This window comes from Teleopsis dalmanni, chromosome X, assembly GCF_002237135.1.
Source record: "Teleopsis dalmanni isolate 2A chromosome X, ASM223713v2, whole genome shotgun sequence".
Lineage (NCBI taxonomy): Eukaryota > Metazoa > Arthropoda > Insecta > Diptera > Diopsidae > Teleopsis > Teleopsis dalmanni.
The window spans coordinates 73,943,931-74,016,019 of NC_051848.1; the positions used below are offsets into that span (position 1 = coordinate 73,943,931).

The 72,089-nt window shown below is 29.6% G+C and overlaps 4 protein-coding genes across 4 annotated transcripts; 3 read left to right on the forward strand and 1 right to left on the reverse strand.

The window, feature by feature from the left end:
• The first annotated feature begins 13,311 nt into the window (after positions 1-13,311).
• LOC119662111 lies at positions 13,312-14,032 on the forward strand. The gene is made up of 2 exons (XM_038071665.1): positions 13,312-13,592; positions 13,656-14,032. Exons 1-2 carry the CDS (start codon positions 13,386-13,388, stop codon positions 14,019-14,021), a joined length of 573 nt encoding a protein of 190 aa, XP_037927593.1. The 5' UTR covers positions 13,312-13,385; the 3' UTR covers positions 14,022-14,032.
• A 7,888-nt stretch (positions 14,033-21,920) lies between these two features.
• LOC119688553 lies at positions 21,921-27,999 on the forward strand. The gene is made up of 4 exons (XM_038103226.1): positions 21,921-22,575; positions 25,020-25,122; positions 26,936-27,021; positions 27,128-27,999. The coding sequence occupies exons 1-4, from the start codon at positions 22,502-22,504 to the stop codon at positions 27,759-27,761; spliced, it is 897 nt and encodes a 298-aa protein (XP_037959154.1). The 5' UTR covers positions 21,921-22,501; the 3' UTR covers positions 27,762-27,999.
• A 5,938-nt stretch (positions 28,000-33,937) lies between these two features.
• LOC119689750 (tiggrin) lies at positions 33,938-47,958 on the reverse strand. Its single transcript, XM_038104647.1, has 4 exons — positions 47,924-47,958; positions 41,268-41,579; positions 34,230-41,203; positions 33,938-34,146 (listed from the first exon to the last, which is right to left on the reverse strand). Exons 2-4 carry the CDS (start codon positions 41,533-41,535, stop codon positions 34,066-34,068), a joined length of 7,323 nt encoding a protein of 2,440 aa, XP_037960575.1. The 5' UTR covers positions 41,536-41,579; positions 47,924-47,958; the 3' UTR covers positions 33,938-34,065.
• Positions 45,651-46,301, forward strand: LOC119688554. Its single transcript, XM_038103227.1, has 2 exons — positions 45,651-46,000; positions 46,090-46,301. Exons 1-2 carry the CDS (start codon positions 45,751-45,753, stop codon positions 46,299-46,301), a joined length of 462 nt encoding a protein of 153 aa, XP_037959155.1. The 5' UTR covers positions 45,651-45,750.
• Positions 47,959-72,089: the final 24,131 nt, after the last annotated feature.

The window sequence follows — 72,089 nt, forward strand, 5'->3', positions numbered from 1 at the left end:
CAATGAAGTCTTATTATCTCTTCTGTGATTTGCGGTCTGCTCAAATTTGCAACCTTTTATTCTTTTTCGTTTGGGTCCTTGCCATTTATGGGTTGAAATTTCGAAATTAAGATATTAAAGCGTTAATAGAAAATTATCAATTTGAGAAATACGAATTCTGTGTTTTCAGTAAACTTGTTACGAATGAATAGATAAACATTTGTGTCTCAAACGTCCTTTCCCAAATTCAACACTATTCCTTATCAGTGGGATCCAGACTTTTCAATATAACATTTGCTCCTTCTACAAAATATTACCATACAAATTTTCTTAGCTCAGTAAAAATATAAATTTTATTTTTATGATTAAGTAAGAAAAATAGTTTAAAAATTGTGTGTTTCTATTGCATGTTTGAATCTTTCTATTTATAAAGATCTATATAGGGTGTTTGAATAAGTACAAGTATATATTAAAGTATTCAATTTCAAATAAATTGTTTCTTTATTATATATAGATTTTTGATATAATAAACTTGATTGAAAGCAGTATTCTTAGATTTAATACTGATTCGATTTAGAAAATGCATACCAGAATCGTTTTCTGATGATTGGAAAAATGTTCCGGTAAGGCGAACTAGCCTTCTATAAAGAACAGTCAATTTCTTCCAAATACAGGTAAACAAAACAGGCAGATCGCTAAAACAAACAGATTCATGAGTCTGATTTCTGTTGAAAGGTCCAAAAAAGCTATTAATAGATGGTAATGGTAATGCTTTATATGTAGGTCAGGCTACGGCCTTTATGCACTGCGGCGAGCTTGGACTAGTGCATCACAATTGGTGATCAGATGTTCCATAGACTTTTCTTCATCATAGCAGAATCTACAAATATTTGTCTCGGATATACCTACTTTGTATAAGTGATTACTACAGGCCTGTTAGTTCATCAGAGAGTGACTTTAGGCTCTACTTGTTTGGGTTAAGATGTTTGTTCTGTTGGCGTCAAAATTCAAAAATTTTTTCAAGTGATTTAGGCTGTGCCATTTTAATATTCAATAAATTTTTGTTAGATCCATTTATTGGTCTCCACCAGTTTTATATTCTTTTTATTGAAGCCAAAGAAGAGGGTTGGGTCAATGAATGGCTCTTCAGACCCTTTTTTGAAATAAAGGTTAGCCTTTTCGTTGCCTTGGTGTCGTTCATTTCCGGGTACCCAAATCAGAGGGATCTGGTAGTAAATGGATACTTAGGAGAAGAAATCTTAGTCAGAACACCTAGTAATACCAATCAAAATACGTATCAAAGAGGTGGATCTACTAAAATAGTAATAATACTAATATATATAGTAATATAGTTAGGTTAAATCAAGATACACTAGAAGACAAAAAACATTTCTAGTAACTTTTTAAGACATTTTTGAAGAAATCGATTTCTTGTATTGTTTTTCAGTTTTGATATTGTAGAACAATGTTGCAGAAAAAGGCGGAATATTTAAATTAGATGGATTGCAGTTAAATGTACTTTGTCTTAATATTCTATTATTCAATTTTAACCGGAAGATTCAAAGCTGCATTTGGCAATCTAACATTAATTGGTTATCCCACAGTAAATAACAATCCAACTTTAATTTGCGATCCAACATTAATTAACAATCCAACTTTAATTAGCAATCCAACTTGTCGGAACCAGACACCGAACCTAAGAATTATTATTGGATAGTTTACAATTCTGTTAGCATTTATAAATCCGTCAATGCATTCGTTCTTGAATTGCAAAGTTGATCGCTTTGACATGGGTATGGCATGCTAAAATGGCACAATCATTGGTGACTTGGTGACTTTTGTAATTGGTGATATATACATGTATTATAGTTTTGAATATCAATTTTAGCAGATTTTTCCAAAAATGTGATGCTTTGAATCGAGAATTTAGTCCATCACCTGGCAGTAATTTAGGTATTACTGGTAGAGTCTAATAAAAGCCTCTTCAATAGTTTAGATTAGAATAGAGTGGTGACCTTGTACCCAAGTCTCTACCATGTTTGCACAACAACATACCAGTGTATTTAGAAATGTTACATATTAGAGTTTAGGTGATATATATATCCAATTGCAATTTTAGGGCAGAATGTGCTGTTAATCCGCCATCCTAATATGTGGTTTCGCGATCAAAATGTGTCGCGATTTCTACTAACGCAAGAGCTATATCTATTTATATTGTAAATAAATATAATCCTCTTCTAATTATTATTGCACCTTTCATTGAATTATAAGAAAATTCTTATGATATAAATAAATTCAAAAAAGCATTTGAAAATTACCCTAAATATTTATGGTAATTGAGAATGTGATACCCTCGAGCTAGGCCATCTTACTAAGCTGGCTGACCTTACTAATTACTGGACATGGCAGCTTCAAGTATCATCTCAAAAAGATAACTCTTGCTGAGGAAGACACTTGCAGACTATGTCTAGAAGAAAAGGAGACAGCGGTGCATATATTGTGCCAATGTCCAGCACTGGCAAGTAGGAAGAAGACTGTCTTGGGACACTATTGGGTTGGTGATGACTTGGTAGGAAACCTCAAGCTGAATGAGCTGCTTGCATTAACAAAAGATGTAGTTATGCGAACGGAAGCCACTCCAGCTTTAACTCAATAACAACATCCGAGAATCGAAAGACGAAAAAGGACCCAAGTAGTTTCGTGGTCTACTTCGACTAATCCTTCAAATCAGTGGGGCCAGTTGTTGGACAGTGCGCTGTCCCAACGTCCCACCATATATAGGCCCTCTTATATGTATAGAGACAATGTACTATTTATATCATGCAGATGTATTTAGCGGTAAGTAGTCCAATTTGAATAAACTTAAAACAACTAAATTTATATATACACAAATATATATATTAGGGTGGACCTTCGTTAAATAAGGAAAATAATATTTTCTGATTAGATTAATTATATTTTTTTTTGAACCTTAGTGGAGAAGAAAAAGATATGAAAAAAATCTTAAATAGAAATTGATTTTATGGCTTGCCTCAAATACACAAAACTTATCAGATATAGATTTCGCTTAATATATATAAAATAATAATTCTATCTATTAAGATTGCAGAGATATAGGCTATTTAAACTGACCACTAATTGCTTCACTTATTATACGTCCTAACTTTCTGGCCGGCACCGGCAATTCGAATTATCAAGTTTCGAGTATTCGAATTTTATTTTCGAAATTCGTTTAACATGTTATAAAATTGTTTTAATTCTTGTCCAAATTATTTTTTTTTACAATTTGGAGTATTTTAAGGTAAGACATTTGGCTTCGGTATCTCTACAGATTTCTATGTTGTTAATTTTTAATCTTAAATCTTTTCTATACTTATTGTCATACTCCTTCAGTAGATTACTTCATTTTCTATTATTAATACTATGACATCTGTAAATCTTACTACCATTTCCTGAAACAGACCTAGACATACAATTAAAGTGTACTATAAAGCAAGTGTGTGATTTTCTGCTTCAAATATTGTTGAATAATCTTTACGATACCCGAATAGATGAGCATAAAATAAATGATTTTGTAGGAGTATTGGTTCCAGTCTTATAAACAATATTGTTTTAAATAGTTTGAATGATCTCAATAAAAAGCTTATTGACTTATATGAAGTAGAAAGCTTGACAACTTCATATGGTCAGCTTCAGTTATTGCTATGACTTCACCTACATTCCATACTAATCTGAAATACATAGTCAAAATATTGAACTATATTGGGATGTATCGTTTATACGGATATTCTAACACTTTGTGTGGTAGTTCAAATTAAATATTCCGTTTGACGATTTATAATAATTTTCTTTTTGATTGTGTCCCTGATCTCGTGATGGTTTTTGAATTGGTAAATGTATTTTTGAAATATCTGGCAAGTGATTGTGCTTTTCCAATTAGGATTTCAGATAATATATTATTTGGGTTCGTTAATGGTGGTTGATGTAAGATATTCTCGTTAATAGAATATGTTGTCTTTTATAAGGAATAGTTCGTGACTTTCGGTTTCAGTAGAATTGTAAAGTATTTTTCAGTTTCATCAGTTTTTCCTTATTAACCAATAGGTCTAAATAGTTGCAAAAGGTTGGTATTCATGGGAGAGAGCTATGGCCCTTTGTGATTCTATTAAAGTTGCCGGGAGAGGAAAAGCTTTACTAACCACTGGCCCAACGCGTTATCCTTTTTAAATTATTTGAATTTCCACATAAAATTAAATCTATTTTCAGTTGCCTACCAGATCAGCAAAGAAACGTTCTTCTTGACATTGGAACCGATTTATATAGAAAATGATGGGTTCCACCTTTATTCTTCACAAACCACTTGTTGAAAGAAACATAATTTAAAGAATTGCTGTATAGCGCAGTCTCCTGTTGGTACTTAACTAAGCACAAAAACAGGTTTATTAGAAAACATCTTTCGTAGTCCTCTTATCTAATTGTGGGCATATGGTAAGTACTTTACAGTATTTCGATTAGTCCCTGAACTATTTGTAATCGTAATAGTGAGTCCATCTAGATATCTACTCAATACACTTATCTTTATTTGTATTAAATTGTCGGTCTGGTTTATATGCATTTCAGAACCGTTTCTCTTTTCAATTTTTAGAATTGAAATCGTTGGCTACAATGTAGTCCGATTACTGACAGACTTAAGAAGATATAGATTCTCATTTTTGGAGTTATTGTGTTTTGGAGGATAATGATATATGACAAGTAATATATCGATACCATTCTCGTCTAGATAGGTTTTTAGCTCAAGCATATGATGGAGGACATCATTTGCATTGCAGATCACAATTATCTATTCTTTTAGTTCACTTTTTTCGGAGTAGTTACATTGGGTTTAGGGTGTAGTTTGAAATGCTACAGATGTGAATGCTTGTAAGTATGTTTTAAGTAACATATTTTGGATTTTTTGAGAAACTGTTAAGATTTTTTTAATTTATTTCCCATGATATATGCCAAGCAAAAACTTATTTTTTTTTATAACAAGTTGAGATAACCAATTTTATTTTTTTTTGAAACCAAACCTAGTTCATCTTTTTTAAGTGTGATAACAGATAATGTTTACTAGAAATTTAATCTAGATAAAACAACAAAAAAAAAGTGATTCAAATTTCAAGAATATCCAACCTCAAAATATTCGATAACCAATCACCGGATAATATTTAGTATTCTGTTTGTCCACTTAGAGTTGCTTTTGTTTGACTCTGTCAGTTAAGTTTGGAGCCTGATCTAGTAGTCAATGGTAAATACACATAAAAAAAATATTAAATTAATAAAATTGTCTTTATTAGTTAATTTTTTAATATATCGATGTGCAGCAAATTTGACTTCAATAAATCAGCAGAACATGTCATACAGAGTCTGACAAATTTAAATAATGTGAAGTAGGGTAAGGTACACGTAGGACCGCATCTTGTAAAAAAGATTAGCTCACCTGAACCCTATGCTAAATCAAAAAATCCCTACTTTGACTTAATGTTTATACAAGTGATATCCGACAGATATTCCAGAAAAAAGAAACCGTAAATTGGATGTGAGTGTCTGGCAAATGTCGGTCAGTGACAGAATAGATAAGTAGCACTTTCTATTTTTTCCTCTGATCAGAAACTGCGGCAGTAGTCATTAGGAGGAGTTCCTAATCAGTCAGCGTATACAATGTATAAATTGCAGAAGATACAAGAACTCAGAATTTTAAGTAATTGTTATGTTAATTAGCATCTCCAATTATGTCATCTTAACTCCAGGAATTATACTACCATTACTTAAATTCTTGACTCCTTAGTGAAGCATGGAGAAAATTTAGGAATTATATTTTATTGGAAATAGAAAATAATTTCTGTGTCTGTTTATTAGTCATTTATTTTCACTTATCGAACCTACTAAAATAAACCAAAGACATTGGTTCACTTCCATTTTAATATTTGCAAAGTTATTGCCAATACATGATTTTTGTTTGAAAATTGGACATCAAGGTTACATTTCGTTTAAGACATCATATCAGCAGTGCCATTTTTAGACATTGATAGCATACAATTGTCTTGCCAATAAAGCCACTGTCAGGGACATCATCAAAATTTAATGCGGTTTGTTCGGCCGTAGCTTTGAAATAAAGACCTACTATATATCAAATGTAAGCGAATGCAACGTTTTGGACGCAGGTCTTATAAAAGTCTAAGTACTAAGCACTTGAAAAAAAAATTATGATGTTATCTATTTTTTAAAGTATGTACCTAATGCCATGCTAGGATGTTATTATCCCTAAACTAAAATGAAAATATTTGTATAAAATCACAATAGAATATGTTTGAATATATCCAGTAATTATTATTATTATTATTAATAAGTTGTGCAAGGACTGAAAACTGAAAAAATATAAATAAGAAATCTCCTATCATCGTTTGTCATACCGTTAACACTTTTAGTGGATAAGTTGGCTCTACAGTTTCTTCTTAATTCCATTACCTCATCGTGAACTTTGGCCCTTAAGAACTTCTTTTAGTCGTATGTCAATGGAAGATATGTATGAATAATGTTGTGCAATAGTCGTTTAATTTCTTATATGCCTTTTTTTTGTTAAATTAACCATTAGTAGCTGCTTTTTTATCTAAAATCAAATTCATATTATTTATGTGTTGTTCAATTTCAAAACAATAATTTTCTTTTCATTTCTAATTGGATCGAATACCTTTGTAATTCAAAAAATATATAGACACTTCTCTTAATATTAAAATCAAACCAAATAATTACTCACAAAACCTAAAACACTTCTTAAGATCTAGAATAACTCAGTGTCAGATAATTTGATTTGATGTTTAATCATTTATTTTTATTGTATTTTTCCGTATTTGCCTAAAGAACTTATGAAATCCTTTTTTAGATATCCTTAGATGCCACATATAACTGCTGCCATTTCCGTTAAAGCAAACAAAGCAAGATACAGATGATTGTTGACTACGACGAACGAATAGAACTCGGTGTCGGCTGCTGAACTCAAGGAGAAAAACTCTTTTCCATCACAATAGCAAGAGCACCTGTTTCAGCAACTTAGGTAATTTTATTTATATATTATCTAATTTTATTACAAAAAAAATACATATTTGAAAAACAGTTTAAAAATAAATCACTTATAATATCATCATAACAATAATATACACATAGAATATACTTTAAATTAAGAGTCCTTGCAGCATCGACCACCTCCTTAACCATCCAAACACTAACTGAAAGCTTCCACACATATACCGTCTGTTTATATTCGAAAATATAACAGAATCCATTCTCTCTGTTAAGCAGCTTTTTGTCACTGAAACTAAATTCAGATTTCAAATTATTTTTGGCAGACAAATTGATGAGAAAGTAGTATTAATATTATTTTCAAGCCCTTCCAAGAGTAATAGATACGGAATGCTTTCTAACTAAATAACTTACTTAAATATAGGAGATAGTTCTTTGGTAATAGTAAAGACGGAATGCTTTTTCCATCATAAACTCTTGGAAAAAAATCTCTCTACAACTTAGGATAGGATCTCTGGCTTAACCCAATTGGTAGGCAAAGCAAATTTCATGTTGTATCCAAAAAATTCATAACAATGGTTTTGGATGAAGCGCATCACACTTCAATTTCTTAACCAATCACATTAATTCTTTTCATTCTTTTATTAGTTTAATTAATTTTTTCCACTTTTCATCATTAATGGACCCATTAGGATACCCAGACGGTGCTTTATATCTTCTTCTTATATCTTCAGACGGTCTACTTAAATATCTTCTCGAGTTTTTCAAAAATATTTGATATATCTTTGAAATTTTTTTTAATTCTCTATTACTCCACTTAATTTTTTCCGGGTTTTCATCATTGTTAGATATATTAAACCTCTCCCAAACCTCTCCCAAACCTCTCCCCTATTTAAATGACTTCTCGATCTTCCTGAAAACATTTGTGTCCCGCATAAACTTGTAGTTATAGCACACATTCAGCAACATAATAAAAGAAATTATTTAACATTTAATATACTTTGCTGCATTTAAAACCATTTTAGAACAAAATTCTTACAACCTCTTCAAATCAAAAATTTTTCCATTTTGTCGCATATAAACTTAGCATCGCAATTATCTGATATTTCTTTAATCATTTATTAGCAGTGCAACCAATACACAAAAAATGATCTCAAACGATTAACAAAATTTAGTGGATGCAAAATCATAGTTCTCATTACTTTTTGATTACACTTCATATATAGGGTTTTTTTGAACAAAGTAGCACGTAGGTTTAAGAAAGAAATAGTACATCATTGATCACATTTTTAATTTTCATCAAAATACGGAGTAATAAAAAAAGGCTACCCCAGAAAAGTTCTCTGATTTAGAAATCCGTAGTAGCTCAAAACTAGATAAATACAAATTTTCTTTAGTTTAAAAACACCTTTTGAGAACAAGAACATCACAACTTCCAAAACCATTTAAGTAAATTTTAAAAAAATGGGGATATGCCCAAAAAAATGGTCGAAAATCTTATGAAAAGAAAATCAGTTTTAAACTTAATGATTTGCGAATCCACTTAAATTTAAAAAAAAGATATGGAAGTTGTTCGAAAAATAATCGAAAATTTTTCGATAAGAATTTATTTTAATAATTTTGAACCACCAGAGATGCGGTACCCATTAAAATACGAGAATGTTTTAGATATCAAATTAAAGAATGTTTTATAACCACTTGATTGAAGTGGTTATAATAATTTGAGAGTTTGACTATCAAAGACTTTTTTATACACTTGAATCTCGGTAAATATTCAAAATAAACTCTCCTGCCCTCAATCTATTCTAACTATTTTTTTTGTTTCTTGGGCCATATATTGTTTGTTTTGTGTTTTTAAACAAAGAATCACCTTTGCCTCTCACTAAATATTATTTTTTTTCTTGAATTAAGTAATCCACTTATGAACTATTTTTTTTTTTTTTGGATCAAGTAATCACTTTTGGATTTATGGTACTTTATTAGAAAGCAGCATGGTGTGGTTTGACTACGCCACTATACACCTTTTTAATATATGATCTTGCTAACAAGACAATGGCAACCATTCTTTATTCACATTTTATTGACACAGACATTTTGAGTGTATTCACTTTTTTTACCAGCAAACGGATAATACTGTTAAATTTTCAAAAAATATATATCGAAACCTCTTTAAAAAATATATTTTAAAAAATATGCCCCCGAATTCTTCTGTTCCTGTTTTGGTTCTTTCATACTTTCGGGTATTGTTCTGTTAAGTTTTTTTCAGTCATGTTAGCTGACATACCTAGATACATTCTCACTTTCGAACTAAAATAAAAAACCATTATTTTTGGGTAATTTTCATATTCCCCTCAACAAAAAGCTCTGATTCGGTTCTCTCAAAACGCTCAGCCTTCATTTGAAATAAACACTAGCAAAAACGTTACAGTAATTTACGAACATTGACTCAACCATTAAAGCTAAGGGAATTGGCTTGCTAACCTATATACGGGTATTTCTTCACACTCGCACACACATTTACATATATAAATATTAGTTTATGGTTTTGGTTTTTTATTTTCCATAGAGGAAATTTGCAATTAAAAAGCTTTCGGAAGGACTACGAGAAAAATGAACCTATCACAACCGCCGCAGAGTCAACCGCACGCACTGCCGAAATAACAAATTAGGTAGGTACTCCGTACGCCTATGAATTGGACTTTGTGTACGGAATTTATGCATGGAATTGTAGGTTATTTTATCTGTTTAAATTCCTGGAATATTTTTGTTTATGTTTGTTTGTGAAAAATTTTGTTTTTATTATTAAAAGAGTTCAGCCGATAGGCGGTCCCAAAATTAGCGAGAGCTTTGTAGGGAGTTGTCGGTAGGGCGCATGTGGTGTTAGTAACCCCGGAACATCTTTATTAAAACACCGCACGTACATTTGTAACTTTTATTAACGTTTATTTTTATATACGAGTGTGTCTCTGTGTGCCAACCTAATAATCTGATATAAATTTTATTTCATTTTATTTTTCGAATCAATTCTTATCTGACGAAGTTTTTTCTATGCCAGACAATGTAGTCGGTACTTGTAAAAGTTATTTCTTAAATTTTTTTAAAGATTAAAGATATTCAGATATGTTATTGTACCTTTATTCCATACAAAGCGGTTTTAACTTCGCTTGAAATAAACAGAAATAATTTTTTAACGAAAAAAGTAATAAAATAATATTATTAATAATAAAAGATTCTTTTTCAAAAATAAATCAATTATTATAATTAATATAAGATTATTTTTTAAAAAATAATTATTTAAAAAAAATAAAAATCGAAATGTAAATACAGTTTTCGCTTGAAAACTTGAGCTCTAAAACGAGAATAAAATTCTTAAAACGTTAATAAAATCAAAAATTTTGGACTTTGTTTTGGACTCTGTTTCGGACATGAAGTACTTTTTTAGGACACCATCTATTCTGTAAAAGATCTAGAAGAGCAATAGTAAGTCCGGAATAGTCAGAATACCCACATTTTTCTATTGATGCTAAGACGAATGTATCCATACATTATTGTTTTGTTTCAATGATAAGACTCTATATTTACAACTAAATAAATTAAAATATAAATCGAAATAATAATATAAAAACCATTTTATTTGTTGTGCGAATATATGATTTTGCTGCGCCACAGAACTTACAATTGTATCAACTTTAAGTAGCTCTTTAAAATGTTAAGCAAAAACCACCAACCTTCCATATCCACGGCTGATTGCATGGCGCAAGCCAAGAGGAAACAAAGTAGGCTCCACGAGTACCAAGTGCTCCAATTAAAAAGGCGTGGCTTCTGAAACCCATAAATTGTGACTTCTTCAATTTCCTTTAATAGCGTGAGTAAGAAGAGTTTGCAGTGCATTCAGTAACCTTTAAATATTGCAAAACTTTAATATTTTTAATAGCAAAAAAAAAACAAAAAAAACCAGACACAAAAATCCCAATATTTTAAGGATGGTAAAAATTTTAGTTGGTAACCACGCTTTCCATAAAAATTATCTGTACGCACATGCGATACACAAACCAGTTAGACCTTTTACAAAAGCTTTTACGAAAGCTTACAGCTTTAAATATAAAAGCGTAAATACATCACTTCGTCCCAAACTAAGTAAGCGATTACTTGTCCGTTGTTTATCAGTAAGTTTTAGAAATTGACTAGTTTTACAACACTAGGAAAATAATCTGCACCTTCACACATATCTAAGCCTGTAACTTAATATCGATATATTCGATGTACTTTTTTAATTTTAATCCTGTTACATCTAGACTGGTATTATCCATGCAGTCGTAATCTTTTAATATCAGCTGATTATCTTTTACGCATTTCTACTGATATATCCAAAATTGAAAACGGTTCGGGTATGACATATTTTCCAAGATTTTAAACATTAAATACTGTAATAATACTTGCAATCTTAAAAGTAAGGAACTAAGAAATATCATTGCAGACCAAAGCGACTGCTAAGTTCTATAAATGTAAAAATATTTCAAATTGTGTCGTCACTCTCAACAACTAGACTCTACAATGAATTTCTGTTCATTCTAATGTATCAGGAATCGATATAACAGATGAAGTATCAAAAATCGGTTCTAATGCGATAACTTGTAGACCATAATCATTTTTCAACTTTGTATAAATCTGCTATGAAACTAACTGTATTCAATTGGATAGAGGATTCAGATGGGGCTATAGTGAACGCACTCACAAGGATCGCTTTAGCTAAATCTACTATAAGTCTAGTTTGATACGGTTGGATCGAGTACTGTATACATATTCAGAGGAGACTACAGTACACAAACTCCCAAGAGCATATTCGTACACCGTAATTATTTCTCGACTTTACTTACTTTTATTGTCAGACTAGATATAGAATATTGGTCTCAGTGACTTATCCATATACATGGGGAAGATAAGGGGATAATAGCTTAATCGATTCCTTTTAACAATATAATATACAGATAATACACTACAAAAACAAAACCAAACAAATATATTTTTTAGTTTGCCACCCACTTCCTCCTACCTTTTGACACAATTCTACTTGAAGCACTGGTAGGATTTAATCTGCATAAAATTATAAATGGCAAAAGCACGATGACTGCATACATACCAAATTGGTCTCACCTGAAATCAATACAGAGGCTATGAGTATTCTTCTGACTCAGTGTCGCAAGAACTGTAGACGATTAATTAATACTAATCAACAATAACTGGCAACACCACATACGTTGAGCACCTTCTTTGTCTTAACCACACTGACAACAGTTTATGATTACGTTGTTTGGAGAGTGGCAACACAATTAAACAATTTCTTTGCTTTTGTTCTTTGCACTCTCTCAATACTCAGACTTCAACTTCTCGATTCTGATATTGTGAGCAATTTGAATATCACTTTCTTGCCTCTTTCAAATGTTCTCCACTTCCTTGAAAGGAGTCCAAACTTTATGTAAGATTATAGATATAACATTCACAGTGCAATGTATTTTCGAGGTCTGATTCCTGTGATTATTTCTACATATCATTTTCAAGAGATGGTTTTCTTCTTACTCATTTTGAGTCAGCTTCTACGATATCGATTTCTATGAAATTAAGAACAGAATGCAACTTAATGTCATCAAATCTTGATTGGATCTGTAACGCTGCTGCTTTTTGTAAGATTTTCGAGATTAAACCTTATAAAGAAATTTTTTTGATAAATCATGTAGCAATCAAATCATGTAGCAGTTTGGCTCATGATTCAACTTTGTCAGTTGAAAGTAATAGGATGATTGATATTGACTTTGATGAAGTAATTGACAGGTTCGTATCTCTAAGGAACAGAAATAAATATTTTGAAGAATGTAGAAATATATATAATTATATTAAAATAATCATTCCAAACTGGTATGGCACTGGTGCCATGGACTGTACAAATCAAGTTCAATGGACTTTAAATATAAATTAAACCTTTCATAGGAAAATTCCGACTGTAAAGTCCATTACCCGTAGTATATAACAGTGCCCTGTTTATCACTTCATATAGAATCCTTCAGGAATGTCTGTTGCTGAGCATTAATAAAAATATAAAGAAAGTTAATTTTTCTGTACGATTTTTAAACGAAATAGGACTAGTTTTTGCTTGAAACAAAAAGAGATAACACGATATTCACACTATAAAATATTTATGAATCAAAACAGCAAGCTTTGTAAATGTCATAAATAAATATATAATTTGATTTCAAATAAAACAATGAATTCTGAATTTGTTATTAGCTTTAACTCACCTAATAACAGAGAAAGTTCTTCTAAATTTGTTGGTAAAAACAAAGGATTTTAAAATGGCTAATAAGAAAAATGGACAAGTGGATGTTAGCAGTAGTGCTCAAAATGACTCCAATTTGAATGTTTACTTAAACTCCCTTAAAATCTTGCATGATGAGTTTCATGAGAGGATCGCATTCGCTAATGATAAACTGGAGGGAGGGGGACAGGGGAGAGAAGAAATTTATGAATCCGATATACAAGCGGCACAAGATGACTATACAGTGAAATCTTTACTTTAATTGTTGTTTTCAAATTAAAATTGAATTACTTAAATTTCTTTTTAGAGGAGGAGAAAGAATCTATACAATTGCATTTATTGTAAGATAACTGAAACTAATCCAGAATTAAACGTAAAGTACAAAAATGTCGTTAAGAAGACAGAGGCAGATCTAACTCAAAACAATTCTAGATTAAACGTTGAGTATGAAGTGGTCGTTAAGAAGACAGAGGCAGATCTAACTGAAAACAATTCTGGATTGAACGTTGAGTACGAAGTGATCGTTAAGAAAACAGAGGCAGACCTAACTGAAAACAATTCTGGATTAAACGTTGAGTACGAAGTGGTCGCCATGGAGACAGAAACAGATTTATCTGAAAACAATCTTTTTTTGAACATAGCATGTAAAGAGTTCAAAAAGGAGACAAAGTGATAGACAGTATACAGAAAATTGATGTATTTTTACATTAAAAAAATTGAAATAAATAATTAATTAAGATTAAAATTTGGGAACATAGTTTTGTTTTGTTTTTTTAGAATAAGACAGCTAGAATTGCTCACTTAGATGATATTTACAGATGTGTGCAGTGTCTTACCATATGTAGTATCTTTCGCCAATCAGCACAATCGGCATCCTGCCACCACTTCCTACTAGAAACAGCTTATTAATCATTAGATCTATTCAGCGAGGAAATACTGCTTTTTCCACCACCATACACTTAATCAAACGTCTTGACTTAACCAGCGAACCCGCTGAGTTAAAATACGTTTATTCATGTCAACGTTGCAGTATACCTAATATAGATAACCATGTCATCTAGTTTAGTACCCGTTACTAACTCATGCGGGACTATAGATTGTTAACGAAGCTTCTGGATCTTAAACCAACATTGTATAAGTCATTCACAAAAAGCAATTAGTTTCCAGGAACTAATTTTTAAAAAGGCTTCTCAACATTATATTATAAATATTTTAATTACTAATACCATATATTGGTTTACTTAACATTGTAAACTAGAGATGTAACATATTGTGATTTATAATTTCACAGTACCTCTATAAGTCCGATTTTCTCGATATATTATAGTATTGAACGAGTGTATGAGTATATAAGGTATTTTTTTTGTTTAGTAAGTGACAGATTCTCAACACATGATTTGAGGTTTGATCTTTTTTCTTATAAAATTTACAAGTTGTACTAAAGTATGATATCACTTTTGTTAGCTGTTGATTATTCTTCACGCTCCTGTTAGTACTATTCTAATGTTTCTTGCATTGTTGTTAATTGGTGATGCAAAAAGTATTGATTAGTTTTTGGTAGATTTTTGAATAAGAATTTTCTTTACTGAAAAATAATTTTAATCAAATATATATTTAATAACAATTATTATTCATAACTTTTCGCCAATTTTCAGATAGCTCCATAATTCTGAAGGTGTTAAACATTTATGGTTCCACAGTCAAAAACTTAGTGATATTCAGTGACACTTCAATCAACCAATTTTTTATAATAAAAGATTTTTGCAGAAACTAAAACAAACGGCATTCAGACGATGCAAGATCCAAGCTATTGTTTGGCCTGGCGTTGAAACACAAGTTCTTTTCTGTGGCAGCTTCTGGTTTCTTTTCTTTGATTTTTTTGTTCAAGTGATTGAGTTATTTGCGGTAGAGAACCGAATTAACTATTGTACCAGGATAGGTCAGCTCGTCGTAGACAATTCTATTCTAATCCAACCAAACATTTTACATAACGCTGTTTGATGTTGAAGTTAGAGTTCACTCACAGCATCCTCACCGTAAGCCATCTTTTTGGCAAGAACCCATGGATAGTTTTCGTATTACACGATATGAAACTATATATAAAACTGCTAGTATATAATAAAACTATAATTATCAATTTAATTTAAAGCTAATATGGCTTTATGGTCCACATATGTTGGACTGTGCTTTCTAATGCAATATCAACATAATTCATTGGCTTCAAGATAAAGTTTTCCGAAATATTGGTAACGCCGCATGGTACGTTCACAATGTGGATATTTATCGAAACCTTAACATCTTAATAATTGCTGCAAAAATTGAAGAACTAGCGTAAGTTAATTCTAATTGGCTCTAGAGGCATATAAACGAAGACCCTAGTCCGTTTCTCAATACCATAAGCCTACTTCGACTTCGATTTCACTAAAAGAATTCACATGAATTCTATAAAATCTGTAAATAACTTATAAGTAATATGACTGTTCGAAGTTTGAATTTTATATGTTAACCGGTTACGATCTTAAACACGACTGACCTTTCTAAGAAACTGCAATTCGCATCAAGAGAGCGATGCTCTACGTTCTCTGTTAATTACAAAGTCTATATTAAAGGACACAACAAACAAGAAAAAAACCCACAAATTTTCTAATCCACAAATTATTAACCTGATATGAAAGTAGTAAAACTAGGAATGAAAGTAGTAATACTTAGCCCAGCAGCGCTTGGGTTGACCACATTTGGAAAATACTCCATGAAAAAATGTAGGTCTTTTGGCGTTAGATAAAAAATGCATTCTTTTAAACATTTCTAAGACTTTAATGCAACATTTTAAACAAAACAACATGGATTTTTAGCGTGGATTCGCATATCCGGGGGTCAAAACAGAATCAAATCTGAAGGCTAAAATGCAAGATATCTCCGAAGAAAAGAAAAAATTCTCTGTCAATGAGATTACATGGACGATCACTACTAGCCTCTACTACCTCTTAACTACCTCAATATTTTAAATACTTGTTATATACTTGTTATACAGTGCAAGCTTTAGTTCTTTATATTTATTGGTATTTTATTTATTGTTCAAGTTGATTAAAATTTTTTTCAAAAAAAATGCCAAAATTCTAAAATAAAACGTTAACAAATGTCCTAACCATTTTACAAAAGTCCATTAGATTGTAGAGGTGCAGTTTGGTTGTTGGAAATCAATAAAATCCAACATGTCATTGACTATAGAGATTTCTTTAATCTTAAAAGTATCAGCAAACAGTTTATGGCACTAAAATCATCACTCAAGTGCAGTGACGACTGCTCTAAGGTGCGGAGGTGTGCGGTGAACACCCTAACATAATTTGCAAAATGTCAAATAACATAGGTATAGGAATTTATTAAGTATCTTCACATCAAGAATTATTATTATTTATTACATTTCCATATATACACATTTTTAAAGTTTTAGCAAAAACAATTAAATATAATTGTCTATGAAAACTCAATCAATTTGCTTCTGTTACCTGCTATACTTGTTAGTTGTGCTCATATATTTGCAGCTCAATTCACAGAACATTTCTATTTTATTTCGTCTCTCCCCTTTGTGTTCAAAGAAGGTGGTCGCACATTTATACGTTGCATATGAACAAAATAATGTGCGTGTTCTCCCGTTCGTAATATCAGAAATAGAGATTTATATGTGGGAATTGTATGAGAGTAATTTTCTGTTCTATTCGAATATCAACTGCATGCATACGAATCCAACATGATGATTTGCCAAAGTGGTTGCATGAGCGGTTGAAGTTTGCAGCTCATCTCAGCATACATTTCTATCACATTTCGTCTCTCCCCTTTTAACAGCAGCACCCACGAATTTCTGTTCTTATTGTGCGGGGTACTTGTGCGCACATTTATACGTTGCAAGTGGTTTCGATTTTGTTTGATCACTGCACAAACATGTATGTTTCTAAGTACAAACTCTTTTGTTTGAAAAAATTTGGTTTGATGTTACGAGAATTATGTGAAAAGTTTTGTTTCTTCCATATTGATATAATATTAAACTTATATATATATAAATTATTAATTTAATTTGTTTAATATATTATTTTGTTAATAAATTGTTAGTATAATATTGCGAATATATTGTTGCCTTATACAATATAGTTATTATTAATAAAAGATCTCATATATTTTAATATAAGTGGTACATGTAAAAACAACATTATAGAAGGGCCGCACACCCTTCCAGATAGGGCACGCGTCGTCACTGCTCAAGTGCCATCCGACTATTCCCCAGTTGCATTTGTACATGAATCATCATAAAAAAAACATGGAAGGCAATTAATTTTAGGCTCACACCTTGCTGGAATGCATTTCGCTCAATGAGAATTTATTTGTGTCTGCTGTATCGAAGATATTATCTCACAAATAAAGTAATACCTTAAATTCTAATCATTTAAATTACATTAAGTAGAAAATCACCTTAGTTGAAAACTCAACAGAGCAAACGCACAAAGGAGTTCAGAGTGTTTGACGAGAAGAAGGACTGAATTGGTTATAAATGAGACCAAAACAGCAATACAAATACCAACGAATGCACTTAGTAGATATCTATTCACTATTTTGATTATAAATAATTCATTGACTAATCGGGAGACTGTTAAATTCTAACCAACTGTATGCCCACAATTAAATACGAGAACTACGGACGATTTTTTGGATTTCTAAAAACAGCTTTTGTGCTTACTGAAGTACCAACGAGGTTCTGTCCTATTGCAGCAATTCTTTAACGTTATGTCGTTCAAGCAAGTGAATTGTGCAGAAATTGGATCGATAAAGATGGAATGGAACCCATAATTTCTAGATAAATCGATTCCAATGTCAAGAAGACTGTTTCTTTGCTGACCTGGTAGAGTAAATGAAAATAGATTTAGCGAATGTTTTTAATTTCATGTGAAAATCCAAAGAATTTAAAAAAGACGACACGTAGGCCCAATAGTTAGTAAAGTTTTTCTCCTCCTGGCAACTTTAACAGAATCACAAAGGGCCATAGTTGTTTCCCATGCACATCAACCTTTTGCAACTATTTTGACCTATTGGTTAATAAGGAAAAACTTATGAAACTGGAAAATAATTTACAATCTTTCGAAACTGAAAGCTCCAAACTATTCTTTATAAAAGACCACAAAACATATTACCGACAGTATCTTACATAAACCTCCATTAACGAATCCAAATAATACATTATCCGAAATAATAATTAAACAAGTTCAATCAATTGCCAGAGATATTTAAAAAAACATTTTCCAATCCAAAAACTTTACGAGATCGGAGATACAATCAAAAATAAAATTAATACGAGTATAAGGCCATAAAATGGAACATTTAAATTAAATTGACCCCCAATATTTTATTTTATTATATATCTTAATTGTTATTCATTAATTGTTTTTTTTTTCTTTCTCTTCTGTTTGATATCTTTTTGTGTTTGCAAAATTCTTTTTTATAATTTAATTTTTTAATTTATAATTTTTTTGCTTTATTATTTAATCATTTGTAAATTGTTTATATATTATTTATCTCCTTTTTGTTAGTTTTTAAGTTAGTTCTAAGACGATACAAAAAAAAATAAACAAATAAATAAAATATATAAATGAAAAAATAATTGTAAATAAAAAAAATTATAAAAAAATAATTTTTAATAAATTAATATTGTGAACTGAAAATGGTCTAGAAAGTAGAATGAAATCTCTGCAACAAAAATAATTTTTTATAAAAATTAAAATACAATTAAAGATTTAAGACAAATTTATATATATAATTTTTATTTAAAAAAACATTTTTAATTTTTATGTGTTAAATTAACGATCTATTCCCAGTAATAATTAAAAAAATATAAAAAAATAATTAAAAATAAGAAAATGAATAAAAATGGACAATTTAATAAAAAACAACTGAATGAATATATTTATATAAAAGAAAATAAATAAATTGATAAATAAATCAACAAAAATAAATTAATTAATATATACATATATAAGTTTATAAAAATACATAAAAATAAATAAAATTAAATAATTACATAAAAATAAATAAATATATAAAAAGAAATAAATAAATAAAGCAATTAAAATATTTAAGTAAAATAATTAAAAAAATATACAGAAATAAATAAATTAAAACAAATAAATAAAAATAAATGAAAATAAATTAATAAATAAATAAAAGTAAATAAATAAATAAAAATAAATAAATAAAGATAAAATACATGTGTTATATATATGTAGATAAAGTAGTTTAATAGGGTAGAGATAAAAAGAGAGGAAAAAGCTAAGCTAAGAGTTTTTTTTTGCGGGAAGACAATAAAAAAACAAAATCGAACAATAGATAATTAAGTAAATTTATATATAATAGAAATTTTTATAAAACAAAGCTTTAATAAGTCAAAAGTTGAATATAAATTTAAATAAAACAAAACATAAAAGCGCGGTTCAGACTATCATTTTTGAGTGTCATTTAAAAGAGAAAATCCATGAATGACATTCAAAAATGATAGTCTGCACTTTTGAATGACATCCAACCATGTTGGCAAAATTTTGGTGACCACATCATTCAGCTTCTCGCCAACATGTTATGAATGATAGTCTATTACCCAAAAACTTGCATTCGTCATTCAAAAACAATACTTGCATGGTTGCACTAACACACTTACAGCGTGCGAAACACACTTACAGCGTGCGTAAACACTCTTATTCTTCAAGAATTTTTCTTGAATATGAGCATGTTCAAGTTCGGTCTCTAGAATAAATTTGAGCAAGAGTGAGCGCAACTTGAATGATATTCCAAAATGATAGTGGGCACCACACTCATAAAATATTGCGTACTTTTTTGAATTAACCACGTACATTTGGGTGATTGTTTTAAAAACCGGACAGATTTTGGCAAAAAATGACCTCATGACCTCCGATTTGGCTGAAATGAGCTCCTTTTATAAAATAAGAAGACCTGTATCTCGGATAAAAATTTTGTGATTTTTTTCCAAGGAGATATGGACCCAAAGGGATTTGAGAATTGGCATTGTAGGCACATTTTCAAATGGGTATATATCAAGTTCTATAAAATATAGAAACTATACCATTTCTAATGTGTGATTATGTGCTGCAGTTATCTAGATAGTTCGGCTAGTAAGAAACTAATTAACTTTTTAATTCATCTATATACGAAAAAAGTTTATAAAACGGTTTAATTGTGTTAAAATTAATAATTTAAAAACAGAAATGATGCGGAACTAATTTAACATTTAACTGCTTAAATATAAACAATTTTAATTGTTTCAACAATTTCATAAATGATCAATCGATTATCTTTAAAACGCAGTAAATTTCAAGTTCCTACCTTTTGTAGGACTTGAGCTATAACCATATCCATATCTCCTAGGAAAAAAATTACAAAATTTTTTCCCGAGATACGGGTCTTCTTATTTTAGGAGCAAATAAAAATTTTCAGACAAATCCGAGATCATGAGGTCAAAAAGGTGTCCGAGTTGTAAAAGAATGACCCATATACAATATACAGATACATATATTATTTATTTCTTTCGTGTTCGTTTTTAAGTTAATTCTAAGATAATACAACAAAAGGGGTTTCCCTTAACGCATTTTTAAAATAAAAACATAATAAATAAATAAATAAAAATAGTGTTTATAAGGCAGAGAGAAATGTCCCAAACAGTATATACCGCTAATATGCATCGAATTGACAGACTGTAGAGTACACACTCTGTACTTTAGCGCGAGCTTTCGACTTTGAAGTAAACAAAGTTGTAAAAAAGCTTTCATTTGGTCAAAACAATGGCAGAGCGCATGTTTGAAACCAACACCAGCAACAACACATCACCGACAATAATTGAAGTATGGCAAAGTCAAACTTTTAACAGCAACAACAATAATAATAACAACAACAACAACTCGCCACTAACAGCTGTTTCGATTGTCAGACGAAGTTCAACATTAACTATGGCGGGCAGAGACTACGAGCTGCAGTTAGTAAACCTCGGCGCTCGTGAAACCAACGAGGCTTTCGTGCTTTTCATGCAACTGTTACGCTGCGTTTATGGTTCCTTCAGTTTTTCGCCTTCCAAGGCCGTGCGTCACTTCGTCTTGTAACGCAAACCTAAACAGACGGCAGAAAATATTAATAAAAGCGAATGAAGAAAATAAATCGAGCCAAATACGTCCAAAAGCATTTCGAAGTAAATCAATGAAAATGCCCGACAACTAAGCAACCAAGCCAAGAAAAATGAAAATAAAAATGTTAATGTGAATGTGAATGTGAATGTGAATGTGAATGTGAATGTGGTTCTGGTAATTTCATTTAGTGAGTGAAAAAAATTTCTTGATCTAAGAAAATTAATTAAAGTGCATTGCACAAAAATGTCGAGAAAAAGCTTTGCCAAAAAATATGAATTGATTTTGAGAACAACAACAACAACAACAACAGCAACAACAAAACAACTCAACCCTCAAAAACCACAAAACAACATAAATTTGATGGAATCCTTGACCTAAACTCAAAAAAAAAAAACAAAAAAAAAAAAAAACACCAACAATGCTTACCCCAAGACGTACGAGTTTCAGTTTAATCATTAAATATTAAATGAAAATATATGTGAACATTAATATTAGAAATTAATATCAAAAACTTCAATTTTGAGAAATTTAACCCGAAGATAGTATCAAAAAGCAATCCTTCCAAGTGTCAGGATCAAACAAACCATGCACCCTGGCATCGTGCATCCAAGGAAACAACAAAAATCGCCATAAATGTTAAAAGTGATACCATAAAAGCATAGCAGGCATCAGGCATCTTAAATGGAACGATTAAAATTAAATTGTTTAAAAAATAATTTGTTGTTATTTAACTATTCCGCATGCATTAAGAATAATAGTTGTCAAGTTGCAACAACAACGGCGAAGGAAATAAATTTCTTATTGTACGAAATCTCGCTGAAGCACATCTTCAACGTTGAGTCGTTCGTGCTGTGTGTGTGCGTGTGCGTATGCATTTGCCTGCTCTTGATGCATGTCTGTGTGTACATGTGTGTGTGTGCCCATCTTCATTTTCTTTTTCTACTGCAACAACAACGACTCTGGTACATATCCTTGCTGACAAATGGGCTCATGTTTTGGGCGCTGCGTTTCAAAGGAGCCGCACTCTATTACAGCAACCACATCTTCCTGTTTGTGGTAAGTAACATTCCATCCCTATACAACTCACCCCATCCTTCCCATCCCATCGAGACTCAGCCCATTCCAGTCCATACCACCCATACAGCCCAATCATTTTCTCGTAACTGCCACTTAATTAAATTTTAATTTGTGCTCCAAAAAACACTTAATTTGTATATATATTTGTTTTGTGCTGAAATTTTATTATCTTATCTTTAACGTCACTTAAGCTATTATTAAATCATATTAATCTTCTTCTTACGCCTGCAAAGAAAATATAAAGCACATCTACTTATTTACTTTCTTAGTTGGCCTTCATAGGCGTGAGTCATACGTCGCAGCTTCCTCCACCTGCCAGCCCAAGATAACGTAAAGTACATTTACTTATTAACTTATTTAGTCAGGCTTTACAGATGTGAGTCAAAAAATGAGCCAGCAGCGTCCACCAATCCTTCCAAGTTGCGGCTTGCTATCACCAGTCGGTAGTATCAAGTGCCCCTAAATTGTTGGTCAAAGATGAGGACATACTCTTCTGCGTTTCCCACGGAAACGGGTAGCGAATCAAACACCTTTCTAGTCGGAGTACTTCTTCCATTCACACAACGTAACCAAGTCAGCGAAGTCACTGAATTTATATGCTCTAAGCTATATCAATATCTCTTTATTACTCGTACAGCTCTTCATTTCATCGTATTCTAAACTTGTCTCCAATGCGTAAGGGATGATATATGTTGCGATGTTTTTTTTTTCATTTTACTCCTACTAATTTAGTTATTCCTATGTAAAGAGCGTTTCTGTGATGAATAAAATGCTTTGAAATGTATTTCAAAAAATACCTACTAACTTTAATCTTTAGAACAAGTGCTTGTAGCAGTAAGAAAAACCAATCCATGTCATTTGTAAATGTAAGGAAATAATAACCTTAAGATGGCAAGTTATCTTAGAAGTTTTTTACTGGACTTTACCATTAGTTGTAAAATAATATCATTTAGAACTTTCTGTAAAAAATAAGAACATTACTTGTTTATAAATTTTTAACGATATTTTATTGTTTTTATTGTATTCTGTCTACATCTATATAAATTAGAAGAGTAGCTAATGATTTAACTGTAAATATAAATCTATCTCATAGTTTCTTAAACACCCCATAGCATGTGTAACATTTTTGGTTATTTAATTATAATACCTTATAAAGCTAATCAGCTGATCTTGATTCCGCTCTTTTTAGGCGGGAAGTAGTGAATAGAAATGCGAGATTCCTTGCTATGGAGTTAACTTTTTCTGTAGATCTCTGAGAATTTGTAAATTTCATTGGATATTTTGATTTCTGATATAACATGGGGCACCAGTGATTGTTCGCTGTATTTTTGACTGATCTGTTTGGATAATTTCAATATTTGAAACACTAGTATTACCAAATAGCTTAATACCTTAAGTCCATATTGGTTTTATGATACTTTTATACAAGAGTACTTTATACTCTAGAAACAGGGAGTATCTTTTATTAATGAGCCAGTGCAACTTAGAGACATGGAGCTTCATTTGTATTTTTTTGGCTTCGATATGCTTGCGCCAAGTTAGTCGTCTGTCTAGGTGAAGACTTAAGTACAATCAGCCTATTTGCCAGATTTATCTTTATCTTTATCTTTACCAGCTCTTCTCACACCTCAAAAAAAATTCGTCATGAAAAATTTCATCTAAGAAAGAGGTAGTTGATGCAGGGTCAGAATCTTTTGCAGACTACAGAGATGGGATTCATATATTAATGAAAATGTTGGATAAAGTTTAATGAATCACTATGAGTTTATATAAATAAATTAACTCAATTTTTTAATTATAGAAGTAGTTTTCGCTATTCGTGAAGTCATTAAACAATCTAGTACATATTATCTTAAGACCTTACATGTAGCCACTTAAAATTATATAAATTTATTGAGAGTCAGTAGCTAAGGATATAAATTAATTATCGACACATATGCAAATAAATTCTAATGAGAAGTATGAGAAGTTTTCAAAGCTCTCGCATTTCACAAGTGTGCTTGAGTAAATTGCATTGCACGTTCTTGAACTGCAATGTACTTCAGCGACATAAGTATACGACAAAGGTTCATTGCCCTGAAACTATGCTACAAAATTTTAAATAACTAGAAAAAATCTATAGGAAAATGTATTAAAAAATACTGAAATGTTGAGAGCATTTATTTGTTTTTTATGCTTATATACTCATACCTGAATGGATGGACTGTGAAAAGTTCGTGCAACAAGCGATTTATTTTTTATTGTCCACCTTCTTTTACTTCTATAATTGTTTTCTTTTTGCCTTTATTTTGGTTTAGTTTAGATTGTTTACACACTTCTACACACTTAGATTCCCAATATGACCTCTTTGATTTTTATTTGAATATTTATAATTCAATTCGATGTAATATATGGTTACAAATATGTCTTTTCTTTCCTTTTAGGCGTTCAGCAACAGATGAACAAGAAGCAGAACTCATTTCCAATGCCACCGATTGTTACAAGAATGAAAATTTTATAATTCGTAGTATTAAACTAAAGAAAAAGGTAATCAAACCTTGAGACTTTATCATTTTTCTATTATAGTTCTTTTTCACCTTTTGCAAATTCATAATATCAGTGTTTATATCAAATATCTAAATCACTCCCCGGTAAAATCAAAAGATATAAGTCTCCTCTTAGCACCGAATATCATAAATTTTAATATACTTTTCAAAAAAAAAGGTTATCGCATTATTAAAATAAAAAGGATATACTCCTCACGATATCTGCATTTATTGGAGAAAAATGTTTAATCATAATATCTTCTCTATTACTAATACTAAATAATTAATTTATTCATACACTCTAATCAGTAGCCACACGAACTGTGCGCAAGGAATATTGGAAGATTTTGACAGAGAAAACGAAACCAAGAAAGGTACGAGTGAGGTGTGGTATTAGGAATGATACTACGAATATCAATCTCCCCCGTGGAAGTATAAACCCCAGTCAGAAATGATGGTGTTGAAATTACACCACCAAACAGATCTCTGGATCCTATTCCCATAAATCACACCTAAATGTGAACTATGTGACTTAAGACTTTAAGCTTAGTTTATTAATCTCCTAAGACGAACATGATAATCTTGTTTTAAATCTTGTTTAGTTGTACCGAAAAAATAAATGAAAAATGTTCAAAATTACTCTCTAACGATGATAACATCAATTTTTCCTTTAGGATAATGAAATCATTATCCCCTAATATATAAAACCTAGTACTTTCCACCTAATATGTAACAACAGTAACGACACCAAATTGTTTTTATTAAAACTTTATCTGCTCAACAAAAGATATGGCTGAGACGTTTGGACTATAGTAAGCCTAGTTTCCGAAACTTTTACAGAAAACCACTGTTAGCAAAGCAATAAATACAATCTATTGAATAGTGTTTACTTACGAAACAACACAAATAAACAAAAATATATTAAAGGCATTATTTAACACAAACGAGGCAAAAAAGTATTTATCATCCAGAAATCTGTAGGATATATCAAACGTGAAGCAATAAATACTATCTCAACAGAAATATATTAAAGACCTTATTAAGCAAAAACGAGGGAAAAAGTATTTATTACCCCAGAATCTATTGGTTATATCAAACGTCATCAAAACCAACTAAACGCTGAGAATGAAGAATTTAAAATCAAGGTTTATCATGGAAAGGACTATCATCACAAATCCTTATTCAAGATAACAACAACAGAGCAAAAACGCTAAAGTAGAGTGCTACCTGAGGACACAATCTAGCAACAAGTAAATATTTCAATCGGGGCGCCAAAATTGAGATTGATACGCCAACAACAGTGGATGAAAAATGGATCCACATCAAAATTCAAGCGGTAGTAGAAATTGATTCATCTAGATGTATAAACATCCCAAAGTAAATCTTAGTAGGTCGGTCGTCATGATATTAATGATGGTCTTCTCGAAACACAAGCAGCGTTATTCATATCGCTTGTCTTTAGGAAAGAAGAAGAAAAAGCAATTCGGTTTTTGAGGTGTTTAATAAATTTTATTCTTTGAAATGAACCAAAAAATTTAAAAAATCGTTATTGAATTGTGTTTAGTCATTCCTGGCTATGATTCCTAATAAAATACCTATAGAATCTATAGATAAATATATAAAATAATAAATAAAACTTGATTTAAGACGTTCAGATTGATATGCCTCACATCAAAATTAATAATGAAGTAGAAATTAGTATAGCATCAAAATCCATGAAGTGTTTTTTTTATCGAAAACTCTATTAAAAGACTTACTGATGCAATTCTCATTTTAGTTAATAATGTTTCTAATATTTCTTTTTTATTTTTTAGCAAAATTTACCAGAATTCATTGAAAAACTTTGGAAGAAACAAGATATAAACTATGATAAGTTGATTAACAAAAATGGCAATGATAGGTAAATATTTACAAGCCATAATTTATGGGAATATAATATAAATCTTTTATATAAATAAATAAAATTCATTGAAAAAAAATTTTTTTCTCTTTGTTCTGATTTTAAGCCTAACAGATATACATTTGCAAAATCTCAACGTTAACAATTTATTGACATCGGCCGTATTTACCAAAGAATCAACAATGAATTATACACCCAGTAACAATACAGCTGCAGCTAGCTCTCGTGCTAGTTCACTTGATCTGGAATGGGAGCATGAATATACTAACATACATAACATGACAATGAGACATTATACACAATCAAGCTACACAATTATACAGGCAACACCAACATCAACATCGACTTCAACACCACCACTCCCTATCATATTGCCACCAACAACACCATTACCACCGAAACAAAATAGTAAATATGGTAACACTGGTCGTAATAACTCTTTCACGCGTACATCATCGCATAATTCATGGTCACATATATCAACACCCGAATCAATGGAATGGGATATCGATGAGGAGCAGCAACGTCAATTGCATGTAGAAGATGATAGACTAGACCATGAAACGCTACAACTTCTACATCAAATCGAACAACTGAAGAATCAAGTGCTTAATGAAACCGGAGACGGTTTATATGAACTTCAAAATAGTTGCAACACTTATGGTTCAGATTACGAAGAGACGAGAAATGGTTCAGTTTACAGAGACAATAGCAATAACGTAAGCACTACTATAATTTAGTTTAAGAGGGACATATATTCATATATGATAAAAATAATATGATAAGGAGATTGATAAGATACGGAGATTATAGAGTGAATGTCAATATATCTATTCACCCATGTACGAGAATTCAACTGTAAAAGAAATATTTGAAAGGCATAAAGAATGAAGAATTTGGAAGAAGGATAGATTTCTAGTATTAACTGCTCAAATAGCATCCTCAAAAATTTCACACTAAAAAAAAAGAAATATATTAAGTTAACTATTTAAAACTTAAAAAATTAGGAGTATGAAAAAATAAGAGTGAAAAAAAATATAATTGAATATTATTGATAGATGCAGGTTTCAAGATTTTTAAACTCATTGAAAAGTAAAAGATAGCCATTCAGTATTCCAGTACTTTCACCACATTTTGTTTTAATTACATAAAGTGTTATTTTTTATTGTATATTTCAAACTAATTTATATTTAAATATACATCTGAAACTCCGTTTATTAATCCAAAAATGTAAAGAATAACCTACATCTAATAGTAAAATAGTCATGACCAATTTAAAACCATTTAAAAGCAATCCATTTCATTCCCACTTAAGGTTACTACATTTCCTTTCTGCCATAAATGGTTAAAATTTTTAGAATTACTATTACTCTTACTCATACAATATTAATTTCATTATTTTATTAGACCATTATTTTGACCGTTTTGCTGATGCCAGGGCTCAAAATTGTTAGCCCAGTTTTTCGATGATAACATCTTTCATGATGAGTTTGAGAACGTGAAAATTTGATGTATTAAGAATAGGAAGAAGAAAATCAAACTAAAACATTTGAATTCCTGGAAACATCATTTTTCTATATAAATAAACTATATTAAAATGATTTTAAATGTTCGTTACCACAAATTCTAAATCAAAACTATAGTTTTTAATACCGTGGTTTTTTATCGAACAGTAGTAAGTCACAACAACAAAATTTTAAATTAATTGATTTTTTGGCTGACCATATAACTGTTTCGAATATTGCCAAATACCCATCATCAGTGGTCTTAAAAATAATTCTGTATTTAATTATTCGTAAATAATTTTTTGAGACTGTTAGTACCAAAAGTTAAACGCGTACACTGCCATACTTAAATCTCAGAGTCAGTGTTTATTAGCCAATTGATCCAAAGCCGTACTTGACTTGTATGTCCCAACTTGGAGTTTTGTTAATCTATCAAAAAGCTCAACTCTACTTTATTAAAGGAATGCACTTCTTTGTAGTTAAAAGAATAAACTACATTTTTAACCTAACTATAACTTAGAAAATCACCCTAGTAGTAACTTTTTTCTTCTTTTATTCAATCGTCAATATATTTCAAAAATGCCTATGAATACATTCTTAAATGTTCATTCTGAAAATGTTCATTACCCTAATTTTCTTGTCCTCCTGGTTTTAATATTCAATATTTTAAAGATTTTGGAGTAAAGCTTATATTATATATAACTATTGTATTATTATTATTAAATAATAGGCTATAAATGCACCTTGACCTAAAATATCTATTGTGTGTCTAAAAACCCAATTAAAACAATTCTAGACTATTTAAAAATCTCGTAATCGTTGTGGGCTTAATTTTACCTATTTGATTTTGGACTAAGATCCTGCATCCAAGTCAGTCAAGTTCTGATGTTTCCATCTCCTCATGATAGAGTCGACAGGAATCACTATCTACCACAACTATATTCTTTATGTGATAATTAAGTCTACATTGTCCTGTAAGAAATTCAGTGTAGAGTTCAATGTAGTTTCTGCTAAAACTAAGAATAGCGTCAACTTTGATGTATCCAGAATCAATTATTCTTCTTGACTGCCGTATGCCAGTTTGAGCTCTCCAGTGTTCAAGTAGATTTCGTTTGTCCCGTTAACATAACTACTGTATAAACATTAACTTACCATTTCCAATTAATTCTATGTACTCTATTAATTCTTTCTGTTTTTATTTACCGATTGATAGAGGTGCACAGCTCATGTATACTTATTTTGGCGTCATTATTAAGTAGCTCTATTTACTTATTTCCTTTTTAAATTATAGTTCTGAAGAGAAATTCATGCAAATTCCCTTTTGTGATATAAGATTTTATTTTTAACCCTCAATCCGGATGATGGCCGCAATAAATACACATCTCTCCATTTTTTCATATCCAAATTTAAGTAATCTTGTACATATTCTCTGCGGTTTAGAGTTTTTATATATTAAGAGTATTAGAAGTGAACCCATTATTCATTTGAAATTTTTTCATTTTTGGACTAAGTAAAGATTTCCTGAATTTATTATACTTTAAAAATAATAACAAACTCTTTAAGTATTAATAGCATTATTTGATTTTAATTATCTCATTGACTCTCTATTTATGTACAATATATCCTTCTTTCACAATGATACAATATTCCATGTGTCAAAGCTTCCTCTCTATGTCTCTATCAAGTGTTTTACCTTCATAATTTAGAAGGTACATTTTCTTTAAGTTACTTTCAACTACATCTAATTAGTGATTTTAGGTCGAACCCTTGCTTAAAATCCGTACTGCACGCTATCATCACTCGTGTACCTGTCATGTCCAATTCAACTCAACATGCTTTTCAAGAGTTGTTTCGTCTGTTCTATACCACTTTGTCTAGGACTAGATCACTTATTTTTCTTTAAATTTTCTTTCACACATTTTCTAAACGTTTGAAATCAGCTATATGTAGAATCGAATCCACGCAATTATAGGTTCGCATAGATCGCATAGCTGTTTTGTACATATACAGATTTAGGCTTCTAGATATCAGCTTGAATTGAATATTTGCTACCTTATTTCGATATTTAATTGCATATATAGAATAGAGTCTCCAGTATTTGAAAACAACCCTCCTAAGTATTTAAAGCTTTTAATAGACTTTATAAAAAAAGAAAAGTTCTGAGATTAAAAGTTTTGACTCGGTCTTTATATACACAACTTTATAGCCATGCATTGAATGTATAGCATATATATTTTGTCACATATATTATATATACTAAATAAAAGTTATTGTACTGAACTATATTCGTATATCGACAAAAAAAATGTTATGAACCATAAATCTACTTGAGGGACTCGAGGGTTTACAAAAGTGAATTAATTTGTAAAGTGCTGTTGAATAAAAATTTTTTATTTAAATTTAGAAATGTGTTTAAGAAAAAAATTTTAGTTTTATATTTTAAATTATAAAAATTTGAAATAAAAAATATAAAACAAAATAATAAATTAAATAAAAAAAATTAAAAATTATTTAAGAAGTAAAATAAAGGTGTAATACAAAGAGAAATAAAAAGTGATTTATTAAGAAAAATATAAAATATAGAAATTAATGTAATATTTTTAGGTCGAAGGGAAAAATAAAAAACAAATTATTAGTATATAAAAAATAATATATTTAATAAAGAACCGAAAAATTATATAAGAAGTATGTTATAAGTATGGTACGAAGAGGAATTAAAACTGATTTATTAAAAAAAATAAATTAATATAATATTTTTTATTCGAAGGAGGAAATAAGAGAGATGGTTTTTATTTCAAGAGATTAGCAATAAAAAAAAAACTAATTATAAACTAACAGAGTATTTAAATAAATTTTAGCGGAAATCAAAAAAACAATGAATTCTAGTCACATAAATTATTTACCAAAATTGTTAAAAATATTTTTAATATACCTATATAATATATATAGCAAATACTCTATTTATACACAAAGCAGATCGAATCATTTTTACGAAAACCACAATGACAGACATACACACACACGTTTAATACTAGTATATGTTAGTAGATATATATGTATCATATACTATATCATTAGATATAGTATCTAAATGAATAAAATTTCCTACAAATAATCAAGTGCCTAGAATAAAAATTACTTAACTTATATCAATAAATAGAAAAAAAGCAAATAAATAAATAAATAAAAATAATGAAAGTCAAGGATTGTGGAAAAAATTGTTATTTAAAAATATTATAAGAAACGAATTGGAAGTAATTTTTAACCAAAGAATATTTTTTGACTATAAATAGGATAAGTAAAAGGTAAAAAAAGAAAAGAGAAAGAAACAAAATAAAAGAGATGGAAACAAAAAAGTAAATATTGTTAAGATAATGTCTGTGTGCATTATATTTTTTTGCATTGTAAAATATATACATTAAGTACGCTATTGTAAATAAAATATTAATTAATAAAATAATGTATTTATAAATATATATTAACTATTAAAAAAATTAGTAGAAATATTACGATCTTTTACTGCGAGTCTTGAGATTTTTTATGTCCCTTAAAACCACACGGACCAGCGCAATATTTTATATTATATAGAAATCTATGTTAAGATTTTATTACTTAGAGTGAAAACTCAACATTATCATCAATTATTATAAACCTGTAATCTTTCAATAACAACTTCGAGAAGTTAGCCTGGCTGGTCTGTGTATATTAAATGCATAGTTTTAGCGGGTTCACTTTATAAATGCTGAACATAATATAAATGTCTCATCCTCATGTAATAATTTTCTTATGATTGCTCAGAAATAGTTCCATAACATTTCTGCTAAATGTTTGAATATATAATTTTATCGAAACATCTTTTAACAACAAAATTATATCTGCATTATGCAAATTCTGCATCACTAAAACCAAAATTGACATTATCTACTGATGCTTCTATTATTTTTTGGCCCAAATATGAACACAAGTTGTTTGTAAAATTTCTTAGTGCTTGTCGATAAGCAACGTGTGACCTAATAATTATTTTTTATATGCATACTCATACCAATGTCTCAGAAAGGGGAAGTGGTATAGCAGACGGCATTAGATGAAATAATATATATAATATACGCAAGAATTGTTATGCACAACGGCTCGCTGTTTTGGGTCGTTTTGTGTTGTTATTATTGTTGTTGTTGGCTTACTTTATTTGCGATTTTCAAATAGATCGAATAACGAACTGAGTGAAGTAAAGCCGCATAAGCAACTGCGTGTCCATTCTTAGTCTATAAATTTATTTTTACTTCTTTTTTCGTGTCCATTAATAGGAATATTTTATTAAATTTGACATTATAAAAAATTCTTTATATAAAATCCTTTATATAAAATCCTTTATATGAAATTCCTTATATAAAATCCATTATAAAAAATCTCTTATATAAAATCAATCGAGCTTAAGGAATGGCGCTTTAAATTGAACGCACCTTATTTAATTTAATCCTTTCTTAATTCCTTTCTGGTCATGGATGTGTTGAATAATACCTTTTCCGCATTGTCAAAGCAAATAATCCGAAATGCATATACGAAGATGCAAACAAAGACTGTGCTGAGTACACCATCTTCAAGTGCAACAAATGGAACATCGCAAGAAAATCACTTGAAACAATAGTCGGTGAAGTATCAATAGTCGAAAAAATCACAACGAAAATGATACTATCTGCAGAAAACTAGACCGCCATAGACCGATTTGTTATGTTCGTACTCAAACAGAAAAAATATGGTCTAGAAAGTGACCAATTTTAAAAAAGAGAAAAACAAATAAACCTAAATGAGGTCTGGACGGAGGCTAATGAAAAAAAACAAAATTTTTAATGGAAAACCAACATGGAGACCCTATCTTGCAGTGTTCCCGATAACGTTCCAGGATATAAACGGTCTAGTACATGAGGGGGATTGTTTTTAGTCCGTGCAAACCGGGCATACCATTATTGTGACGACATAGTGATGATGTGTTAGGCAGTTTTAAACCTCCTCATCGCAAAAACCAAAAAAAAAAAACCAAAAAAAAAATTCTCAAATAAAATTTCTGTTTTCTATAGAAAATAACTCCTATAACAGAAGACTAAATTCAAGTGTCCCCATATTTACATAAAATGAATTACTTAAAAGACATTCTGTAAGCCAAGCTACAAATTTATATTACAAAAATTATAAATAATTATTAAATTTTAAAAAAGTATTTGTTTAAAATCTTTTTAATATTTAAATACAGTAATTAGTTGATTCCTATAACTAACCAAAAAAAAAAGTTGAATAAAGCAACTAATATCTAATTTCTAATATATTTATTAAATTATATATTTCGTACAAATTAAACTAATATAATTATAAAATAATTTTTAGAAATAAATTTCAAACAAAAAGTTTCATAAGAGTATTCGTTATTAAAAGTAAAAAAAAAAAATTGTTATAATCTATTAAATAGGTAACCGCAACTAGAAATATAATATGGCGAGCATTTAAGTCTTTTGATGTACTCGTTATTAACGAAGGATAACAAATATTAACCGAAAATGTCCGTAGTCTTCTGCTTAAGTTTACCCCAGAAACCGGAAGGCTCAGCTTCTGCTTTTACTTCAATTTCCTAAAAGCAATAATAAATTAGCATTAAATAAAATCTAAATAAATAAAACTATACTTATCAATAAAATAATACTTTTCACTTACCGACTTAGCAGTCACAACTTGCTTTTGACTAGCTTCCTTCTCTTTTGTTGTGAAAGTTCCGGTTAGATCTTCAACCTGCACTTGCTGCTGTCCATAGTCCTCTAGTTGCTGTTGTTGTTGTCCAGCATTATGTGCGTTGTATTGACCATTCCAAGCCAGTTCCACTTGTTGTTGTTGTCCAATATCATGTGCATTATACTGACCGTTCCAAGCTAGCTCAACTTGTTGTTGTTGTCCAAAATCATCAACCTGTTCTTCTTGCTGTTGTTGTTGGCCTTCATCAGTAGTAAGTGCATGAGATTGCATACCATTAAAGCTGTAATGCCTACTTGGATGTGAGTATTGACCATAATGTTGGCCACCACCCACACTTGCACTAGCAGAGGCTGTATTACTATCTGCGGTTGCTGTCGCACTCGCTACACCTACTGGTACTGTGAATTGATATTCTTTCTTAGTATAACGGTAACCGCTTTGTACTCCACTGCCGGGCATATTAACAGTAGTTTGAATCGCTGGCGGGCGTGTAGAAAGTTCACGTAATTCTGCAGAAGGCAATGGATACAATGGTTCTTGTCCAGCTACACCTGGTTCATCGAAATCCATTTTCTCGTCATATACATTTGGTGGTTGATCGCCACGATCCTTTGAGATCACTGGATGTGGCACATTTGTAACATTTGTAGAACCCTTTCCAGTTTCATAACCACCAGTACCAAAATTCATTGGCAACAAACCTTGACAAAGCAAATATAATCTACGGCGCCATTCCAGGAGTTCTTCACCAGTCAAGCCAGTTTCGTGTTCTAATTGCTTTATGCGCGCTTCTTCGATTTCAGCCCATTGAATACGTTCCGCTTCGGAGCTCAACTTTTTATGCATAATATATGTTAGGTACATTATTTCTTTCTCACGGAATTGTTGCAATTGACTCAAACTCATTTTGTAATGCTCAGCTAGTTGTTGTATGCGATCATATTCTTTCAGTTGCCAATCCTTCAATGCTTGCACCGAGATACCATACTTAGCAGCCCATTCATTGAATAACATATCTTGTCGTTGCCAATTTTTCAAGTTCTTTAGCGAAATGTTTTGATTCTTGATCAAACTATAAAGACGATCACGTTCACGTTTTTGCCAATGCTCCAACTTAAGCAATTTGGTGTGGTCAAATAAGCCTTCTCGTTCCATCACACCAATTTCAATTCTTTGGAAAGGTGCTAGTTGATCCAGAGAGCAACCATAAACTTTAGCCAACTGCAATTGGAATTGATGATCACCAGCTATGAATTCTAACAGTTCTTCTTCAGTTATAGTAATATCAGCGACTATAGTACGCAAACGCTCACGTTCCTCTTGTTGCCATCTATTGTAAGCATTATTAGAAGTATTATCCAACAAAATACCTAAATTAACCAAGCGACGAAGTTCGTTTTTAATCCAATATTCTAATTCCTCAATGGATACATGATACTCATCAGCTAAGGTATTTAAACGAAGTTTGTCTTCCAACAATAGCTTTTCTAAACTGCTTTGAGTTAAACCTGGTTGACGCAATGCTATCCAATACAAACGGTCCTTCTCCTTCGATTGCCAGTCTGTTAAATTCTCGGTAACAATTTTTCTTTGATCTAATAAACGTTGCAATTCTTGTTTATACCATGCCTCAATTTCTTCTACAGTTACATGATATTGTGTGGCTAAATTTTGTAGATGTGCGATATCTAGCTTCAGCTGACGTTCTAACTCTTCCAAAGACCATTGCTGCTGCTTGCGATACTTCTCGTCTATCAATTTTTGTATGTAATCCTGCTCTTTGAATTGCCACTCTTCCTCAGTAACAGTGCCATGTATCAAACCTTCTTTGGATAAGTTCTGCGCAACGTCACGCAACCAAAACTCAATTTCCTCTACTGTGATATTATACTGCCGGGCAAATTGTTCCCAACGCATGCGATTCTCCTTCAGATAGTTTTCAAATTGCTGCCAGTTCATCGGTTTTACCTGTGCAACAGCTTGCAAATGAGCCCGAGTTTGAACTTTCCACATCTCTTCATCGGTGGTTGTAGTAAATGGATGGTTAATATGCACTTCTCTATATATCTGAGGTAATTGGTGTTTGACCCAAGTCTCTATTTGTTCAATATTCACATGATATTGAGTTGCCAAACGCATTAAATGTGGACGGTCCTGTTTAAATAACTGTTCGAATTCCTGTACACTTAACTGTGGTTGTTGACGAAGTTTTTCTTTGATCAAATTTTGTATATATAATTTTTCATTAACTTGCCAATTCTCCTCTTTAATCGTACTTCCATTAATTAAGCCTTTTTTTGATAGCTCCTGTGCTGATTGGCGTAACCACATTTCGATTTCTTCAACAGTTATATTATAAGTGCGAGCAATTTGTTCCCAACGTATGCGTTCCTCAGTCAAATAACGTTCGAAGTCTTGCCAGCTCATTGGCTTTACTTGCGCAACTGCTTCCAAGTGTGCCCGTGTATGTACTTTCCACATTTCATCAGCTGTGTTATGATTTGGTACAAATATAATTTCAACTGGACGCTTGACCATTCCCAAAATTTGTAGCCTAGCACCTTCTTGTTGAACCCAGCTCTCAACCTCTTCGACAGTAATATGATAGTCATTCGCAATGCGTTGTAATCGCTCTTTGTCTCTCTTTAAAAAGTCTGTGAAATCTTCATAGGTGGCTGCATTGTTTTGTTGTTTAAGCCAATCTTGCAGGCGATCGCGTTCAATTTTTTGCCAATAAGTCAACTTTTCTACTTGCAACAATCCTGAATTTTTCAATCGCTGTAACTCATCACGCATCCATCGCTCAATTTGCTCCACACTTACACTGTATTGTCTGGCCAGTTGCTGCAGATGCTGGTTATCACGTCGCAATTGCATTTCAAACTCTTCAAAGCTGACGTTGTTTTGTTGCTGTAAAAGCATGTCAATTAAACGTTTTTGCTCATCTTCCTGCCACTTGGTTAAGTTTTCGACTTGGATCTCACCTTTTGTCTTCAAATTGAGCAATTGTTGTCTCAACCACGTTTCGATTTGTTCAACGCTCAACGAATATTGATTTGCAAGCTCCTGCAAGCGTGCACGTTCCTTCATCAATTCCATCTCAAATTGAACATAACTTATGCGATTATTTTGCTGGATCAAATCTTTAAGACGCTGTGCCTCACTAACCTGCCAAACAGACAAGTTTTTAACATGATTTTCGGAATTTTTCCTTAAACGTTGCAACTCTTCAATCATCCACTTTTCGATTTGCTCGACGTTGATTTTATACTGATTTGCCAGTTGTTGGAGATGAGCACGATCTGTTAGTAGCTTATCTTCAAACTGTTTGGTAGTTAGTTCATTATTGTACTGATCCAATAGTTGTTTTATATAGTCACGTTCCACAAATTGCCAAGTTTGCAAATTCTCAACTTCAAATTTTCCTTTGTCACGTAAATCATCGATTACTTTCTTAATATACTCCTCAACTTCAATAACACTGACATGATATTGATTAGCTAAGTTCATAAGAAAACGTCGATCTTGCTGCACCTTACGTTCGAAGTCTTCAACTGAAATAATAGATTGCTGTTGCAACAGATTTAATATGCGTTCATGTTCTGCCTTTTGCCAAGCAGTTAGCTGTTCAATATTGAGTTTGCCCTGCTGCTGTAAACGCCCCACTTCAGACTGTATCCACTTTTCGATTTCCTCAACTGATGTGTGGTATTGGAATGCCATTTTTTGCATATGTTCTCGATCCTTACGTAATGCCAACTCAAACTCTGTTGCACTCCATTGTTTGTTTTGTTTAATTAATTTCTCTAAACGTTCGCGTTCCGCAATCTGCCAGGCAGTTAGATTATCGATTTGCAATTGACCATCATCACGTAAGCGTGCCAACTCCTTCTGCATCCATTTTTCAATTTCTTCCACTTGTACACTGTAATCACGTGCAAGCTTCTCAAGCAATTCACGGTCTTGTCGCAGACGTTGCTCTAGCTGTTCGGTGGAATGATATTGCTCTTGTGTAATGCGTTCCAAGTATCTACGCTCAACCTCTTGCCAATTTGTAAGTTTCTCATTTGGTTTTAGCAGTCCCAACGCTATAAAGCGTTGTTCTTCATTACGCACCCATTGTTCAATTTCTTCAATTTGCACGTTATGTTGCATTGCTAATGTCTGCAGACGCGCACGGTCCTCAAGCAACCATTTGTGAAACTCTTCAACTGTGAAGTCGCGTTCTTGCACCAAATTTGTCAAATTTCCACGCCAATCAGTTTGCCAATCTTTCAGTTTTTCCATTTCTACAACACCTTCTTGTTGAAGTCGTAATATTTCGTTTTTGATCCATTCTTCGATCTCTTCAACACGCACTTGATGCTGGTGTGCCAAACTGTACAGATGCACTTGATCCTTTTTAATTTTATCTTCTAATTCGTGAACAGTCAAATTATTTTGCTTAACAAGAGCTAACAAGCGATCACGTTCAATTTTTTGCCAGTTATTTAATTGTTCCTGCATTTGCAATAAACCTAATCCCTGCAAACGCTCACCCTCTTTCTTGATCCATACTTCAATGTCTGATATTTTTACATTGTACATGTTTGAGAGATCTTGCAAGCGCTTCCTATCAGCCAATAGTTTTTTCTCAAATTCTTCAATTGTCAATTTATTTTGTTGAACAATATTTAAAATTTTGTCCCGTTCCTGTTTTTGCCAATCCTTGAGATCTTCCACTTTAATTAGACCTTCACCTTGTAAGCGTAGCATTTCTTTCTTCAACCACTCCTCGATTTCATCAACACGTACATGATACGTATTTGCAAGCGCATATAAATGCCCCTGATCGGTTTTTATCATCTTTTGTAATTCCTCAACAGTGAGCTCATTTTGCTTAACTATAGCCTGTAGACGGTCGCGTTCCTTTTGCTGCCATATTGCCAGTTCCTTCTCAACCTCTTTCAACAAACCTTGTGACTGGAAGTTTTTGATTTCATTTTTAATCCAATTCTCAACTTCAGATACTTGTATCTTATATATTTTGGCCAAATCCTCAAGACGTGCACGATCACTCATAATTTGTGTTTGAAATTCTTCGATTGTTAGATCATTTTTACTAACAATAGACATCAGATGTTCTCGTTCACGTTTCTGCCATTCTTTTATGCCCAACTCCAAATTTGTTTGTCCTTCTTTATTCAAACGTTCAAGCTCAGAGCGTTGCCATTTCTCAAGATCTTCAATACTTACGTGATACTTAGCTGCCAACGCTTGTATATAATTGCGATCACGTGCCATTTGTGCATCGATATCAGCTACAGAACCTTGATGATGTTTAACAATGTCTTCCAACCGCTCACGTTCAGAACGTTGCCACTCTGATATACGTGTCATTTCATTGTGATGCTCAGTAATTGCACCGTTTATACGAGCCAGTTCTTCTTTGAGCCATTTTTCCATATCCTGCACATTACCACGATACTTTAATGACAATTCAACCAATTTTTGTTGGTCCAATTGTATCGATTTTTGTAAGTTTGAAATGGACTCATTATGTTTACGTATAAGTTCATTTAAACGTTCCTGTTCATTTGTACGTAAAGAATCCGAATTTGGACGAGCCATCATTGAGTTATTTTGGTCATTAAAATAAACATAAAGGCGATTAAGTTCCTCAATCTGCCAATTTTTAAGCTCAGTTAACGATATTCTATATTGACGCGCTAATTGCATTAACTTGTCTTGGTTTTCACGTTGCCAACGTTCTAATTCCTCTTTCGAAATACTGTTTTGATGTATTAACCAATCAAGACGTCCACGTTCCAGTCGCTTCCAAGCAGTAGTGTCAGTGCTTTGTGCTTGGTATTGATTGCATAACACACGATAGCGTTCCAACTCCTTGCGATGCCATTCTTGTATGTCTTCAACTGTTGTATGATAACGTTGAGCCATTGCCAACAAACGTTCCTCTTGCTGACGTTGCCATTGTTCAAGCCTTTGCGGTGTGGTAGCACCTTGGGACAAGAACCAGAAGAAACGCTCACGTTCTTCACGCTTCCAGGCTTCATCGCGTGGAACCGTCCACTCACCAAATGGACGCTCAGTATCTATAACCAGTTTGCCATCTACCCACTTTTTATTCACCTCAGAACCATGTACAGTATTTGTGCCGTCGGGATGTGAAATTATTGTCTTATTTACTCGAGTAACCGTTACTGTCGAACCAGGATTATAGCTTGGGCGGTAAACATCACCAGAATTCACTTGGAAAACTTCAGCATCAAAATTTTTATTGTTATCAACACCAATATGTACTGGTGGTTTATAAGTTTCCATATTAGCACCCCATTCGCCACCAATATTTATCACAGGATTATAGCCAACAACACTAGGCTCCATATTCTTATTCACCCAATCGTAAATAGTTTTCTTACGTGTAACAGTAGTAGTGCTTGAACCACCACCAGGTACATAAATAGTAGGATAGTTGTTTACCACAGCACTGTTATCATAAATACTGGGACTATATCCGGGTACCGTATTTGTAGAGATTGTAGTGCGATTACGCTTCAATACAGTGACGAGTGGATTTGCAAATGTACCATCGCCAATTTTGTGAGCTTCAGTTTCATTTTTCTGAACAACGTAAGTTTTTCCATCAATCACCTTTACTTCTGCGGGATATGCGTAGTTTTTAACTTCATCAAAATTCGATAAATCAACTGGCTGATAAAGTCCAATATCTAAAGCCTGCTGTTGACCAAAGTCTTCTACATCAGGATTGGCATAGCTCTGCAAAGCTTGCGCTGCTTTCCATTCAAAAAAGTTGGGTTGCGCTATTTTGTTATATGTAATCAAACCTTTACGCATATCGGTAACAAGTTGCTCACATAAACGACGGCTCAAGGCATCCAATTCTGTGGAGGTTTTACCAGTCAGATTTATAATATTTTCTAAAAAAGATTTAAGTAAACAGTATATATAAAGTTTTAAATTCTATTAACTGAAAGCACATACCATTCCAAGGCGTAACATGATCATCTACATAACCCGTACTACTTCCCTGTGACATTTGATTGTACTCTTGACGCAATCTATTAGCAAATTGATGCACTTCATTCATGTGACTATAGGCCCAAGAATTCAACAAGCAGCAATCCTCCGTATGATCGCTAGAAGTTCTCGAACTACTGTAGCTATTCGAAGTTTGCCTTTGATAAGTTCTGTAGCCACTGCTCCATTGCGCTAGAGCCAGCACCAACAAAATCAGGCTGAAAGCCTTCATTCTGTCTTCTCTACTCAAATTGATGAATCTTTATTGACTATTGTCTAAAAAAAAAATCCAAATAATAAATGTTAATAAATAGTAACTATGTAATTATATTCTATATACATAAGATGAGCAGCAAGTCTGTGCCCGAAACATATGCTTGTGCTCTAAATAATAAATATTCATATTAAAAAAATTTTTTGAGATAAGCAATTTATTTTTGAATTAATAAACTCGATTCCCTACTATCTTATTAAATAATTTATTTGAAATAATCACATATTTTTTCTAATTTAGATTATCTTGAATGCGCTTATTAAAAGGTTCAAGAGGTCTAAGCATTATAGCATTTTAGTGTTCCAATTTGAGAAATGTATATTTATATGAAAGATCATGTGCACGTACACAGGCATTTTATTACCAATTTTATGAGTTGGTCTAGATTGCAGGAGATCGTAAAATCGAAAAGAATATCATCAGCATGACAAATGTCAAAAAATATCTTCCAGTCGAAAAGCAATATTTTTTAAAAACATGCGCTTTCCATCCGGTGGGCAACAAAAAATTATTGGCTATTCTTATAAGCTTGGTTTATGCAGTAAATAATATATATATATATATGTATATATATATATATTACTATATCGCTATAAGGTACTTTAGCTCATCAACTAAGTAATGTGAACAATATGTAATTCATTATTTAAATGACATGACAATCTTCATCTATAGAACTGAATATTCACAGGTGCAAATCCAAATAAGTGAATAGCGTATCTATTATTTTCTCCATCTCTCTAAAACGAATAAATTTCAAAAGAAACAATCCAAACAAGGAATGTTTTTACTATTAGAGACAGTAAGTACCTGCTTAACTGTCACAATCGGATACTTGACTGAAGTATCCTATATAAAATTTAATTAAATCAAGATAAATAAATATATACATAAAATAAAACAAAATAAAAATAATATAAAAATTTAATAAAATTGATATATAAATAAAATAATATCAAAAGAAAATAAACAAAATTTAAATTAAATGAAAATAAAATAAAAATAAATGCTCATAATTTAATAAAAATTATAAATTATAATATGAATTTTAATTATATTATAATATGAAAAGAAAGTAAACAAAATGAAAATTGAAATAAAAAATGAAAATAAAATAAAAGTAAAAAAAATAAAGTTAAATAAAATAAATTAAACCAATCAAAATAATAATAACAAAAACAAGAAAAAAAATTAAATATAATATAAATAAAATAATATAAAAATAATAGACAAATAAAAAGAAAACAAACAAGAAATTAATAAGAAGCAGTAAATTTATAAATAAAAAAAATTTAAATAAAATAAGATACAAATAAATAAATAATAATAAATGAATGATATTAATAAATAAATACTGATAATATTAAATAAATAATAATAAAAAATAAGTAATAATAATAAACAAATAATGACAATTATGATAATATTAATAATAATAACAATAATAATAGTAATAGTAATAATATAATAAGAACAATATAATAATAACAATATAATAATAATAAATAAATAATATATAAAATTAAATAAAATAACGATGAGAAAAAAGAAGATTTTTTAATAAAATAATAATAATATAAAAATATTTTAATAATATAAAAATAATTTAATAATATAAAAATAATTTAATAATATAAAAATTACTTAAGAAAATAAAAATAACTTAAGAATATAAAAATAAAATGTACATAAAATACAACAAAGTGAAATTAAAATAAAAGTACATTAATATGAGAATAAACAAAATTTTAAATTGAAGAAAAAATTAAAAAAAATAAAAATTCACTACAACAAAAAATTGAGCACAATTTCCCCTCTCTATTGAAAAATTTTATCTCTATATTAAAATTTATGATTCTTTCGCCAAAATGAATTTTAAAATTAATTTAATATAAAACAAAAAACATTTAATAAAAGCAATTTTTAATAAAATAACCTGAAAAAACGAAAACAAAAAAAAAATATAAACTAAAGTCGAAATAGAAAAAAAAATATAAATCAAACGAAAGTAAACATAATTATTTCCAAGAAAATAAAATTAACATGGAAAATAAATAAAAGAAAACCAAAAGTAAAATGATAATCAAATAAAAATGAAATAAAACCTCAACTTAACTCATGTATGGTATATATATATAAATTAAAATAAGCAAATGAAGATCACAAGACAACATCGTTTGTATTGCAAATTTTTTTTTTTTTGTTTTTCACAGTTTTGTGTTTATGCACACCATTAAGAACTTGCTTTTAGCTTCACTGCTGTATGTGGAGTCAAAAATTGTAATTTATTTATAATTATAATCCACACCCCTGTATAATCTATATTAAAATAAAATATATTGAGCTTCAATATATATGTATATAAAACATACATAAAAATAAAAAAAAGCATTAAAATGAAAAATTGGGTCAACTTCACAATTACATTGCACACAAAATAAACTTTATTATTTGAGTTTAGTTCATCATTATCTCTAAAATTATTAAAAATAAAGTTTATAAATAGCTGCAATTCACTTTTTCATTTTAGGAAGTTTGTATGCATGGACGACTTTTCGTATCTGATGTCACAATCTAATATGCGGAGCTTGTGTCATGCACTTTACATGTAAGCGCAATGTGCATCTATAATTGCTATTTTTGTAGATACAAATTAAAAAAGTACTCGGAATATCAAATGAAAACTTAATTTTAAATAAATTTGAAATATTTATAAACAAGTGCAAAGACTGATGTATCCATTAAATATAGAGGTGTGCCGCACAAATCATAGAGACACACACATAACTAATACGAAAAAGTATATGAAAAATCACAGTTAATGTATTGAGATGTGCTTTTATTACAATAAAAAAAAATTGAATATTAAGTTAATAATTTTTTTTAGAGTAACGAATTGAAGACAGACTATATATTAAGAGTATTCCATACGGTATTTTGCATTTGCATCCACAGAATTAAAAAATTCAGAGATTTGTCCTCGATGTATTCTTCAACATTTATTCTTGGATATTCATATATATCATTCTTTCTAACATATCATGATGCAAACAATAAAAGTCTTGCTTTAAAATACCGGTAAGTTTGAAGTTTTTAAAAAGTAAATAAACCAACATTGCCATAAGCCAGAGAATCGTAGAGATATTTAGATCTAAGTACTTCTTCATAAAACATTGTTCAGTATTATTCACAATTTATTCAAAATTATATTGCACGCCAGTTTATATATATATATATATATACCAATTGAAAAGTTCGAACTCTATATTACTTTAAAGCATTGAGAATAATATGTAATTGTGAAAAACAAATTTGTCATTTGAATAGCTTATTCGAAGTCATCGAATATTTGAAGGACTCGATCCAAATGTTCGAATTCAATTATATTCAAACTTTTCGAACATTTGGTATTGACTTAGTTCGAAAACTAACTTAACTAGCCTTCGTTTTCGGTTTAAAATTTGCAAAATCTTTGCATCATTCGTTCGAATAACACTAACTGTTCGTCTACAATGAGTACACTTGGACAAGATGTTTATGTTCGAATGCGAATACGTTTTATTTTCGAATTTTGTCTGCGAAAATAAAATTTATAAGTATTAATGAAAATGTAGGAGTGTGTACAAAACTCTGTATTGATTTTTCAAGTATGCAAATATATGCAAGTATATAGCATAAATTTTAATTTCTCTTATTTAAAACTATATTACTTTATTCGAAAGAGCATAAAAAAAAAGTATTTCACATGTTATTAATAATAACTTTACCCATATACATAAAAGAAAGTCGTGTTAGTTAGACCACTTATAACTCAAGAACGGCTGGACCAATTTTAATTATCTTTGATTTGTTGGAATTGTCTCCGCTCTAAATAGTAGAATACATTATAAAATATTGGAAAAATCCACTAATTTTAGCAAAAATAATAAATTTGTAAATGCTGTTTTAAACTGTTGACAGTTCGACAGTTTGAGTGATATTGATTTCTTTTTAAATTTTTTTTTCAAATATTTCAAATATTTCAAATTTCAAATATAATAAATTCAAATATAATAAATAAATATGAGCTGAAAGTATTGATATGTTTGTTTGTGCGAGTGCCAGATTCACCATCATATTGAATCATTGCAACCTGTTGAAGATGCACAACATAAACTCTTGCAAATATACTTCATGGGCAATATGATGGAACAACTTGAACGGCGTCAAGAGATCAACACAGCAATGAAAATAGCAATTCTTCAAGATCTGCAGCAACTACTTCATGAACATCATGCATTGGTCAGGCTGTTCAAGACTGCGTTGGAGCGCATGCCACATGATAACTACAAAGTTGTGATTAGAGCGGATAAACGACCACTGATGTTTTGGCAAGAAGATGATGGATATCACTTCAATATAAAAATGATAAACCCATTGAATGGTGGGTGGGTATCAACATCATAGTTTTCAATTCAGAATACTGACGTGAGTCTTACTTCTAAGATACTAATTTTACTGTTTTTAAGTCAGGTGAGGAAACTACCAAGAAAATTAGTTCGTGTAATCCAAAATGGAAAGAAATTGTTCAAATGCTGCTTCCTGGACAGACATCAAGTGATCGGCACGACATCACTGCACGTGTATTCAAACACAAAATTCGATCGCTGATGAATCTAAAATTTAATATAACATTGTTTCCTTTCCTTCTAATATTATTAAACATAATTTTAATATTATTTTAAATTCTTCGAAGACTTTGTTTTAGATAAAATGATTGTACAATAATAATATATTTATATGAAAAAATTTTTAGACAAAATTTTAAATTTTTTATTATTATTATTTTTAAATATCTTAAAAATCCGATATCAATCAGTCAAAATATCTTAATACGTTAGAGGATGCTTTAATTTTTTTGTTATATTATAAAGTAGTTTTTTTAATATTATTAAAAATTATTATTATTGAATATTAAATTTAATATTTTATTTTTTTTATATCATTAGAAATTCTTAGAGAGGTTCCGAATAGTAGTGAACTACAACAACATAAAGTATTTTTATATTATTTTAATTAATTGAATTTTTGGCTAACCATACAGTCAACATTTGACAATACTCAAAACAGCTGTATGTTCAGCCAAAAATTTAATTAATTAAAATAATATAATAATAATTAATGTTGTTGTAGTTCACTATGGTTCGAAAGCTCTCTATTAATTACCACAGTTTCTGTTAAAGTAAAAATAGTCACTACTGTCATATTGACGTTAAAATCAAATTTAATTAGAAATTCTTCATATTTTAAATGATGTTTTTAATATATATTTTGTTATTTTTTATAGATCTCTTTAAAGTTTTATATTAAAAAATTATTTTAACGTATTTAACATATTGTTGAGCTATATCCGTTATTTTTATTTTTCAATGTGATTAAAAATTGTGTTTTAGATAACAATCTGTTTTTTATTTTAGACTATTATTTTTAAAATTTTTGTATTCTATTAAATTTTCATTATTTATTATTATTTTTATTATTTAAAATTTATTATTTATTTTTAAATTTCTCAAAAGGCTTGTATTAAATGGAATTTTTTGATATTTTTATTCTTCAATCTGCTAAAAACTTTTTTTAATATTAGACTATTATTTTTTTAATTATTATATTTTATTAAACTTTGCTTTATTGTTTATTATTATTATAATTTTTATTATTTTAAATTTATTATTTATTTTTAAATTTCTCAAAAGGCTTGTATTAAATAGAATTTTTTGATATTTTTATTCTTCAATCTGCTAAAAACTTTTTTTAATATTAGACTATTATTTTTTTAATTATTATATTTTATTAAACTTTGCTTTATTGTTTATTATTATTATAATTTTTATTATTTTAAATTTATTATTTATTTTTAAATTTCTCAAAAGGCTTGTATTAAATAGAATTTTTTGATATTTTTATTCTTCAATCTGCTAAAAACTTTTTTTAATATTAGACTATTATTTTTTTAATTATTATATTTTATTAAACTTTTCTTTATTGTTTATAATTATTATTAATTTTATTATTTTAAATTTATTATTTATTTTTAAATTTCTCAAAAGGCTTGTATTAAATAGAATTTTTTGATATTTTATTCTTCAACCTGCTAAAAATTTTGTTTTAGACAACAAACTTTTTTTAATATTAGACTATTATTTTTTAAATTATTATATTTTATTAAACTTTGCTTTATTGTCTATTATTATTATTAGTTTTATTATTTTAAATTTATTATTTATTTTTAAATCTCTCAAAAGACTTGTATTAAATAGAATTTCCTAATATTTATAGTAAAATTGTAGACATTTAAAATTGAACTCACTTTTTTATATACAAAAAATTGTAAATAAATATTCCATCAAAATGAACACATTAATATTTGATTGCAAATTAATAATATAAATAAATTTGTAAAAATATTTTTTTCACTCAATATATCCTTTGTGCAGGATTTTGTGGATATAAATGCTCTAAACAAACAAACAAACGCCAAACGAACACAAACGAAACGCACGTCTTTACTCCAAATGCGCGACTGACTTCAGAACTACTCAAGAAACGACTTAAATGAAATTTCAAGAGTCAACACAGAACCCACACACACACACACACTTTTTTGCTTATGGGACAAGCAATGGAGAATTGTCAACAATTTGACAGAAATACAAGCACAAACAAAAAAAAAATAAGAACACAACAAAAACAAATTCAAAACAAAGCAAAGAAATTAAAACAAAAACAATAACAAACAAATTATGCCGCGCTATTAACGAGCACGTAAACAGAGCAAATCTTTGAGTGAGCAAATTGTTGTTATTGGAGAGCAAAAGCTCATTCTGTTGATATGGATTTTTGGAAAATTTCAATGGCGTCTTACGTAGTCTTAATTCGGCGAAATTAGAATGTCAAAAAGTAGTTGTGTGAACCATCAGTGCACAGATTTAGTAAATGGCTTAATCACCGCGGCTACTGCGGCTGCTGCTGCGGCTACTGCGGCTACTACTAGTTCGTCAGCTGTGGCTTATGTGCGAGTAATTATTATTGTCGTTGATGTTATAATTTTGATTTTTACTGCAGTGAGTAACTGTGATTGCTGCTCCGAGACACAGACTTGAGTTCCGCTTTCGGTCTAATTTGAATTCTAAGCAATTTTTTGCAGCGTTTTTTTTTTCTTTTTTTTTTTGATTTATGTAAACAAAAAATATAAGAAAATGCAAAGAAAAAGAAGAAACACAAAAAAGTGTTTTGGATTTTCCAAACAAATTTTCAGTTTTGATTATTCTGAGAATTGCACCAAAGATGCTAAATTAATTTGATTAACATTAACTGGTCGAAATTTCATTCCTATTCTTTGCATTTCATCAAAATTCGTCAAATTTTTGATTATCTTATTTTGGTTTTTTTTTTTGTTAATTCAATGAATATCAGTAGAAACCTTTTAGATGACCTAAAGGGTATCGGAACAATTTGCTTTCGCCGTTAACTTCAGTTTGGTATTAGTCAGGATTCACACTAATTGAAATCAGTTGATGATTGGTTGATAGGAATAATTCCTTTTAGTTTAAAAATCCACGCATCTGGATCGATTTGTGCTACGCTGCATTACCCTAATACATAACTATGGCCTAGTTCTCGATATACCTGGTGAACTTGGTGTTCCAATAATATTGCACGTTCCCGTCTGATCTTCTGAGACAAATTCATTATGGACAATTTTTTTTTTAAATAAAGAAAACTATCAATATTGTCTTTATTTAGTTTTTTAAAAACCCCAGTTTTTTATCTTTCGTTATCTTTGGTAACACCTATTCCGTGCTCTGGTAATTTGCTTTCGTTTTATATTGCAAACATCCAATAGATGCGTTTAAGAGATCAGGATTACAAAATAAAAACAGAACATGGAGGATTCATTTAAATGGATTGGAAAAGGACGACTAGGACGATTAAAAGTTTAAATCAGCAATTATGCCACCAAAAACTAGAGGAATACCATAGATAGCGAAATTATCATAATCTCGCCCACATAAGGAAGTAAGGGTTTTTTCATAATTAACTCCAGAATAAAACAAAAGGAAAGGGAAAACATCCAATTTCATCAAGAGCTGACATGCTTGACTGTAACTAAATTCCTTTGAGACATTTTTAACACTCTTTCCAACACTGAACTCTGAAATCTATTTGGTTGTACATCTGAGTGTGTGGTAAGAAATATGCACATACTTTGCATTTCCTCAAATTTTTGGTGTGTGTTCAATAGATGTTTGTAATTTTCAGTATGCCAGTTTCATTTTCAATAACTCCCGCAAGTACACAGATGCAACTTCATCTTAGGGAAAAGGAAAATAGACGTTAAAACAAGATTCCAGACCATCATATTAAACATAACAGACAGCAAATAACCAACAAATGCTGGCAAACTAAGTTTTAAACTTAATTGCGACAATACGATGACGTCTACAATTACTAAATTTTCGCCTATGGCATATGTTTTATGTTTGCAACTAAAACTTTTTGAACACCCTTGATAATACAAGATCAAAAGAAACTATTCCGTTGAGAATACTAGAGAGAATACCTATAATATTACAGTATGTGAGTAATGAGAATGTTTAAAAGTTGACTTTAGGTAGTTATAGACTATACGCCCAGGTATTTGGCAACCTCGGTTGTGTTGAGTGTTTGCAAACAAAGATAAGCTTTGGCATCTTCTAATTACAAAAGAAAGAAAGTAAGATTGCTTTGTCTCATCATATAAATTAGTACAAATGAGAGGATATTAAATCGATGTAGAACCTCAAGGCTTATAAAGCTCAAAAATATGAAAAGAAGTTGATTGTCATGGTTTTTTATATATTCTTAATCTGTCTGTAGGTCCCTTCTTGTTAAATAATTAAACGTTTAATATATGTTATTATACTCTATATTTCGACTCTCCTTGAGAATCATTATCAGGATTACGATACATCCTTCTATTTGTTCTATTGTCTATTTTGTATTGTATTGTCTATGAGGAGAACGTATCGTAATCCTGATGATGACTCTCTGCATTGTTCAATATACACGATAGAACAAAGAGGAGAACGTATCATAATACTGATGATGACTCTTAAGGAGAAATATAGCGTATAAAAAAAAATATTAAACGTTCAACTATTCAACAAGGAGGGACCTACAGCCAGATTAAAAATATATAAAAAACCATTTTAATGAACAGGTTAAAAAATAAATAAAAAAAATTGAATTTGATTATCTTTTATATCTTAGAAAGCAATATAGAAATATAAAAACTCAAGGGAATAATCGAATTTAGTCAAGAAGCACAAGTTTAGGTGACTTTATGCAATAGTCTCTAATTGTCTTTTTTAACAGAACATAACAAAATTCTTTGACTTTGGCCGATCTAGTAACTTTATAATTACTATATAACTACCTCTAAATATAAGTATATATCAGCTTCTAAATCCTCTTAAGGTTAGCTACTATTGAGATGATGAGAACATTAAGTATAAAAAATTTTCATCTAAATTAAAAGTGTTATGATAAACATAGTTTTATATATTTTTAAAGTAATATATAAATAATAGTAATAAAAATATGTTATATATTGAAATCAAGTTTTATTTAAAATAGTTATATATACAAGAGTAATTACATCTGGTACAATTAATACAATTCTTTTCTGTTATAAATAAAAATGAACCATTTTATTCCTAAATTATTCTATTCAAAAATTATAGTTAATTATAATCATCAAGAACCCCTTGGGAACAATAATTATTCTGAAAAATAATGAACTTACAATATGTTTTCTAAGAGTTCCCTGATTTAAATTAGAAGTGTGAGGAATTTGATTTGATCTTCAATGTATTAGATATTACAATTAGAAAGAAATCGAAAATTGGACAGATAACTAAAAAAAAAATTTTTTGAAACTATATCAAAGACTTATATATTCACTAATTTTTTCAGATTTTTTTATTTGTACAGATTTTATTAAAAATAATCGAACGAAATGTTTAATGATTTTTTTTTTAATACAAATATATTTATTTATTCATTTATGTAAAAAAAAATTAATCATTTAAATTTTTCTTCCTAAAAATGGTTTTAATTTTTTAAAAGTGATGGCATTGATGACCTTTCTTTGATCTTTCGGTTTAAGATACAGAAACTTTAGAAATTGATAAGATTTCGAAAATTTGGTTTTAATAATTAGTGCAGATTTACGTAGAATATTTTGAGCTTCTTAGAACGTAAAGTAAAAGACGAAAAAAAATTATAATAAATAATACGAGCAGAATAATTCAATATTTTTTAATGCACTAAATACGATTAAAAAACCAAAAATATATACTTATTTATTAAAATTATTTTTATAAATTTTATAAATGAAAAATATTTTTATTTATCAGAAAATTTATTTATTGATATTAGCAAAGAACTGTTTTGGATACTATTAAATATCTATTATTATAAAAAGTATAGTTGCTTTATATATCTATATATATATTTTTCGTTTAAGACTACAACAGTCAGAAATGGAACCTTGTCCAATTTATAACGGAAACTTATACGTTAGAAATATTCTGAACCAACATTGAACTTAATTTGCGTTGATCCAATTTGCTTTATATATTTACATATATGTATATTAGAGCATTTAATAAATAGTGGACGACATTTAAGTCATGACTTTATGTTAAGTCTAAGAAAAAAAAAATTTGTGTAAAAAATAGATATTTTTAAATTAAGTATTAGAACAAAATAAATAAAACCCACAAGTATAAAGTAGCACCCATTTATTATTGTTTTTATTTTTATATATCAATCGGCATCCGAAGCAGTTGTATATAGTTAGCTGCATATTCTCAACGAATTTTAATATAAGCATTTCAAAACATTTCTATATATACGGAGGTCATTATTTATATTTTGAGCCTTAGCAGCACTAATTGTTGTTAGCTATCATCTGACGTTTAAATACGAAAGTTTTATATTATTAAACAGAAACTACCATAGACTTTTTGTCAATAGAGCGTGTCGAATCATACTCCATCTCCATCAAGAGAATGCGAGTACTCATACATCTCGTCTAACAACCGACTATTTGAACATTCAAAAAATCGAATTGATGGGTCATCCACCGTATAGTCCTGATTTGACACCCAATAACTTCTTCTTTTTCCGGAACGTCAAGAATAAATTGCGTAGACAACGATATTTGTAGGCGGAAGAAGCTGTTGTTTCATTTAAAAACCATGTTTTGGAGGTGTCTGAAGAAGATTGAAAAAAATGCTTTGAGATATTGTTCGAACGCATGCAAAAATGTACGAGTATTAATCAGAATACTTCGAGAAACAATAAAGCAATTTTCAACAACAAGTCAGTTTTTTTTTTATTATTAAGCTCAAAATATAAATAGTGACCCTCGTAAAAAATATGTTAGTATGGATGCGCTGAAAAAAGGCATTGTTCAGGAATAGACCAAAATATTGGAGGATCATGCTACTCATTTTTTAACCGTTTGAAGGCCATAGTAAAGGCTAAAGGTCGTCACATCGAGGTAGAGGTGGTAATTTTTTGTAATTTGAATCAATAAAAAATAATTTCTCACAAAAAAGATAGGGTCGCTTGAATAGGTAACACTTCAATCGGTTAAACCTGCATATTTTTATTGTTATGTTTATTGTGTAGTGACTATGTGTATAGTTATCCCAAACAAGTAACCATCAATATCAAATCGGTACTCGTATATACACCTCTAACTCTAATACAATTATCCCAAAGTTGTTATAATATTTTATTTTTGTAGACTTAAAACACTATACTATATAAGAGAATAGTATATCCATCAAGACATTAGAATAGATCTCTATACTGTCTATTAATTCTTTTACCTAAACTAATTTTTCTTCTTGGGAAACCATTTTAATATATGCATACGGGGAATTGTCACTAGAGGACACATCTAAAGAATATATAGGATTTGAGGAAAATTTATGCAATTTAGTTACAGTTATCGTTGGCTCGTGAGAAGTTAATTTTTTGAAAGACTCACCAAACCTATTTACAATAATAAAAATAAGAACAGACTATGATTGAAGTTTGTAGAAGTTTTGGTTCTGTTCTTGTATAAAAGTAGCGTCAAAGTTTTAGTTCTACTATTGATTAATAGATCGCACTCTACAAACTTAATGACTACCCAAGTATTAGATATGTATATTGCAAGTAAAAGTCGGCTTACTGAAATTAGATCATAAAAAAAAGGGAATTAATATATGCTAAACTGAGAACTCAAAAATTCATAAAACTCAGTTTTTTGAATAATTTTTTTTAAAGAAGTGAATTGCATATTAAACAATTAAATGAATATAAGTATAAAAAAGATTAAATATATTATTAATAATTATTTCACATTATTATTATTAAAAGAAGGGATTGTGCACTGCGACCTAAAAGATCTATTGTGCCCCGTACTCGGATTAGAGTGTTTCTCCAAGTCCGATTTCTTTAATGAAAGACAGTATAGAGCCTATTTTTACTAGTCTTCAATCTTTATGATCCATGAAATACCCTCTTAGGTGATTGTTCCGCTTGTGCATCAGTGCCGGGCACTCCCCAAGTACATGGTATGCAGTTTCTCTCTCTTCTCTACTGTATCTGCAGTCTGAGTTGGATTGAATTCCTAACTTCTATAGGTGATTATTCAATCTACAGTGACCGGTCAATAATCTCGTAATAATTCTTAGGCTGTTTTTTTTTATTTCACATATTCTTAAGAAAATATAGTGAAACGATCTTGTTTATACACCTAAAGAATATTATAGCGAATTCATTATAGGAGAAATAATATATGTATTCAATATAAATATAAAATAATTACATTTTATTGTATAAAAAAAAAAAAATTTTTAATTATGCTAAAAAAATTATGTTGTATATTTTTTTATAACTAAAGAACTATTTAAGTGCCAATAAACTATGTTTTAAATTATCAACAACCCATAATTTATGTTTTTATATAAAAAGCATCTTGAAAACATCTGAAATCCATGATCTCGTGAAAATTTAAAATAATTTTAATAGTAAAGTTTATTTATAAATATTTCATCTTTTATTGGCAGAAGTTGTGACTAACTGATTTATTTTTGATGAAATGTGGAGATGATTTATATTTTATACGTTCTTTTGATCTCTGAAAATGACATTGATAGTTTCAGGAAAAGCACGAAAAAATGGGCGGCTCGACACAGTCATTTGGAATACGACTGAGAATAAAATAAAACAAAAATCTTTTAATTAGTTGAAAAATAAATTAAATTCAAAAAAAAAAAACATAAAGCGACATTATGATTTTGTTTAAAAAATAGGAAAATAAAATGTCTAAATATTATTACAAAATGATTTGAAAACGAAAAAACGAAAAAATTACTCGATATTTTAATTTCAATGGATATAATGGAAAAATTCAGGGTTCAAGACTACCTGAAATCTTTGGCAAAGCTTAAAATGCTATTTATTTTAAGGTTTTATAGTTGATCAAGATCCTCTAAAAAGGGAACTCTTAAAGTAAATAATGAGCACAGTGTATGAGCTGGGCAAAAACAAACCAGATAAGATGCACTTTCAATGTCCTCTCCACAACTGCGACAGATATAATTGAAAAAGAGATTCAATCCGTTAGCATGGTTATCTAAGCTACAATGACCTGTAAGTAAACCTACCACAAGTTTTTTATCTCTACGGGCATCCCAATAATTTACGGCTATTGGATTTTTTTTTAAGTGGAACATGACTAAATTGTATACAGACGCCTACATATCATTGATTCTTCCCATCTTTTATTAAAAAGTACATAACAGAAAGAACTCAGTAAAAGTTGGCATGGTGTTGACGATATGCCCAGATGCGTCAAGTCCTGAATCACTCCTTCTGGCTAACTCGTCTGCTTAACAATTGCCGAAAATATCCCTATAACAGAGAAGCCAGATTAGAGAAGTGTTGAGTTGCATCAACATCTCGTTTAGAGATGTGTAGCAATTAAAAAACCATCCTAGATGTAAATTGGACTGAGCTCAAGTAATTTAAAGCAGCTTGACTGTCTGATAGTGGGTATATATTCCTGTACAATACGTATATAGTCACCGTAAGAATATAATGTATTAATTACATTCTATTGTGTTGAATTCGGTATGGCTTGGAATGCAGAACCTACACTATTTTGAGATCTATTTAGATTCACAATAGTTTTTTTAAGTTATCTAGAAATATTTATATTTCTTTTTTATGGAATTTAGTTAAAGTACTTGTGCTTTAAAATTAAAGAATTTTGATTTTTTTCCAATCCATAATAAATATTGTTTTTAGTTGAATATAAACAAAGAAACCAAAATTTCAAAAATAAACTTCGTGAAGGAAAGCTACAATTAAAAATGATACGGTACATGGAGAGTAGTTTTAAAAAGTACAATTAGTAAAATTAATTAATATTAACAAAAGATATTAGAGAATCTTGCTCTATGTATATTTTTTATTGCCATTTCAAGTAAACATAGCTTTACAAATCATACCTCTTTTGAAAGTATGGTTCATGTTTTCGTCTATATTCGTAGCCTAATTCATCGTACTTACACTGACAAATTTGAAAGAACATTGAGATTTGTTATCCTTAGCTATAGTGACTACATTCTTACTAACATAACAACTGAAGTTTACCAGATTCACAAGATTGCACTGAACTACCTCTTATAGGGATTATAGGAATTTTTTTGTAGTTTGTGTGCATTCTTACAATGCCTGTTCGAAAAGTTTTGCGATCAACACGTAAGAGATTTTACGTTAAATTTAGACTCCTTGTTAACACGATGCGCATTTACTAAAACTATGGTATATATGGTGTCGAGATAAATTTCACTAAGGTCTTGTCTAAAAACACGACTTAAAAAATCTACAAATAAATGTTTATTGATTCTGCCTTAAATATAAAGCATCGATTGATATAGATATAGCTCTTTCTAGTATTGTTAGTGACCAAAATGTCTATACTTGTAACTGGCAACTATCCTGATCAGCCTATCCTAACCTAATCTTGTGACTTCGGAAACAAAAAATAGTCATTGGAGGATTAGACATGATGACTAAGGTACATAGTTGATAGATTTAAATCCAGTAATTCATTTATTTTCCCAAAAACAACTGCTGGAATGCATTGTTTTGGTTTTATTCTCCCCAGCTGATAACAAAGGCTTCGTTTTCGTCTAAAACATCACTAAGTTGCACTTGTTCTAATCCACTGTTTAAACAGTTATTTGGTCTTTGCAGTGCAATCGTAGTAGAGGGTATACGTTTTATTAATAATTATGTATTGAACCAAATGTTCAACATACGTCAAGTTGTCTTTAGTAGAATATAACTAAGGTTAAAGGCAGATTATCTGACGCATCACCATGGACTGGGTTACCACATCAACAATATAAAACGCGGTGTAAACTTGGAGTTTTGAGTGTTTAAATGACACTCTCTCTCTTGCTCAAATTCCAGCGACCGAACTTGAACGTGCTCACAGTCAAAATATGTCATTCAAGCAAAATTTTTGAACAATAAGGGTGTTTGCGCACGCTGTAAGTATGTTTATGCAACTACACAAAAATATGCAATTGACTGACGGAATACAAGTTTTTGGGTGACAGACTATCATTCACAATATGTTGGCGAGAAGTTGATTGTTCTGCTCACCAAAATTTTGATGAGCATTCCAACATATTAGTTGAGTATCATACAAAGGTGCAGACTTGAAGTTTTGACTGTCAGTTATGGATTTTCTCTCTTGAAGTTGTTCCAAAAATGCAAGTCTGCAAGTAGAAGCAGATTATTGGGTCTGCAGATGAAAGTTATAATCACCTATCCTAATGTTAGAAATCATTAACAAATGAAATTTTTCCTTTTATTTGAGGGGCGGAGTATCTTCTATTTAGTTATTATTAGTCTGCAGTAACAAAACATCTGTTCTATGTTTGCAATCCGCAAATAGCGATTCATTCCTTTTTTAATAGGTGAGTAAACATTAGGCATATTCAGACAATATTGTTTTGTTGACTCTAAAAATGTTTAAAAAACTAAAAAAATTTTGCGAGCTTAAATAAAAACGGATAAATAATATATAGCAATATGATATGCTATATAAATATAAAATTAATAAGTTTATACATATTTAATTACACTATTAAATTAAAATCCCAGCCATTTTATGGACAGACGGTTTTAAATCTGAGCACTTTATATAAAGTAAACACCTTTTCATAATTCGTAACATTTTAGTAATCAATAAAATATATATATTATAATATATTATCTTATTATAACTTATATCCATTCTAAGCACTGCAAAGAACTAAACATGCTGCGCCAGAATATGTAGCGTCACTTTTCGAAATGAACGAATTTGTATTTATAAGAAAAAACTCACACTTTTGTTTTTTTTTCACTTTTCAAGTGAGCAGTACAATTTTGTGAAATTTATTGTTAAAATATTAGGGGAATTTTGGTTTTAACTTTAATATTATAATTTTTCAAACAACTGTCAAACAATATGCAAATACAAAATTAGCAGTTCAATAGACCAAACCTTTGCATGTGTAAATAGTTCCGCAAGTTCTTGAGAATAGGTATGAGGCGAGTACTTATTTTAATTAGAATTAATTAGATATTAATGTAAATAAAATTAAATAAACAAATACGATTTTGTGCCCTGCAGCCTTCACATCTTTTACTTAAGGGAAGAGGCCTCTGAACATTTTTAACTACATGCAAATATAGTCGACAATATATGAGAAGTGCTGACTTAAATGCAAAAAAAAATTGAAATAAAATTGAAAAGGAAATTAGACAATATGACCGGTAAAACAATTAGTTCATTTCAAATTTTTAAAACAATATATTAATTTTTATACAGGGTTATTCATTTTGAAATCGCGACTTTTACTTCAGTATATTGTTTCGATCTTGCAATTAAGTGCAATATAAAAAATCACATTTGAATGATTCTCTATGGCACATAGCTTCAGAATAAGAAAATAAACTATAATAGACAGCTAAAACTGTAGATTATTTATTTTTTAATACGTAGTCTACGAAGTTTTAGCAATGAGACTATTTATATTGTACACCTGTGAATTGCAGAAAAACACCAAACTAACATCACACATGGCAAATTTAAAGAGATTGTCTACCTTACCAGTAGACAGATTATCGAAACACAGGGACCGAAAATAACAGTTATTTTAAAATTTTTTATGAAAAAAAGCAGCAACAAAAAGTTGTCTAAACTCTTATTTAAGTAAATATCATTCTAATAACTTTTATCCTTAATATTATGCATGCTTTTTATATATGAGCTTTTTAAAATAAAACTCAAAAAATAATAATTAAATTTGATTTTTATTATATTCATCAAAAATAATAATTATTATATGCCTTTTATTTTTTTCGCGCAGAAATAACTCTTAAAATTTGCTTCTTATTTTAAAACGCACAAATAACTGGTATACTTGCGTTATATAATATAAAAAGCAAGAGTATCGCGCAAATTCTGCGCGATATTTTTAAAATGAAAATATAAAATGCAATTTTCATACAAGGTAGTTGTTTTTGCAATTCCATAGAAAATGTTTGAAAAGGTTGGTGCAGGTAAAGATTTAGTTCAGTTTTTTGTTTTTGGATTTTGCATTTATATTTTGTATTTACATTCGTATTTTGTAGGAGAACAAATTTGTATGTAAAATACAAAAACAAAAAACTGAACTAAATCTTTACCTACACCAACCTTTTCAAACATTTTCTATGGAATTGCAAAAACAACTACCTTGTATGAAAATTGCATTTTATATCTTCATTTTAAAAATATCGCGCAGAATTTGCGCGATACTCTTGCTTTTTATATTATATAACGCAAGTATACCAGTTATTTGTGCGTTTTAAAATAAGAAACAAATTTTAAGAGTTATTTCTGCGCGAAAAAAATAAAAGGCATATAATAATTATTATTTTTGATGAATATAATAAAAATCAAATTTAATTATTATTTTTTGAGTTTTATTTTAAAATGCATATGATAACAGTTATAAGATGATTTTTATTTTTTTTATGATAACTGTTACGGTCCCTGTCGAAACATATACAATGTGAGAAAGACAATTTTTTACCATATATTTATTACTTTGATATAAAAGACATATCACATAAAATTTTATAAAATGTTGGAATTTCAAAAAAATTTGTATTGGTGTTCACGATCTTGTGAACACGTTGTGTACTGTTACTATGGTACTCAATTACAGAGCTTAATATGCGAAATCATGAAAACGCCTTATATTTAAACAAATATTCAGAAGAAATTTTGAATATCGTTCACATCTTCCCAAAATCTTGCTATTGCAACAAATTGCCAATAACCTATAAATGTTACCGCTTAGGTATAGGTCAGAAGCCTACAGGTATATTCGAAATTACTGAACATTCATACTCTCTAAGCTTTGGCAAGATCTTTATGTTCGAATGAATATACGAGCTATTTTCGAATTTTGTGTGAAAACAAAAATTTATATGTGTTAGTGATGAAAAAATTTCGTCAAAGTCTAGTTAGTATAGACGCTGGGTAAATAATTTGTTTCCTATAAAAAACAATATAATATTAAGAAAATAGTTAATAAACTTCTTATGTCTTTCACTCTAATCTACTAGTAATAAAGAATTATTCTTCTAATGAATAGAAAAAAATGTCATTATTTATATATCATTATTTATCTTAGGGAATATTATTATTATTATTACTGTCTACCAATGATGCCGAGATGTATGTCGAGAAGAAACATACCAATGTTTACATACAATAGTGAAACCGGTAAAAAAGTGCAAGAAAAGTTATTTTTATTGTTAAAGTTTTGACGTGAAATCGCCCAGCAGCCGGTACTATAGCCAGAAGAGTTATATTTTACCAATTTCCCAATCTGCATTCCGAATTAGCAGATAATCATAGTTTATGAAGGTGATATTTCAGGTCATAATGACATATAATGAAACCCGTTATCAACCTTAAATCACATTTTGAGAATTTAAGAATGTTTTTGCAGGAATACGGTTTTATCAGTGCTTTGCTTTTGAGAAGTTATCCCAGTACTCCAGCCGCATATGATTTTCTCTCTCCTGACCCAGTTTAACCCACAAAAGAGTTGAGGACCTGTGACAGCAGTTTTTGATGCAAATGTAAGACAAATTAGTTCAAGAATAAATTCGTTTTTTTAAAAGATATCACAACTAATCCAATAATAGCTATTCTTATCCATATATTAATACCATATAAACTCATTTATTATTGAAAATTATATTTTTATTCATGCATTTCATATTCGCAATATATTTCTATGACTAATAAATGTCATAACATCGTTGGTAAAAAAATCATGGGAAGAAAAAATAAACAAATATAAATTGAAATTTATTAAAATTGAAAAAAATTAAAAGTGATTTTAAAAAAATTAAAAACAAATTTTAAAAAATTAAAAAAACAATTTCGTCATAGAAAATTTCGGTAGAACAATCATAAATTATTCAACATTAAGTTGACATTTATTAAAATGCGGTGAATGAGGTTTAATATATTTATTTACATACTCAATTTTTATTTAATTTTTTTAATATTTCTATAAACTGAATAAAATATACACGGATCTTGAAAACCACATGCAAAATGCTTTTAAATAATGGGTTTGACATGAACGAGACTAAACTCTTAATTCCAAACCGCATTGGGCCATAAATAAAATTAGCAGCACAACGATATTATTCCAACTTTAAGGAATTAGTTCACTTTTCTTTAAATAAAGTAATTTTTTATTATTATGCTATTATTATATTATTTAATAAACAAATTCAAAATTTATATTTATGCAAAAATGAAATCGTTTTAAAAAATACTGCAATAATAGGACAGGACTTCACTTTATTAACAAAATAATATGGATTTCTCTTGGAATATATAACTTTATTTCTTCATTAAATGTAACTATATATTTAGTAGTACAAGATTTGTGTCATCTCCATTTATATTAAAAATTATATTCAATTACAAACGATCTATCTAGATAGAAGCTATGCTTTTTTGTTTAAACTGCTGAATTTATACATCGACAAGCTTTCAATACTCTTCTTCTTTGTACCCCAGTCCTGTAATGCTCTTTAAGGTCGTTTTCTCCTAATGTCGAAAATTGTCTTACCATAAATTTTATCTGATAGTTTTCTTTAGTTATTTATTCTTAATTTTCCTGCACGTTTTTATTACTATTGTAAGGTATACATTTGAGTTGAGTTGAGCATTGAATCTTTAACTGCATGCATTATCGAAGGATTTTTTTTCATAAATTGCATCAAATATATAATGTAATAATATAATATAATTCATATAATATATTGTGTATAATTCATACACAATATCTAAATATATATTTACTGTTTTCTAAAACTGTTATAGTTATCGTTAAGAATATATAATGTATTATTGAGTTATTTGTGTATTTTGATAAAAAAAATATTATTTTTAATTTAATTATATTATTATTAAAAAAATAAAAATAAAACATTATATAAAAAGTAAAGTTGAGACTCGAAACCGTATCCTTGGCCAATATTATCCATTAACGTTTTTATGTCTAAATCTCTTGTAATATTAAATTGCCAGAAGACTGTAATAAGTTCCTTTTATAAATTTTGCTCCAAGTCATTTGTCTTAAAGTTAAAATCGTCAAACAACGTCACACGCTTGTAAGTTCCACAACAAGATATATATGTTGATATATGCTTTGAGATATATTTGTTTGGCCGCATAATAATATATAGGTACACATCACACAATTGTATCTGGATTGAGTTTTCGCTATGTCCAATTATTGCTTTAATTGTTTTCTCAGTTTTTCAAACTGATTTACGAAAATCAGTTTCAAAAACTGATTTATTTTTAGAACTTCTATTGCACTCTGTTCTTCAATATCAATTTGTTCTTATAAAATTATGGGTTTATCGCAAAGTAGGTATCGCTGTTTAAATACGCAAAAATGTGGTGTGAATATCAATTTAATCTAGATCCTGGGATTGTGAATAGACAATAACTGTATAAACAATCTAGTAGCTCTATTTGTGTTCATAACTTTAATAATTTAATCATAAGTACTTCAAGTATTATAACTGCACAATATTATGGAATTTTGTTTTAATTTTTTATTAAGATACACCTTTAGGTAGCATGTCACTTTATTCATATACACTTTATGATCTCTTCGTTTATTATATGTTAATTTCATTTATTTCAGGGACAGGATAAAATATTTCCAAAACACCAAAAATATTGGATAATAACGTTCTCACAGTAGTTGATGCCTTACTTATTGACCTAATTGGCAATAGCAACCACTTCCATTTAAATTTAATGCTCCCTCAGCTTGATCACTCGACTGGAGATATGATTCTCAAACAAAATGAAAGCTAAGGAACAAACAACAGTATCCAATAGTATACTAGATATGCAATCCAAAATGGGACTGTAGCTCTATCAACCACTGCTTCAACTAGTATCGTCAAGAAAGCGGAGGGTATATAAATAAGAGCTTGGGACCAGTTCTACACAAATCTTGGAACATCACATAAATAAAAAACAAATAAAATAAAAAGCATTCAGGGAGTGACATCTTTCAATACAATATTCAATGCATATTTAAATACTTGATATCTTCTTATGGTTGAGTAGGGTTTAGAATGATAAAAATATTTCGTCAAAATCAATATTTTTGCTAAAATCAATATTTTCAGTGGATTGAGAAGGGGTCAGATTCTAACTCATTTGTGAATGCATTTCATTTGTCATTCGCAAAGAGGATATAAATAAATGTCATTGCTTCACAAGTCAAATATCATAATGAATGTGCTGTGTTAGTCATAATTTTACTTTCATAATTAAATTGAGATTAAAAAAAAAAACTACATATACCTAGTAATTGCAAGTGATTTTATTTTATTTTTGCATGTCTTATAATTCTAAAAATAAATGATTTTAAAATCGGATTTCGCACCTTTTTAGGCGCAAATTATTAATAATATATTGTATATAATTGATGTACTTGACACTGAATTTGAGTCATTATCTTCTCATGCAGTTTATGATGTAATTTACAGAATCGAATAACACCCATGCAATGAAATTACAAATTTTTCTTAAAAAAATGGTATATATATATACATACATATACACAATACAAATATATTGTGTATAAATTTTATACATAGGTATACATACATTATAAAATAAATATACAATAAAACCTGAACCGGCTTTTTGGTACTTCTATCGTTTTTAAATCATTGATGAAAAATTATTATTTAATAAAACGCGAAATATTTACTAGTCTTTAATAATTTTTTTTTAATTATTTATTTTGAAAAATTTATGAATGAACTATGCATAAATTTCCCTTCACAACAAAAATTTTATACCCTACACTTTTTGTGCGCATGTAAAGTTTATAACATACAATGCGTTCATAAATAGCAGCCACAAACTTAATGAAATTTTATCAAAAAAAGATGATAGATGAGAATTTCTCAAAAAATTTCTCTATGAAAATATTGACAAAATTCTATCCCCTTGAGGAGCGAGTAAAATAGTTTATGAATGGCAACTAAATACATACAATATATCAGGCGTCCGGTGAAAAGATACGTTCTTAATAAATACTAAACTTGTCAGTGGTAGAGATAGAGATAGATATTTTGTTTTGAGATAGATATTTATATTGTTTCTTTTTTGTTGGGAGAGGAGATTTAAAAATGCTTCAAGCATCATCACTATGTCCCCACAATAGCGGTATGCTCGGTTTGCATAGAATAAAAACAATCCCCCTCGTATATCAGATCGTTTCTAATATAGATTGGAGAAAGTAATTTTAAGAGTTCTTAGTATTAATTTAAAGAAAACCTTTAAGACATATAACCCAAATAATAAAATACAAGTTCAATAGAACTATGCTTCTGGATTTAATTTATTAAATTTATTTAATTTAATTTAATTTATTAAATAATTATTTAAAGTTAAATAAATAGATTGAACTAATTAGCACAGAAAAAACTGAAAATTAGAAACTAAAAAATCAAAACTTTCTTGTCTTTGATCGGATTGACTCCCCTACCAAAATTATGAGAATCATTTTGATAATCAACTCTTTTCCCTCTCAATAGAATTTTGTTGAGATTATTATAATCGCAAAATCAAATAAGTCTTATAATGAAGCAACTGATATCATTCAATCAGCCTGTTCAACTTTTTTAAAAAATTATTTGAAAAAAGAGTTTTTAATAGGCTAAAGTCTAACAGTTTAGTCTTAATATAGACTCAGAGGCTTTGCCAAAGCTTATAATGCTATTCAAGAAGAGGTCTTGCAGTTCGCTATATATATTATGTATAAATACATATTTTATTATAAATATAGAGTATGACGTTTTATATAATTAATTACATAAATTATATATAAAAATTATATAATTATATATAAAAACAAAACAATAATTATTTGCTTAATAAACTTGAGACTGATATTCTGCAAGTTATTAAAGACTGCCCTGTTTTTTATAAATCTTTATATATAATAAGTCAACCACATATGTACCCCCACTGATGGTAAGTACCAAATAATATCTTTTTTGATAGATGAGTTCTATAACTGCCCCTATAACTGCATTCCAAAACGAATGTGGATTCTGCAAACATATCGATCGATAAATTTTGGTACTGATCCTTAATATTAACTGGGTTGTATCTACAATGACCTATATATTTCGTTTGTTAAAAATGAAAAAAACAGATATTATGATATGAAAATACGGTTTACTAAATTTCCACTGACATTATATATATTAACAAATAAAAACGAAAAATCATTTCATATTTTAAACTCACAGTTCGTAACTGGAGAAAAAAATAAAATATATTAAAACATTTTTCGAATATTAATTTTAAAAAAAAAATATAAATCATATTTTTGAATTCTTTGTGAGACAAATTAAAAATACATTAAATTGTTTTATATATTGTATAAAAATAAAATTTAAATATATTGTATAACTTGTTCTCAAACCTATTGTTTAATGCGAATAATAAAAATATGTGACTCACCTATGCGACTCATTAGAAGAGGTCATATATCATCAAACGTAATAATACATAAAATTAAAAATTGAAGTGTTTAAATGAAACATAAAAACTTGTTTAAAAAATTTTAATTTTGATTATTATTTTAAAACAGTACTCATAATTCCAAGAATTTTTAGAATATTAATTATGCAAACAAAAGATTTTTGAAGTAAAAAATTCTCACAGCAAATCGTATCACATCGAATTAGAATGACGAAGTAACAGGTTACTGAAATTAATAGTCTCTCTGCCTATGATTTAGATATTGAATAGTTGACAGATAAATATATTAAAGTTCATAGGAAAATAATAGAAATAACTTCCTACATACATATGATCTAAATGTGTATGATTAATATATATTATTAAAAGCGAGATCTCCCATGTCTGAGTCATTTCAACTAATAATACAAATCTTTATGAGAATAAAAAAGCTTGAAACTCAAAGCCGGCAAAATTGAATAATAGCTTTTCTAATTTTTGAAACATTTTAAATATTTTCAAGAATTTTTGATTTTATCTCAATTCTCAATGAGAAAACAATGAGAAGAAATATTTCATTCATGACACAAATGCTGGTTTCAAACATATATTTTTGTTATCGGGCTAGTTGTTAAAGCCAATCTCAGAGATCCAATTACCATCAAAAACTTTCTATTGTTTCTCTCAACCATTGGGCTACAAAATGACTGCAGCCCATGTCAATAAGTGGATAGTTTCACTTCACCCTAACAAGTGGAGAGGGATAAATACTTGTGAATAGGCTAAATACATGATTCCAAAACCGTTGGCCAGTGAAGCGATAAAAGTGCTTAGCTATCTGCAGAGCATCCTGAGTTGGCTGACCTCATTGATTACTGGACTTGGAAACCTCAAGTATCATCTCAAAAATGCAACTCTTGTTGAGGAAGACACTTGCAGACTCTGTCTAGAAGAAAACGAGACAGTAGTGCATATATTGTGCCAATGCGTAGCACTGGCAAACAGGAGAATGACTGCTTGCGATACCATTGAATTGGTGATGACTTGGCAGCCAACCTCAAGCTAAATGAGCTGCTTGCAATAATAGGAGATGTAGTTATGCGAACGGAAGTCAAAAGACGAAAAAGGACCCAAGTCGCTTCGTGGTCTACTTCGGCTAATCCTTCACGGTGCGCTGTCCCAATGTCCCACAATATATATATACATATATATTATTGCTTTAAAGAATTACTAAAAATTAATATAAAGTACAGTTGTTTACAATCAAGTTATTATCAAAACACCTTAAAAAACTTTTAAGATAGTCTGACTATGAATAACCAACAAGACTGCAAATAATTCTCATCCATCCTCATATAGGTCAATTAGGTCAATAAAATAACGTCAGATATCAAATACTATGAAAGCATCAATTTGACTACTGATATATGTAAACACAAAACTGCCCATACATTGATTAGAATCAGAAGCTTTGTAAGCTCAAACTTCAGAAACAATGTATCCACCGGCATAATATTATGGAATTTAAAATCGGTAGTGTAATCATACAAACCAAAACCTACTGAACAATAAATTAATGATTTTTCAATTCTAAAAAAAAACGTTCATTCTAAAAATTTATAATATTGTTGAAAAAATGATTATTTGAAGTAACATAATCTAGCATTTGTATGAGAGCTGATCTAAGATCTTAGAAAGGGTTAGTCACTTAGAAAGGGGTCGAGAGAAGGTGGTCGTAAGTCGAAGGTGAAATTAAAATTACAATCTATATATTTGTATGCTGAATTTAAACGGAATTGAACTAACACTGATGATGCCAAATGCTCTTTATTTGTAGAGGCGACAACGCTTTGCTGTCTGGTTGGACTAATCCCTACCCACCTGTATATCCTTACTTCTTCCCATCTCCATATTACTTTCCCTATCTCGCCTCATTCCGCAATGCTTTGTCGATCTCTAAAATACTTGTTTTCAAGATCGTGTTTGGCTACAACAACAGCGCCGAACTCTCTGGTCGCCTAAACGTGACTATTACTTCAAAAAACATCGAAAACATACTCAAAATTGATTTGAAAAACCGTAAATTCAAATTGTTATAGAAGCACATATAGCTATACCTATATGTAATAATTTACACAAAGATTTAATCGAGAGAAAGATACGTTTGCTCACAGTCGATCAGAATTTGATTGTCTGATCATTTGTCAGAAATTGATGCATATTTACAAACTCTATCATTTTCTAGACTATCACATAGTCACATATCATACAGTCCCGACATAAAGCTGAGATTCATAACATCTTATTTATTAAGTCTTTATGTTCTCATAGTTTCTTAATCTTTTCTTACTTTTAATTACTTAACACTTAATATTTATAATAGGAAGACATTTATATGGTAGAGTTATGAAGAAGACCATCTTGACTGGTCACTCTATATATTTTTTATGACATTCAGTCAAGTATGTTTAATTGAAAATATCATTATTTAAAATGATTTGAGTGTTCAATAACTATCTCCATAATAACTTCATAATATTACACAAATTATAAATTATCAAAAAATTCACTACATTTTCAATTATTAATTAAACAAATATATTGTCTTCTTGATTTTATAAGGCAATGCCATTTTTTTGTATCAATATTTACTCAATAATTTAAAATAACATTTAGATCGGTCATCAACAGATGGATTACTACAAACAATACCATCTCTAATCTGGGTGTATTCAGATCATGTCTCTAAATTTGATCTATCTCACGAATCCAAATGTTTTGTTCTCCATTCGGAAAAACCTCCTAATAATCATTTTCGACTGGATAATTAATATTTATTTCATATATGCATTTCTACGATATAATCAATAACATTTTATTTTAAAAGCCTTCGAATAATTTGGGTGTGAGTTTTCCGGCTTCTAAGAAAATTCGGAAAAGAATTTTTAAAGTTTTTAAAACTTTTTGTTCAATGTTACTTGACTTATTTTGTAAATGCTACAACTATATTTATATCACGTACTAACAGAAAAATTTTTCGTCAGATTTTTAATCCTTTAGGAGTTGGCGACGACTATCGCATCCGAAGAAACCATGAGCTGTAGGTGCTTTATCATGACCTTGATATAATTCAGCGAATTAACATCCAGGGGCTTCGCTGGCTTGATCATTTCGTGAGAATGAATAAAGATGCTGCAACGAAAAAAGGCATTCAAAGCAATGGTTGAAGGAAGGAGTAGAGGTAGACAATGTCTCCGGTGGAGTGATCAAGTCGAAGGAGCACTAACCGAACTTAATAAACAGACTACTGCGCACGCAGCAGAAGTGTCTAAAGATATATGCAATGACAGGCCGAGACCCGGAACCGGATTGTTATGTCTAAATAAGAAAAAGAACTGATTTATAACTGAAATTTAAAAAAATTTTTATTGTAATAGTTTTTTCTTGTCTTATGTGTGGAGTTTTATAGCTTACAATAGTCGGTCGCGTAAAGATATATGCTGAACTACAATGGCAAGCTTTTCACAATAATTCAGTTGTTCTCTAATGAATGTTTATTACAATGATGCAATTTTCAATATGTTCAAGCAATCACACACACACACACACAAAGATACTTAACATATCTAGAACTTTATCTGATAGTAAAATTTACTGAAGGAACCCACATGTGCACATATATTGAATTTATACGCTCAGTACTCTCTCAGTATTAGTTTAAAAAAGAGAAAACAATATTTTTCGCATATTTCTAGTGGTCGGATCATAGAAAGAATTGGTGCTGGGAGTTTAAGATAGTTCAATATAAAGATAGCAATTACTAGATATCAGCGAGTAAATTAATACCGGACTAAATTTTCCTTATTTACTACTGAAGAAAAAGTGGAAGTAATTTACTATGGTGGTGAAACAATCCACTCACATCGTCCATTCAAATCCCTTAACTGCATAATAAAAAGAAGCTATAGTTTGATACAGCAAGCAAAAGTCTTGAAATCGGTACACATAATAATAGTAGTCCTTTTTTTCTTTCTTTACGGATATGCGGATGAATACTGTGCATGAATTATCAAATACTAGTTATAGTATAATTCTTTACACTTGAAATACTGATCAAATAAAGTTACTTTGCGAGTACAAGCAAAGTGATTTTGATAAAGACATCTTTTCCCATCAAAATGAGTTCATCAAAATCGGTAACTGGGTACCGTAGCTGAGAATGTCAAATAAAAAGTTGATCAAACGCATTTCTGTAGTGCTACGCACGAATAAACTTAATTTGCTGGCTATTATATTCCATATAATTGGACTAAGTGAGACTTGTCACTCAATGTAGTGAAGACTGTGTATATAAATCAGGCGTTGAGCATCTATGTACAGAATAAACCCAGTATATACAGGCGAATATTCACTGATAATATACTATCTGTTATAAATATATGTAAATGTTTTCTTTATGACCAGTTTCCTTGATAACTATTTCACGTATGTATCTAGTTTAAGGCCTGATTACACACAAAGCTTTATATGTGTTTAATTGACTAAAAAAAAATAAAAGCAGATTCAACAAAAAAAAAATTTTAATTCAATAGCAATTTTATAGTTTTGACCATAACTATAAAGGCTGTAGTTTTAGTCTGTCCGTAAGCGCGGATGGAAAGGATATCAATTTATTGTATATTGAAAATAATATTATTTACTCAGCTTAAAGGTAACTTATACAATATGTACCTATAAGAACTTAATTAAAACCCGATATATTACAGGTGTACTATTGTTTACACTAGGTACTAGGTGTAAACAATAAAAATGATATAGATATTTATATTATATTTAGAGTAGTTATGAGTTCACTTTTTTAAATGTTTCTCTTTTTTGAAAAGGTCTACATAAATATAGTCTACATAAATATAGTCTACATAAATATAGTCTACATAAATATAGTCTACATAAATATAGCCTGTTATTACATTGTGTTATATGTTATATACTATATGATTTTGTTTATATGTACAGCATTCTTTCAAATGGATATGATGAATAGTTAACTAACAGTTATAATTAAATTGTTGAAAATTTGGAATATATAATTTAATTATTAATTTGCAACGTCATTAATAATATTAAGATTTTCATAATTCACCTATTTTTGCTAAGACTGCCATGCCTATAGCTTCGCTACTAGTCCATTATAATTAAAAGGAAAGTGGCATAGTCCATTACAATTAAAACGAAAGTGGCATTATCTCATGATCCCTCTTTACATTATATGATACTATTTAGGATACACTCTTATATATATGTGGCTGTCACCGCACCATTTAGGAATGTGAGAAATTTTTCTATAAGAAACTAATATAAATATTATTAGGTGTATAACATATATGTAGATATATCTAAATGTAAACTAAATTAAACTAATTAAAAAAGCATTAAATGCATTAAATATTTGAAATAAATCATTTAGAAACAATAGAAAACTCGGTATATAGTTTTGTATAATACTCCTCATCAAATATCTCAACTGTTTATGTGAAGATATATAAATATATCAAGATATATAAATATACATATACCATATATATATTAACAAATATAATAAGTTTCTATTAAAATAAGTTTTTATTATATTTTATTATTATAATTTATTAACAAATATAATAAGTTTTTATTTTAAAAAACATATTTCTAAATGTGCTGTTTCTATGGCAGCTGTACCAAGACAAATAGAATTTTGATAACATTCTGAAAGTGAGCTTCAAAACTAACAATGATCTTAAAAATAGGTATTGGCAGTTTAATACAAAGTTTAAGTAGATTCATTACAGTTGTACTGTAAAAATAACATTTCGATATAAACTATTTCAAATATTCAAATGATTTGATATCGTATGAATTTTATTTTTCTTTTTTTAAATCATTCCTCGTTTGCGGATGTGGAAGTTATTCAGAAGACCTATTATCCTGAAAGACAGAAAAACTCTATTTTTATTCGTTGACATGTTATAAAATTGTGATAGAAGATCTGGTAAATATCGACCTTTCTTTGCATGTGATTTCCAATAGAAAGTCGGTCTTACTACAAAAACCTATTTTCAAACAGTGTTCTCTACTCAATAATTTAGAGACTTCAGTTGTGCCAAGAAATGTGAAAAAATTTTTCCAAAAAAAACATAAGAGGCAAAGAGACAAATATTTTTCAATAGTCGTGTAGATTAAACTAATCAAGAGTATACCTATAAGCTTTATAGTGGATCTGATGTCATTCTCACTACAT

What these genes read in the sequence shown, in the direction of transcription:
- LOC119662111 (XM_038071665.1), top strand. Translation starts at nt 13,386, where the DNA reads ATGGCTAATAAGAAAAATGGACAAGTGGATGTTAGCAGTAGTGCTCAA. An exon ending in CGGCACAAGATGACTATACA is followed by an intron (nt 13,593 to 13,655) that starts GTGAAATCTTTA and finishes ATTTCTTTTTAG; the next exon opens with AGGAGGAGAAAGAATCTATA.
- LOC119689750 (XM_038104647.1), bottom strand. Translation starts at nt 41,535, where the DNA reads ATGAAGGCTTTCAGCCTGATTTTGTTGGTGCTGGCTCTAGCGCAATGG. An exon ending in TCATGTTACGCCTTGGAATG is followed by an intron (nt 41,204 to 41,267) that starts GTATGTGCTTTC and finishes AATCTTTTTTAG; the next exon opens with AAAATATTATAAATCTGACT. An exon ending in AAGTTGTGACTGCTAAGTCG is followed by an intron (nt 34,147 to 34,229) that starts GTAAGTGAAAAG and finishes TATTGCTTTTAG; the next exon opens with GAAATTGAAGTAAAAGCAGA.
- LOC119688554 (XM_038103227.1), top strand. Translation starts at nt 45,751, where the DNA reads ATGGGCAATATGATGGAACAACTTGAACGGCGTCAAGAGATCAACACA. An exon ending in AATGATAAACCCATTGAATG is followed by an intron (nt 46,001 to 46,089) that starts GTGGGTGGGTAT and finishes TTTTTAAGTCAG; the next exon opens with GTGAGGAAACTACCAAGAAA.
- LOC119688553 (XM_038103226.1), top strand. Translation starts at nt 22,502, where the DNA reads ATGGGCTCATGTTTTGGGCGCTGCGTTTCAAAGGAGCCGCACTCTATT. An exon ending in ACCACATCTTCCTGTTTGTG is followed by an intron (nt 22,576 to 25,019) that starts GTAAGTAACATT and finishes CTTTCCTTTTAG; the next exon opens with GCGTTCAGCAACAGATGAAC. An exon ending in GTATTAAACTAAAGAAAAAG is followed by an intron (nt 25,123 to 26,935) that starts GTAATCAAACCT and finishes TTTATTTTTTAG; the next exon opens with CAAAATTTACCAGAATTCAT.